At 44.8% G+C, this 72,089-nt stretch overlaps 1 protein-coding gene across 1 annotated transcript; it reads left to right on the top strand.

The window, feature by feature from the left end:
* Window positions 1–14,221: 14,221 nt before the first annotated feature.
* LOC147092613 (NACHT, LRR and PYD domains-containing protein 3-like) lies at window positions 14,222–48,869 on the top strand. The gene is given in 13 exon segments (XM_085975745.1): window positions 14,222–14,285; window positions 17,478–17,644; window positions 30,571–30,610; window positions 35,384–35,530; window positions 35,637–35,702; window positions 38,395–40,132; window positions 41,295–41,381; window positions 44,924–45,066; window positions 45,069–45,093; window positions 45,672–45,842; window positions 46,801–46,971; window positions 48,417–48,584; window positions 48,729–48,869. Coding segments are annotated over 13 exon segments (3,075 nt in total). The 3' UTR covers window positions 48,817–48,869.
* The last annotated feature ends 23,220 nt before the right edge of the window (window positions 48,870–72,089 follow it).

The raw sequence follows: 72,089 nt of genomic DNA, 5'->3' as shown, positions 1-72,089 counted from the left end.
AGTAAAAATGTGAGAGTCTCAGGCAGCCGGAATTTACTGTAAGGAAAATCTCCAAACTAAACAACCAGCTCCGGAACTGAGGAATGGGACAAAATCAAACATAAATACTCGGCCTTGAAATTTAATTTTTCGTAAGCAGAAGAAAAGTCTACATTACATTACTTCACGCTTTCTATAAATATTGTTCTCATTTTCTGCTCTGCCATAATTAGATCTCCCAGTGAATGATGGAGTGATTGAGGAAGGTCCACAGCTGGAAGTAAACAGGGATTGTAGACTGAGGAACAACAGCAGGTGAACCAGCACAGGATTGTGAGAGCACCAACCAGAGAGAACCCTTCCGATTCAAAGAGCTTCCAGAGATCGACTGGGGAGAAAGGTAAGAGAGAGTCCCACTGACTCAGATACACTCTGGTCCTGGAGATGGACTGGGGAGAAAGGTCAGAGAGAGTCCCATTGACTCAGATACACACTCGTCCTGGAGATTGTCTGGGGAGAAAGGTCAGAGAGAGTCCCATTGACTCAGATACACACTGGTCCTGGAAATGGACTGGGGAGAAAGGTCAGAGAGAGTCCCATTGACTCAGATACACACTGGTCCTGGAGATTGTCTGTGGAGAAAGGTCAGAGAGAGTCCCATTGACTCAGATACACACTGGTCCAAGAGATGGACTGGGGAGAAAGGTCAGAGAGAGTCCCATTCACTCAGATACACACTGGTCCTGGAGATGGACTGGGGAGAAAGGTCAGAGAGAGTCCCATTGATTCAGATACACACTGGTCCTGGAGATGGACTGGGGAGAAAGGTCAGAGAGAGTCCCTTTGACTCAGATACACATTGGTCCTGGGGATGGACTGGGGAGAATAGTCAGTGAGAGACCCATTGACTCAGATACACACTGGTCCTAGAGATGGACTGGTGAGAATAGTCAGTGAGAGACCCATTGACTCAGATACACACTGGTCCTGTAGACCGTACACAATGGTTACAAGGTAAGGCAGGAAATGGTGAGAATGAGACTGGGAGAGTCTGACCACTGAGCACAATTATCCAGCATGAGGCCGTGCAATGGAATGTTTAGTGAGCTCAGTTTCTGTCTCTAAACGCACAGTCACAGCGAATCTTGTATGTATTTTAGAGTAAAGGAATTTGATCTGAGGTGACACCAGCCTGGGGCAGAGCCCAGCAGATGGACATGTGTCTGTTTATTAGGCGGGGCTGAACTGACACAGACACCATCAGATCTCAGTGCTAAAGTAGCTCAGATCTGGTGACTAATCAAGGGGAAAGGTTGAACAGACAAACTAATTATACTCAATTCAGAGACTAACCTCAAAGATCAGCGCGGCCCACAGGTATGGAGTATTGTCAGATCGTGAATGCTGAGCACAGCTTCATTAACTTTGGACAGCTCCAGTGTTCAGTACTGGGGACGGTGAAAGACATTAAACGCCGGGTGAGTGCTTGCCTCCTGTTTCATTGGTCACAGACACACACAATACAGAAGTAGAGCAACACCGATCAAAGCAAGCAGGGAATATGCTTCCAAAATCAACGTCAGATACACAGCTAGCCTCAGATTCCCAGTGTATTCTCAAATGGTAAGAACCCAAACCAAGTAAAGCACAGTATATAGTCTGAAATGGGGATGAGTAATAATATTAGAAATAAAAGCAGAAAATGCTGGAAACACTCAGCGGGTCAGGCAGCGTTTGTGGGGAGAGGAAGGTGGGGTTAATGTTTCAGATCCTGAAACTTTTCTCAGGAAAGGGCATTGACCTGAACCGTTAACCCCACCATCCCTTCCCCACAGACACTGCCTGACCCGCTGAGTGTTTCCAGCATTTTTAGCTTTTATGTTTTATTTCCAGCATCTCCAGTATTTTGCTGTTAGTAATATTAGAAGTTGGTTTTGACATTAGAAGAGATGTAAGTTTCCTCCTTTGTACAATGTCCGTTATATTCAGGGTAAGACTGTCCAGAGTGCAATAAATTCCTGTCCCCACTCTGCCCCCTGCCTCCCCCTCTCTTTCCTCTACCGCTGCCTACGCCACACTGACCCAACCCCTGTGCCCACTGGACGCCCAACCAATCGGCCTGTGAGAGTGACCCGTCTTTCCATTGTAAGTGTTTCGCAGACCGTGCACCCTGTTGATGTGTGGAGATGCTTGAAAAGTTGTGTCAGCGGGAGGGATTCTCAGGGGTGAGCAGCACCTGTGGGACAGGTAGAACGGTAACATTAGACATTGCCTTCGGTCCTCGCCACGAGCTGTGTTCCCGAGGCATCGACTCCATCTCTCTCCCTGCCCACTGTCTGAGGCTGAGTCAGAGCATTCGCCACCTTGCTGTCGTATTTGACCATAGGATGAGCGTCTGACCACATATCCACTCCAGAGCCAACACCGTCCAATTCCAACTCCATAACAGCGCCAGTCTCTGACCCTGCCTCTGCTCATCTGTTGCTGATACCCTCATTCATTCCTTTGTTACCTCTAGACTGGACTGTTCCAAGGCTCTCCTAACCGGCCTCCTCCTTCCACTCTCCATAAACTTGAACTCCTCCAAGAATCTGCTCCGTGTTCTAACTCTCAACAAGCCCCGTTCACCCATCATCCCTGTGCTCGCTGACCTGTATTGGCTCCGGGTTTGACGTTAGACTTATTTTATAATTGTCATCCTTGTTTTAAAACCCCTCCATGGCCTTGCCCCTTCCCATGTTCGTAATCTCTTCCAGCTCTACATCCCTCTGAAATCCCTGCTCTCCTCCAATTCTGACCTGTGGCACATCTCCGATTTCCTTCTTTCCACCATTGGCGGCCGTGCCATTAGCTGCAGAGGCCCTAAGCTCTGGAATTCCCTCTTTAAACGTCTCTACCTCTCTCTGCTCCTTATAACCTACTTTTTTGTCCAAATGTAGAATAAGAGCGGTGGCAGCAGGCTCGTGTGGACCATAAACACCGGCACAGATCACTTGGGCTGAATAGCCTGTTTCTCTGCTGTTAATTCTATGTAAAACAGGAAGTGACGATACCACATTTTCTGAGACAGTTTGGTACAAAGCGAGCTTTGGTCTTAATCTGTAGCCTGCAACAAGCAAGCCCCTGCAGTGGAACTGGGAGATTCCAGTCGCTCAGCCAGATCGCGTGGAATATTCTGTAAAAGTGAAATGAATTTAACTGTTCCTGTAACATTCAATGAGACTTGCGTATTTCAGAGGAGAGGGTTTGATCAGAGACTCGCCCAGTTTGACATGTGGGTGAAGAGTTCGACATGTGTATCTCCATCTCCAGCCTGCCTTTCCTCAATGTTTTGTCACCTCCCGAATCTCTGCCCATCTTTTTCACAGCTTCATGTCTGAATCTCTCCAATTGTGTTTCCGCTCCTGCCACAGCCCTGAAATGGCAATAACCAAAGTCCCAATCGACACATTCTAAGACTGTGACCATAGTAAACTATCACTCCTCATTCTTCTCGATCTCTGCAGTCTTTGACACGGTCGAGTACAACATCCTCCAACGCCTCTCGTCCGTTGTCCAGCTCAGTGGGACTGTCCTCGCTTGTTTCCACTTTTACCCATCCAGTCGTACCCAGAGAAACTCCATCAACAGCTTCTCTTCCCTCTCCTGCTCTGTTAGTTCTGGAGTCCCCCGTGGATCTCCCCTCACCCCCTCCTATTTCTCATCTACATGCTGCCCTTTGGAGACATTATCCGAAGACAAGTGTTCAGCTTTCACATGTACCCTGACAACACTCTGCTCGACCTCTCCACGACCTCTCTCGAACCCTCCACTGCCTCTGCTTTCTCATGCTGCTTGAACGACACCCATCTGAGATGAGCTACACATTCCTCCAATTAAACATTGGGAAGACCAAAGACATGGTCTTCGGCAGCTGTCAGGAATTCTGTTCCCTCTCCAGTGATTCCCTCCCCGTCCCAATCAGTGTCTCAGATGTAAGCATACTGTTCGCAACTGCAGCGTTCTATCTGACGCCGAGCTGAGCTTCTGACCCGATATTCTCTCCAGCTCAAAGACCGCCAACTTCCACCTCCGTAACATCAGCCATTTTCGTCCCTGCTTCAACCAATCTGCTGCTGAAACCCTCATCCATACTTTTATCACCTGGAGAATCGAATTTCCCAGTGCTCTCCGGATCGGCGTTGATCCTTTCACCCTCCGTAAATTTAAATGCATCAGAAACCCTGCTCAGCAATCACCCCTGTCCTTGTGAACCTACATTGGCTCCCGGTCCCCCAGCACCTCCAAATTAAAACTCTCCTCCTTGATTAAACCCCTTCATGGTCTTGTCCCTTCCAGTCTCTGTAACATCCTCCAGTCCTACACTCCCCCACCTCCTGGATCTCTCTGTTCCTCCGACTCTGGTCTCTTGTGCATTTCACCCATTTCCAGTCCCAACGGTGGCGGCCGTGCCATCAGCTGTATCAGCTCTGAAATTCTGCACCTAAACCTCTCTGCCTCCCTCTCCTCCTGTAAGAGCAGCCTAAAACTCACTTCTTTAAGAACATAAGAAATAAGAGCAGGAGGAGGCCATTTGAACCTTGGAGCCTGCTCTGCCATTCAATAAGATCACGGCTGATCTATTACCTCATCTCCACTTTCCTACACTATCCCCATATCCCTTGATTCCCTTAATCTTCAAAAATCTATCGATCTCTGCCTTGAATATACTCAACGACTGAGCCTCCTCCACCCTCTGTGAAGAAATTTCTCCTCATCTCAGTCCTAAATGGCTGACCCCTTATTCTGAGACTGTGACCCCTGGTTCTATTCTCCCCAGCCAGGGGTAACATTCTCCCTGCATCTACCCAGTCAAGCCTTGTAAGAATTGTGTATCTTTCAGTGAGATCACCTCTCATTCTTCTAAACTCTAGAGAATATAGGCCTAGTCTACTCAATCTCTCCTCATTCGACAATTTCCCCCACCCATGAACCAGTCTGGTGAACCTTCGTTGTACTCCCTTTAAGGGAGGAAGAAGCAGAGGCTCTGACAATCATTTTCTAAATCTCTGTGGCCACAGGTATGGTGCCAGAGGAGTGGAGAACCACTAACGTGGAACCATTTTTTAAAACGGGATAGACCGTGTAATTACAGGCCAGTCAGCCTAACCTTGGTAGTGGGAAAATGATTGGAAAATGTTCTGAGGAACAGGATAAATCTTCATTTAGAAAGACACGGATTAATCAAGGGCTGTCAGCATGGATTTGTTAAGGGGAAGTCATGTCTGACTAACTTGATTGAATTGTTTGAGGAGGTAACAAGGAGGGTCGATGAGGGTAGTGCATTTCATGTAATGTATATGGATTTTAGCAAGGCTTTTGATAAGGTCCCACATGGCAGATTGGTCACGAAAGTAAAAGCTCAGAAGTATGAAGCAAAAATGTTATGGCCAATGGTGCTTTTGTGACTGGAAGGCTGCTTCCAGTGGGGTTCTGCAGGGCTCAGTACTAGGTCCCTTGCTTTTTGTGATATATATCAATGATTTGGACTTTAATATAGAGGGTATGATTAAGAAGTTTGCAGATGATACAAAAATTGGCAGTGCGGTGGATAATGAAGAAGAAAGCTTTAGACTGCAGGAAGATATCAATGGACTGGTCAGGTGGGCAGAACAAGGGCAAATGGAATTCTGGAGAAGTGTGAGGTAATACATTTGGGGAGGGCTAACAAGGCAAGAGAATGCACAATAAATGGTGGGACACATAAGTGCAGGGGAACAGAGGGACCTTGGAGTGCATGTCCACAGATCCCTAAACGTAGCAGGACAGGTAGATAAGGTGGTGAAGAAAGCATATGCCTTTATTAGCCAAGGCATAGAATATAAGAGCAGGGAGGTGATGCTTGATCTGTATAAAACGCTAGTTAGGCCTCAGCTAGAGTACTGCGTGCAGTTCTGGTCACCACATTACAGGAAAGATGTGATTGTGCTAGCGAGGGTACAGAGGAGATTTACGAGGATATTTCCTGGACTGGAGAATTTTAGCTATGTGGAAAGATTGGCGAGGTATGGGTTGTTTTCTTTGAGGGGCCTAGATAGAGTGGATAGAAAGGAACGATTTCCCTTAGCAGAAGGGTCATTAACCAGGAGGCATAGATTTAAAGTAATTGGTTGGAAGTTTAGAGGGGATTTGAGGAGAATTCTTTTCACGCAGAGGGCGGTGGGGGTCTGGAACTCACTGCCTGAAATGGTGGTAGAGGCAGAGACCCTCAGCACATTTTTAAAAGTACTTGGATTATGCACTTGAAGTGCAGTAACCTACAAGACTACGGACCAAGTGCGGGAAAGTGGGATTAGGGAGGATAGCTCTTTGTCGGCCAACACGGACAAGATGGGCCGAATGGCCTACTTCTGTGCTCTAAATTTCTATGATTCTATGGCAAGTATATCCTTCCTTGGGTAAGGAGACCCAAACGGTACACAATACTCCCGGTGTAGTCCCACCAGGGCCGTATATAATTGCAGTAAGACGTCTTTACTCTTATAATCAAATCCTCTTGTGATAAAGGCCAACATACTAATTGCTTGCTGTACCTGCATGTTAAATTTCAGCGATTTGTGTACAAGAACACCCAGGTCCCTCTGAACACCAACATTTCCTAATCTCTCAACATTTAAAAATAAATTGCCTTTCTATTTTTCCTACCAAAGCGGATAACGTTTCATTTCTCCACGTTATATTCCATTTGCCATGTTCTTGCCCACTCACTTAGTCTGTCTATATCACCTTCAAGCCTCCTTGCATCCTCCTCACAACTTACATTCCCACCCAGCTTTGTATCATCAACAAACTTGGATATATTACTTTTGGTCGACTCATCCAAATCATTGATGTAGATTGTGAATAGCTGAGGCCTAAGCACTGATCCTTGTGGTACCCCACTAGTTACAGCCTGCCAATCAGAAAATGACCCGTTTATTCCTACTCTCTGTTTTCTGTCAGTTAACCAATCGTCAATCCATGCTAGTATATAACACCCAATCCCAAGAGCCCTAATTTTGTTCAATAACCTCTTGTGTGGCACCTTATTGAATGCCTTCTGAAAATCCAAATACCCCACATCCACTGGTTCCCCCTTATCTATTGTTAGTTACAACCTCAAAGCACGCTAAGATTTGTAAAACACAAATTCCGTTTCATAAATCCGTGTTGATTCTACCCAATCCTATTATTATTTTCTAAGTGCTCTGTTGCCACGTCCTTAATAATAAATTCTAGCATTTTCCCTGCTACTGATGTCAGGTTAACTGGTCTGTAATTCCCCGTTTTCTCTCTCCCTCCTTAAATTACGGGGTTACATTGGCTACCTTCCAATCCGCAGGAACCGTTCTAGAATCTGGAATTTTGGAAAATGACAACCAATGCACCTACTATCTCTATAGACACCTCTTTCAAAACCCTAGGATGTAGACCAACAGGTCCAGGGGATTTATCGGCTTTCAGTCCCATTAATTTCTCCAGTACTATTTTTTTACTATTACTAACTTTTTTCAGTTCCTCATTCTCGCTAGACCCTTGGTTCTCCACTATTTCCGGGAATTTTTGTATCTCTTGCCTCAAACCTTAAATCTGTGTCCCCTTGTCCTTGTACCATCCATTAGTGGGAGCAGCCTTGCCCCGCCTAGCCTATCCAAACCCATCATAATCTTGTACACCTCTATCACATCACCCCTCAACCTCCTTTGCTCTAATGAAAACAAATCCAGCTTCTCCAACCTGTCCTTGTAGCTAATATATTACCCTCAACCCCATGAGCCCTTATCTTACGAAGCAAACTTATATGTGGCACCTTATCAAATGCCTTTTGCAATCCAAATATATTACACCCATTGGTTCCCCTTTATCTACCCAGCTAGTTGCATTCTCAAAAAACACTAAAGTTGTTTAAGCATGATTTCCCCTTCATAAAACCATGTTGACTCTGCCTGACCATATTATGATTTTCTAAGTGCCCTCTTGCCCCTCCCTTAATAATGGATTCCAGCATTCTCCTGACGTCAGGCTCACTGGCCTGTAGTTCCCTGCTTTCTCTCTTCCCCCTTTCTTGAATAGCGAGGTTACATTTTTTACCTTCCAATCTGCTGGGACTGTTCCAGAATCTAGGGAATTTTGGAAGATCGCAACCAATGCATCCACTATCTCTGCAGCCACCTCTTTTAGAACCCTAGGATGCAGGCCATCAGGCCCAGGGGGTTTGTCGGCTTTTAGTCCCATTAGTTACTCAAGTACTTTTTTTCTCGACTGTTATTAATAACTTAATTACTCTCATCAGCCCCTTCGTTCCCTGCTATTTTTGGTATGCTATTTGTGTCCTCTACTGTGAAGACAGATACAAAATATTTGTTTGAAGTCTCTGCCATTTCCTTATTTCCCATTATAATTTCTCCTGTCTCAACCTGTAAGCGACCAATGCTTACTTTTGCTACTCTCTTCATGTTTACATACTTTTAGAAGCTCCTGCAATTTTTTTAATGTTTCTTGCTGGTTTACTCTCATTCTATTTTCACCCTTTTTAACAATTTTTGGCCATCCTTTGCTGGTTAACAGAATTAAACTTCCAAATGCATTCTCACACTCTAAAGGTCTGCTTCTGTAAATAGCATTCAAGTACATTTATCGTTTATTACATGCTTAGGAACTATGGGGGAGAAATTCGGTTGGTTGCGCAACCGATTAACGCCTAAAGAGGCTGAGAAGTGGGGCGTTAGCCAACTTCCGGGCGGACGCAAGGCGCCTGGTGCCTCGCCCCATATTGAGCATGCATTTACCGCCGGCGCTAAATCTTAGTGCCCACTCATGGGCGCAGGCTGATTATGATGTCATTTGAGTGTGCAACGCCTTATGGGCGCCCCGGACTGGAAATTCAGTGGCGCTAATAGTGACAGCTTACCTGGGCCTTACCAAGTCACTCTCGGGCTGGAGGAGCGTTATTTAAAAGGGACTGGTGTGGTTTAAAAGCAGCAGGCCTTTTTGGATCACAACTTCGTCGAGAGCTACAAAGAGTTGCTGACCTGCACACTGAGAGCCATTTCACCACTGAGCCAGTGCAGGCAGACGATCTTCAGCCTTCTGACCATCACCTTGCTGTTGGTGAGCCTTGACAACGGGGAACCTTCCTGTGGGCACTTATTATGGGGGCTGCATTGGAGGGGAACATCCTGCTGCTGAATCATCTGGAAAGGGAACTGAGATGCTGGGAGAGGGGGGTGGGCATGGCCAGACGGAGGAGGGCCAACAGACGTCGCCACAGCAGACCTTACGCTGGCAGGCTTATCCGACAGCAGTTTTCCTACATGAACATGCCGGAGGAGCAGTGTGTCAGAAGGCTGCGATTTAGAAAGGAGGTGGTGACTGAGCTGTGCCAGCTGCTTCAGCCAGATCTGCAGCCTCAGATAAGGTGCAGGACATCTCTGTCGGTGGCTGAGAAGATGGCTGCTGACCTGAACTTCTACGCGAGCGGCTCTTCTCAGGCTGCGTGTCAGAGGCTGATCAGAAGTAGCTTCTAGGCCCCTCTCACGGAATGCTTGCTGCCATTCCAAGAACAGGAATGGAACCGGTCTGATACCCCCAAGCTTGTGAAGGGCAAGATGCATGTAAATAGCAGGCATGGCCATTGTAAATGAAGAAAGTGTTTTATTACACAAAATGTGGTTCCTTTAAACATGAGAAAGCTATGGCAAAAGAAAGCAAAACTAATACACTGACACATAACTGCTTCTCACACCCGGGAGACTGTCCAAAACATAAATCACATTCCGAACATCTTCCCTGGCCTTGATTCCACTGCGCCAACCAAAGCATCCAATGCCCCATCAGTGAGGCATTCCACCCTCTGCCTCACCCTTTCCATGTCTTGCTAGGCTGGTGCGCCACAGGTAGGCTCCCACCACTTTGAAGGCCTACAAGGCAGTGAGTGTGTCTGGTGTTGCCAATTGACCTGCCCCTTTAAGAGCTGGACGGCGCCAGTGTGTCTCAGGGAAAGTGATTATTGACAGCACCCTCGCTGCGCCCCGCTGCCGCGAAATTGGGTTGCGCAGCCGGGTTAGTGCTTTAAGAGTAGCGTGCAGTGCCTGATTTAGCGCTGCAATCACCTTTAGGGGCGCTGCAACCCAATATCGCGCTAGGTGGCGCTAAATTGCGCCTGGCGCTAAACTTTGCGCATCGCCAGGACTAGCGTCCCAAACGCGGCTATACCAAATTTCTAGGCCAAAGTGTCAGAGGTCGATACCATCAGAAACTTGGAATGATACAGAACAGAATGAGGCCATTCGACACAACGTGCCTGTACCCACTCTCTGAAAGAGCAATCCAATGTGTCCCACTCCCCTGTTCTCTCCCCAGAGCACTGCTAATGTTCTCCCCTTCGTGTATTTAACTAATTCAGTTTTAAAAGTTACTATTGGCTCTGCTCCCACCACTCTTTCAGACAGTGCATTCCAGATTATAATAACTCGATGCCTAAAAACAATCTCCTCATCTCACCTCTGGCTCTTTTATCAATTACATTAAGTCTGTGTCCTCTGTTTACCGACCCTTCTGTCAGTTGCTCCTTATTTACTCTATGGAAACACCTTCATGATTTTTGACACCTCTATTAAATCTCCCATTAACTTTTTCTGCTCTAAACAGAACAATTCCAGCTCTAGTATCTCCATTTAGCTGAATTCCTTCATATGTTACCATTCTATTAAATTTCCTCTCCACCTTCTCCAAGGCCTTGAAAGATTTCCTAAAGTGCGGTGCCCAGAATTGGACACAATGCTCTAGCTGAGGCCTAACCAATGGTTGAGTTCAATTTTGTTGCATTTGTACTCTTATGGGTAAAACTATGGCAGCTGGAGTTCGATGTGGGAAAGTGTGAGGTGATTCACTTTGGACCTAAAAAGAGATCAGAGTATTTTCTAAATAGTGAGCAGCTAGGAGCCGTGGATGAGCAGAGAGAATTAGGGCTCCAAGTATAGAAATTACTAGAAGCTAGTGGATAGATTAAAGGCTAATGAAATGTTAGGCTTCATCTTAGGAGGGCTGGAATGCAAAAGTAATGCCACAGCTGTACAGAGCTCTGGTCTGAACGGATTCCAAGTATTGTGCTAAGTTCTGGACACTGCACCTCAGGAAGGATATCTTGGCTTTGCAGCTCAGAGTTAAAAGAGTTAAATTATGAGGACTGATTACATAGACGAAGCTTGTATTCCCTTGAATATAAAGTGTTAAGTGGTGATCCAATTGAGGTATTGAAGATGATCAAAGGAATTGCTGGGATAGAGTTAAACTATTTCCCTTGGTGGAGTAATCCAGAAAAAGGGGGCATAACCTTAGCCACAGAGCTCGGCCATTCAGGGGTGATGTTGGAAAGCACTTCTTCAGACACAGTGTAGTGGAAATCTGGAACACTCGCCCTCAAAAAGCTGTTGAGGCTCGGACAATTGAAAATGACAAAACTGTTATTGATAGATTTTTGTTAGGCAATGGTATTTAGGGTTACGAAACCAAGGCGGGTAGATGGAGTTACGATACAGCTCAGCCATGATCGAATTGAATGGAGGAAAAAGCTTGAGCAAATGAGTGGCCTACTCCTGTTCGTATATTCCTATGCCCCTATAAAACCAATGCTCCCATATACCTTTCTAAAAGCCTTATCGTCCTGTCCTGGCACCGTCAAATATTTCTGAATGTATACCACAAGTTTTTCTGTTCCTGCAACACCTTTAAATTGTACCAGTTGGCTTAAATTACATCGCCTCATTCTTCCATCCAAAATGCAGCACTTCACACTTCTCTGCATTAAATTTCACCTGCCATGTGTCTGCCCATTTCACCAGACTGTCTATTTCCTCCTGAAGTCTTCTGTTATCCTCATCACAGTTTATGACTTTTCGGTCTCATCTCATCTACAAACCTTTAAATTATGCCCTGTATACCCAGGTCCAGGTCACTAATATATATCAGAAAGAGCAGTGCTCCTAATACCGACCCCTGGGGAAACCATTGTTATCTTCCCTCCAGTGTGAAATATATCGGTTCACAACTACTGTCTGTTTTCTGTCCTGTCGCCAATCTAGCATCCATGCTGCCAGTACTCCTTTAATATAATTGGCTTCAATTTTGTTAACCAGACTATTATGAGGTACTTTATCAAATGCCTTCAGAAAGTCCATATACAGAAAATCAATTGTACCACCTCCATCAACCCTTTCCTATTTCATCGTTTAACTCATTCAAGTCAGCCAGATTTAATTTGCCTTCTAAAAAAAGTCAATTTTAGCTGTCGCGAATTAACCCATGTTCTTCCAAGTGACAATGAATTTTGATTCGGATATTTGTCCCTAGAAGCTTCCGCAACACCGATGTTAAGCTGAGTCGTAGTTATTTGGTTTATCACTCTCTCCTTTGAACAGTGAAGTAGCGTTTGCAACCCTCCAATCCTCTGGCACCTTTCTCATATCCAAGGATTGGAAGATTGTGGCAGAGTGGGTGACATTTCTACTTTAAGCCCTGCCAACCGATTTAGTAGGTTTTCCTAATCTATTTATATCCTCTCCCATTTCTCAACCACCTCCTCATTTACTGTACGATTGGCAGCATCCACTTCTTTAGTGAATACGGAGGCAAAGTATTAATTTAGTACCTCAGCCATGTCCTCTGCTTCCACAGGATGATTGCCTTTTTGGTCCCAAATCGGCCCCACATTTCCTTGGACTGTTCTTTCTCGCTTTATATGTTTATAAAAGGCGTTAGTGTTCCCTATTATGTTACCAATAATCATTTCTCATACAATCTCCTTGCCCCTCTGTTGTTGCTGTTGTGTGTTTATTTCCTTGTTGCAGCGTTAGTGAAACAGCAAAGTACTGAATTTTACAAAGTCTCAAACGGGTTATAAATTAACTGAATCACTTTTACATTTCCACAGTGGGGAAAGGAAAGGACGTTGATTGATAGTTTCAATGGATGCACGTGTGCGGGCACACGCACAAATGGAGAATTTTGATTGTAAAACAGCAATCAAATCTACCACTTGTATATTCATGGTGTTTACTGAGATCCCAGAGCTAACAGCTGTTGCACTGATTGGGGAGGAGGGAGTTGATATTGGCCCATAAATTCCGTTCCCTACGGGTGTGTATGCGCTGTGCACTCACCTGTAGGGCCAACAGAAGTGCCAGTTTTACACATGCGCTGGAAACCGGAACTTCCGTTTTTTAATGAAAGTGTTTCACAGGTCAAACGCCTGCGCTGATAGGCAGCGCATACGGCCGCAACTTCCGTTTTTTTCAGCAGTTGCTTCAGTCCAGCTAAGTCTGAAACAGCTGCGCCTGGAAAAGCAGGAGCAAGGCAGCCTGCTTTTAACAAGGTAAGAGGTGAAGAAAGTAAAATAATTTTTTTCCCCACTGATTTATCATTTTAAAATACTTTAACGAAAGGTAAGTTTATTTTTAGCCCCGCTAAAAACTTTAATTATTTTTTTCAAAAATTTAAATTTTTGTTTAAAATAGTTATTTTGTGTAATTTATAGTTATTTTAAAAATGTGATTTAAAAAAAAAAAATTATTTGCCGTTTTAGTTAGGTTTTGGGGCCGATCTCTATTCATAGATTTGACAGGTCTTCCTGTCAAATCTATGAATAGAGATTCCCTGCTCCGATTGGCTCTCCATGGCCCACATGAACCCAGGGGACACTTTGAACTAACTGCGCCCCTGGGATACGCGAGCACTGCACGCCGGCAGCTGGAGGAGGCCCAGGATTGGAATCCCACACGGGCCCACAGCACAACGGCAGGCGCGCTAGGTAAGGGCAGGTCGGGGGCTTGAAGTTTTACTTATGTTTTGGGGCTGATCTCTATTCATAGATTTGACAGGTCTTCCTGTCAAATCTATGAATGGAGATTCCCTGCTCTGATTGGCTCCCCATGGCCCACGTGATCCCAGGGATGCTGCGAACTAGCTCCGCCCCTGGGATACGTGGGCCCTGCACACCGGCAGTTTGAGGAGGCACATTAACGGAATTCTGCACCTCCCAGGAGCCCTCTGGTCCAGGCGCAGATTTTTCAGGATCGCAGCCCTCCGCCCACTGCGAACGGAATTTATGGACCATCATGTTTAACAAGGCAATGTTCTCCTTCTCATTTCAATTTTTCTGTCTAACCCTCCTATTAATATTATATTTGTTACAGAGCATCAGAGCCTGGAAGCGCCTGTCACCACCATGGCTGAAGGCCCAAACAGGGGAGACGATCCAACATCTTCAAAAAGAATGAGAATGGACACAGGTAGGTTCACAAAATACTTTAAAATACAATTTCTGTCCGAACAAAAGGTCCGGATCTTGTGCATGAATCTGCAGCTCACACAGGAAGAGGGAACAGGGCAGGGACTGAGCACAAAGAGGGAAGTGAGTCACCATCGAGAGGGACGCCGCAGTCACAGGTGGAGGGATGCCCTGAGCACTGGAAATGTCCAATAGATACATGGTATTGGGGACTGTAAGGTGGATAGAGACATTGACTCAGAGGAGGGTCTTCCTGAGCAACAGTGTGGTACCAGGGAGCAGGAGGCCACCCCGAGTGGGGTGGAGCTGAGGCAGGTGGGGCACAGGAATAGGAGAGCGATACTGGTGGGAGATTCTACCGTCAGGGGAATAAACAAGCGCTTCTTCAGCCCTGAGCAGGTGCCGAATGGCTAGATGCATCCCTGGTAGCAGAGGGAATAACATCCTGGAACAGGTGGGACCAACTCTGGGAAGGAAAGGAGAGCAGAGAATAGCCATGGTCGGAACCAGTAACACGGTTATAAATACGTTTATAGAGGGATTATTAATACTTAGGCACTAAACTAAGGAACCAGGCCTCAAGCTGTTGAGCTCCAGATTGTTTTGCACTAGGCTGCTTCAGGAGGGAAATATGAGGCAGGTCAATGTGCGGCTACAGGGCTGGGGCAGGAGGGAAGGGTTCACTTTCTTGGGGCACGAGGGTGAGTTCAGGGAGAAGGGAAGGGACAGCCGCCATCTGTACTGACAAGCAATAATGGTTTTACTGATAAGGTGAATGGAGCAGTGGGAGGGGATCAGGCGATGTGACTGGAGAGTGGGAAATATCCGGTTCTGAGACTAGAGAGTGGAATTAATAAAAACGTTGCAGCTGAAACAGAAGATTTAAGAAACAGTGAAAAGTTATTGGCAAGGAAAAGGAAGGAGGATTTGAAATAGTGAGAGATAAAGTCACTTGATTTAACAAAATATAATAAACTGGGACTAGTCAACATTCCAAACGTTGGAGCTAATATTCAGTGTTGTGTATGTGAGTGTACAGATCATTCCAAACATTCAGAAGCATGAGAGATGTGATCTAGTATTTAAAAGACAGGGCCTGGGTTTTCACAGGATTCAGAGGGAAATGTTCTTGGTGATAACATATTGAGGGAAGTGCAAACAATTTGTGGACGCCAGTATTAATAAAGCGTTCTATGACAGCGCAAGAACAACAACAAGAACAAACTTGCGTTTGTACAGCACCTTTAATGTTGTAAAAGGTAAAACGTCTCGATGTGCTTCATAGGAGTGCTATCAGTCAAAATTTGACACCGAGTCACAAGGAGATATTAGGACAGGTGAGCAAAAGCTTGCTCAAAGAGTTAAGGTTTAAGGAACGTCTGAAAGGAGGAGAGCAAGGCGGAGAGGTTTAGAACATAAGGGTGTTCCAGGGAGCAATGCTAAGATGGAATCCATATGTACGCAGTTCAGCAATAGGAAGGGAGACAGTACAATTCTCAGTGGGTTTTGCAGGCCAGCAAGCAGTGGAGGGCAGATACAGGGGGGACTGGGGAAACTAGTTGTGGAGGATGCAATTTTGGGGATATACAAAATATTTCCTTTACTTTCTAAAATGATGGTTGAAGTGAAAATGTTGATGTACTAGAGGAGGATGCGGGTCCACAGGTAGAGATCACTGTAGAGAAGGATTTGTATCTGAGAAAAATAGCTGAGGTGGAGAAGTCACTGGGCTCAGAAATAATGCACCCCAGGCTGTTAAAGGAAGTCAGAGAGGAGATAGGAGGGACTGATCACAGCATTTCAACCCACGTTTAATATCAAAGATATACAGGTGGACTGAAGGAGCCGAAGTGATGATTCTGTTATAATGTGGAGAGAGGATCAATCTGGTAACCAGAGACTATTGTGTCAAACTCCTCAAATCCGTTAATCCAGTTCGAATTCGTGAGCAGTTAGTGATAAAGAGGATGATGAGGGGAGGCTGGAACGAATTAGCTGTATAAAAGTCGTATATGACAATTTTACGAACAATGACAGACAGGTGAAGACCCTTTGGACCAGCCAGCCTTTCCCAGGCAATTGCAAAACTTTGTCGATACTTTGTCGCCCTATTCCAAACAAAACCATGTGATGATCTGGTGGAAAAAAACACAGGTAAAAACACAGGCCAATTTGGGGGATTAAAATATGGGAAATTCCTCTCCGACCCATCTAGGCGATTGAAACTAGTCCAGCGGATCAATCTTACACTGTATTCCCGGAAGTTCCTTCCTGTTGTAAGAGGTGATGTCTGCACCAAACAGGAACAGGTCCAGCTCTCGCCTGAAGGAAATCAGCCAGTCAGCGTCCACCGCCAGAGAAGGTATCCTGTTCCAGAGGTCAACTGTTCTCTGGGAAAAGAACCTTCTCCTGACATCAAACTTAAATCTGGCCCTGCACAACTTAAAATTGTGACCCCTGGCCCTCCCTAACCTAACCCTAACAAACTGTCAACTGGAACACAATCTATTCCCTTCATCATCTTATAAATCTCAATCAGATCACCACTAAGTCTTTGCTTCTCTAAAGTGTAGAGTCCAAACTCTTTGCCTATCTTGATAACTAAGTTGCTTTATACTGGGAATTAGTCTAGTGTCCCTCCTCTGCAACAGTTTCAAAGCCTCAATATCACCCACCATGTGAGGAGACCAAAACTGGACACAATATTCCAAGTGAAGCTTTTACCAAGGTCTTGTACTAGGACAAAAGAGGTCCTCTTATACCCAATTACCCTATGAATGCACCCCAACACCCTCTTTACTCTAGCTATCACTTCACAGCATTGCTCCTGTACCTTTAGATATGTATGGACTAGAATGCCCAGATCTTCCTTTCTCCCCCTTCTTCAATGCTTCTCTATGAAGGGTGTATGAATGTTGAGCATTCGCCCTGTCCACAGGCGTAACGCTGCACTTATCCAAGATAAACATTATTTGCCAGTCATGAGGCCAATCTGCCAACACATTAAGATGCAGTTGTTTTGAGATGTGACTATACAGGGCAAAGGAATGTTGTACATGACGTGCGTATGGATTTTCAGAAGGTGTTTGATAATGTGACTCACAGGAAGCTTTAGCCGTTTGGTGTAAGATGAAATGTAGCAGCTGGGCAGAAAGTGGATAATGTGTTTAGTTTTCTTCATTTGTGTTCACAGATCCGAACTCTACAATCACTGAGTTCTTGACAAAGTGCAACGATTACCAGCTGTTCCAGTTCACAAAATTCTACCGGGACAGACTGGAACAGGCGATTGAAGGAGGGGTGGATGGAGTCAGCTCGTTGTTAACATACGAGAGGCATTTCAGTGGACAGGAACATCGGGTGAGTGGGAGGGACACAGAATGAGTTTGGATTACTTAAAAATCGGAGAACTAACAGGAAATCAGATCTTAGTATCATAGAATGTTACCAAAGAGAAACAGGTCAAATAGGAAAGAAATAGATAAAACTGAAAATATTGTGAATCTGAAACAATGATATGAAGAGGTGAAAATACCCAGCGGACCCGACAGTATCTCTACAAAGAACAGGGGAACGCTTCGGGTGCAACTCTTGTGTGGACTGAAAACAAAGGGAGACAGTTTTAGTGGAACTGGGAAAAGGAGCGACCAGAGGCAACTAACAGAGATTAAATGGAAGGTCATGAGTTTATTGACCAAGAAGCTACTTAATGGAAATTAACGAACTGAGACACGAGAAGAATCATCTGCACAGTAAATGAGAGGCATTTCAAGAGTAAAAACAAAAGGTAAAATGATTAAAATGTATGAGACCCAAAAAGGGAAACTTACTCCCAAAAAATGAGGATTGAAAACCTGATGTTGTGCAGGTTTTTCCTCCCCCTGCATCACTGGGGGTCAATTCCAACTTCAGCGGAGACGCAATGCTGGAGTTAGAACCTGTCGTGGATCGTCACTCCCTGGGAGAGCACTTCAGAAAATTACAGCAAGCAGCCTGTACTGTTCTGTCAGTTACCTTTAATGGAATAGAACTAAATGGAAATGATAATCGGGCGGGGTGAATAATGGACGGTCGACCTGCTGCCAACTTTCCAAGTTGATATCCTCGGCTGTAATGTATATACCTTTTAAGGGGGGAACTACTTTTTACAGCTCATGTATACTGTAGTACCGACAGTGACCACACCTGTATATAGCACTGAGTAGTAATCTGTACAGGCAGTTGCAGTGTGAGCCACGTTGAGTAAACACCTGTTGTACCGTTCTCCACAGTCTGTGTCTTATTATACACAGACGCAACATTGGCGACGAGGCAGGTTCGAACCTACCTGCAACTCTGCATCACCTCCCGGGGATTCGTTCCTGGAGATCAGTGGATTGGAGGTCAAGGCCAGAGACTCGGGCGTCGACCACGGGCAACCACCCAGTCATCCAGCAGAGACTCGAGAATTGCTGGGGAGGCTGTCGAGAGCCAGGCTTGGCTTTCCAGTCGAGGTGGTCCAGCGAAACGGGCTGGCAACAGGTAGTGCGCAGACCCTTCCCAGACAGCGGTGGGCTAGAGCCCGACCGAGCGGCACAGCAAAGGGCCGAGCAGTGTCGACGGGGGAGAGAAAGAGAGGGCAGAGCACACAGCGCGCAGCAGGTGTTCAGGGGCCGAGCAACATCGGAGAGAGGGAGAGAGAGACGAGCAGAAACCCGCGAGGTGCCACCATTGCCACGAGGACCGCCGAGAGCGGCGTTGGCAGCAGCGCAGGAGAAGCACGCCAAACATACAGGGCGCCGCCATTGCCACGAGAACCGCCGGGAGCGGCGTTGGCAGCAGCGGGGGAGGAAGGAAAGCGCAGGAGACGCCATTTTAAGCCATTGGGAGACGCCATTTTAAACCACACACAAAATGCCAAAGAGTGGCAGTATCACCGCATTTGACAATGCAGTCGAAGATTGAACTACATATGTCAAACGAATAGAGGTGTACTGCAAGGCAAATGAGGTGTCAGATGACAAGAAAGCGTCGGTATTGTTAAATTTAATGGGTGCAAAGACGTATGGTTTATTACGAAATCTAGTAACCCCAATGAAGCCAATGGAAGAGTTTTGAAGACATAGTAACAATACTAAAGGAACATTTAAACCCCACACCGCTGCTGATAGCAGAAAGATTCAAGTTTCACAAACGGAACCAGCATAAGGATGAAAGCAATGCTGATTATTTAACAGAACTGCGCAAACTATCGAAACACTGCCAGTTTGGAGCGCGACTGGCAGTTACCTTAAGGGACAAGTTTGTGTGTGGGCTTCAAAGTGAAGGAACCCAGAAACGGCTTTTATCTGAAAAGGACCTTATGCTGGAAAACGCTTTCAGCATTGCGGTATCATATGAAGCAGCAGCACGGGGCGCTGCAGAGATACAACAGAGACCGCAAGAATATGGCACAAACGAAATGTCATATGGAACAGAGAAGTGCTATCACTGCGGCAGAACAACACGCGACCAGAATGATTGCTGGTTCAAAGACAACGTGTGCAGACAGTGTGGAAAAGTAGGACACATAGCACGAGTCTGCAGGTCAGGAAAGAAAACCAGCAATAAGAAACCTACCAAAGGAAAGTACAAGAAGGTACATAAGATGATGGAGAATAGTTCAGACGAACAAAAGAGTGATAACAACTCCGAAAGCAGGGAACTGAGTTGTCTGAAACTACATAATGTGATCACAACGGAGGATCACCGAACTATTTGGGTCACTCTCAAGTTAGCAGGAGTCCAGGTAAAGATGGAATTGGACACAAGATCAGCCCTAACAGTCATAAACCGACGGGACTGCGAGCGCTATTCTCGCACATACCCTTGAGGCACACAAAAATTATTTTGAAGACGCACATGGGGCAAAAAGTCTACCCCAAAGGAAAAATAAGGGTGACCGTTATATATAACGGTAAGGAAACACCAAAACTAGACCTGTATGTATTGCAAGATGGAGGACCACCATTACTGGGACGTGAATGGATCCGGAAAATACAACTGGATTGGCATTCCATACAGGCACTGACTGTGGCTGACAAAAAGGATGACAACATCACACCTGGGCGACTGTCAAAGATCCTAACTGACGCGAAAGAAGTGTTCCAGCAAGGACTCGGAACACTAAAAGGCATGACAGCGACGATTAAAATTGAAGAGCTGGAGAGTCTGGAACGTCCAGGTGTACTGTCCAAGGTAGACTGGAGCGAGTGGGCTACACCCATCGTCCCTGTGATGAAAAAGTCATTGAGCAGCACGCCTGGGGAATCGAGGAAGGTTCGCATCTGTGGGGACTTTAAGGTAACTGTGACCTGGCCTTCACACCGTACAATATCCACTTCCGCGGATTGAAGATATTTTCGCCTCGCTATCTGGAGGGAAACACTTCACTAAGATTGATCTGGCACAGGCGTATCTTCAGATGGAGGTAGAAGAAGCATTAAAAAAAACCTCACAATCAACACCCATAAAGGTCTCTACCAATACAACTGGCTGGTATTCGGGGTAGCATCAGCTCCGGCTATTTGGCAGAGGGCAATGGAACAAGTCCTGCAAGGGATCCCAGGGACCCAGTGTTATTTGGACGACATCCTGGTCACGGGCGAAAATGACAGTGATCACCTTGCCAACCTGGAGCAGGAGCTCACTAGATTGCAGGAATATGGGCTCCGAGCTAACCGCCCCAAATGCGAGTTTTTTAGAAAACAGATCTCGTATTGTGGCCACGTTACTGATAAAGAGGGGTTACATAAGTCCCCAGAGAAGATTGAGGCAGTAGTCAAGGCTCCAGCACCGGAAAATGTTTCACAACTGAGGTCGTTCCTCGGGCTGGTAAACTACTACCATAAGTTCTTGCCAAATTTGTCTACAATACTACACCCACTGAACACCCTACTGCAAACTGGGGTGCCATGGAAGTGGAGTGACGAATGTAGACGAGCTTTCCAGAAGAGCAAAACACTAATCACATCGAAAGAGGTATTGGCCCATTACAACCCGGCATTACCAATTCGGTTGGCATGTGATGCGTCACCCTACGGCATTGGAGCGGTGCTGTCGCACAAATTCTCGGACGGCTCAGAGGCCAATAGCCTTTGCGTCACGATCACTAACCTCAGCTGAGCGTAACTATGCCCAGATTGACAGGGAGGCCCTCAGCCTAGTGTGGGGAGTGAAAAAGTTCAATCACTATCTGCACGGGCAGAAATTCACCTTGCTGACTGATCACCAGCCTCTTGTCTCCATTTTTAATCCGAAGAAGGGCGTTCCGGTGATGACTGTGCAACGACTACAAAGATGGTCACTTTTTCTAGGGGCGCACCACTATGAGATTGAATATAAGGGCACGAAACAGCATGGAAATGCTGATGGGCTATCACGCCTGCTACTGCCTACTGCGGAGGAAGCACCAGCAGTGGATCCTGTCGAAATATTCCATTCGACTATAGTTGAAAACCTACCGGTAACTAACGCTTGTATCGAAAAGGAAACCCGAAATGACCCGACACTGTCTCGGGTATATGATTTGACGGTGAAGGGTTGGCCAGCACATGGCGACTCACTGTTGCCAGCATTCTCGACAAGGAGAGAACAGCTGTCAGTGTGCTGGGGGACCTTGATGTGTGGATCCCGAGTGGTAATTCCACCCAAGTTAAGGGATAGACTGCCCAATGAGCTTCATGAGGGTCATCTGGGAGGGGTGAAAATGAAAAGCCTAGCCAGGGCTTATGTGTCGTGGCTGGGAATCGATAAACAAATCGAGGACCTGACCAAGAGCTGTTCAGGATGCCAGAAAGTCCAAAATACACCACCACAGGACCCTCTACACCCATGGGAGTGGCCCTCATCTCCATGGCAATGGGTGCATATTGATTTTGCTGGTCCATTCATGGACTCAATGTTTTTAATAGCCGTGGATGCACACTCGAAACGGCCTGAGGTCATCAAAATGTCCTCCACCACCACGGAGAAAACTATTGCAGTCCTACGGACCATTTTTGCCAGGACTGGCTTGCCAGAACAGATTTGCTCCGACAATGGACCACAGTTTGTGTCCGAAGAGTTACGGAGGTTATTGAAAAAGAATGGGGTAAGGCATTACACATCCGCCCCGTATCATCCAGCCACAAGTGGATTGGCTGAGAGGTTTGTACAAACCTTTAAGAAGGGAATAAAGGCTATGTACAATGAAAACATTCCGCTGCAGCACAAGGTGGACAATTTCCTGTTCGCCTACAGGAATGCGACACATGCAGTCACCAACCAAGCCCCAGCCATGATGTTCTTTAACCGAAGGTTAAGATCTCGCCTGGATTTGCTCAGACCAAACGTACGAAGAGATGTTGAGAGTAAGCAATTCCAGCACATCCATGAGAAGCCAACAAGGAGCTTCAATGTAGGGCAACCAGTCTTGGCCCACGACTACCGAACAGAAAAATGGCAGCCAGGAACGATATGCACACGGCAGGGCCCACTAATGTACACAGTGGACGTTGGGGAGAGCATCGTGAGACGCCATGCTGACCAGCTCCTAGAATCACAGGAACAAGTCAACCCCATGCCTCGCCCATACGTACCTGGTGATGAACCCAACGTACAGGTCGCATCTACCCCAGAAACGGTAGCATCAGAAGCTGATGAACCAACCGACGTCAGGGGGCCAGAATCCCCTCCACACCAAGAGCAAGACACTCGGGAAAGGCGCTAACCAGAAAGGATCAGGAAGCCTCCCCAAAGACTGAATATATAAATAGACTATTTTCAGCTAATGTTGCATGTTAAAAGTGTTAATTGTAATTAGTTTGATATTTAATTGTTAAATGAGTGTTATGGTACGGTTAATCTAAAAGGGGAGGAATTGTAATGTATATACCTTTTAAGGGGGGAACTACTTTTTACAGCTCATGTATATACTGTAGCACCGGCAGTGACCACACCTGTATATAGCACTGAGTAGTAATCTGTACAGGCAGTTGCAGTGTGAGCCACGTTGAGTAAACACCTGTTGTATCATTCTCAGCAGTCTGTGTCTTATACATGGACGCAACATCGGCAGTTTACTCTCATCCCAATCTCCTGCTCACTACCCATTCCCGTTAATATCCCACCTAGTCTAATCCCAATCACCTGCTCACTACCCATTACCGTTAATATTCCACCTAGTCTAATCCCAATCACCTGCTCACTACCCATTACCGTTAATATTCCACCTAGTCTAATCCCAACTTCCTGCTCACTACCCATTACCGTTAATATCCCACCTAGTCTAATCCCAACCTCCTGCTCACCACCCATTACAGATAATATCCCACCTAGTCTAATCACAACCTCCTCCTCACCACCCATTACAGATAACATCCCACCTAGTCTAATCCCAACTCCTGCTCACTACCCATTACAGATAATATCCCACCTAGTCAAATCCCAATCTCCTGCTTACTACCTGTTGTGTATGTACCTTTTAAGGGAAGAACTGGTTTTAGACCGCAGTACCGGCAGTGACCACCCCTGTATAAAAGGCCCTAGCAGGCTTCTGTATTTCAGTATGACGTTGCCCTCCTGTTAAGTAAAGTACCTGTTAAACTGTTCTCCCGAAGTCCGTGTATTATTGAGGTGCGGACTTTACAGTGGCGACGAGTAAGTTCGAACTCACCTGCAGTGTGGCATCATCTCACGGGGATCTCGCCCTGAGAGGAGGTTTCTTGGAGGTCGTAGTCTGAGCAACGGGCATCCACCGCGGGCAACTGCCCAAAGAATTCATCGGTGTTCGGAAGATTGCGGGAGAGACTGTGGAGAGCTGTGCTTAGCTCCCCAGTTGAAGTGTTCCAGCAAATCGTGCTGGTGGCAGGTAGTGCGCTGACCCTTCCAGACTGCGGCGGGCTCAAGCTCGATCGAGCGGCTCTACAAAACGAGCTACGGAGCATCGCCGGGAAAAGAAAACGAGAGAGAGAGAGGGTGGAGCACACAGGGCGCGGTCGGTGCTCAAGTACCGGGCAGCGGAGTGAAAATAAACGGGGGGGGGAAGGAAAGCGAGACGCACCGAAGCCGCAAGTCACCACCATTACCCCATAGAACGCTAGGAGCAGCGCGGCAGCAAGGGGAAGAAGGAAAAGCGCGGGAGGCACCATTTTATCCCGTTGGGGAAGAAGGAAAAGAGTGGGAGGCGCCATTTTAAATCACCCAAGATGCCGAAAAGTGGCAGTATCACTGCTTTCGACAACGAGGTAGAAGACTGGACCACGTATGTGGAAAGAATTGAAGTGTACTGCAAGGCAAATGAGGTGGCCGATGGGAAGAGGGCATCGGTATTATTGAATTTGATGGGCGCGAGTACATATGGCCTATTGCGAAATTTAATTACCCCAGCTAAACCAATGGAGAAAAGTTTTGAGGAAATTGTTAATATATTACAGGAACACCTAAACCCTACGCCACTGCTGATAGCAGAAAGATTCAAGTTCCATAAAAGAAACCAGCACAAAGATGAGAACAATGCTGACTACCTTACGGAACTACGCAAGTTATCGAAGCACTGCCAGTTCGGAGCAGGACTGGCAGACACCTTACGGGATAAGTTTGTCTGCGGGCTCCAGAGTGAAGGAACCCAGAAACGACTACTTTCAAAAAAGGACCTGACGCTAGAACAGTCTTTCAGCGTGGCAGTATCCTATGAAGCAGCAGCATGGGGAGCTGCGGAAATACAACAGAAACCACAAGAATACAGCGCTAACGAAATGGCGTATGGAGCAGAAAAGTGCTATCGCTGCGGCAAAACAACCCATGAGCAGAAGGACTGCTGGTTTAAGGACAAAGTATGCAGGCAATGCGGAAAAATGGGACATATAGCAAGAGTCTGCAGGTCGGGAAAGAAAACCAACACGACAAGAACTACTAAGGCACAGTTCAGGAAAGTAAAGAAAGCGACAGACAGTAGTTCGGAAGATCAGGAGAGTGATAAGGACTCCGGGAGCAGGGGACTAAGTTGTCTAAAGTTACACAATGTGATCGCAAAGGAAGATCACCGAACCATTTGGGTCACCCTCATGATAGCAGGGTCCCCAGTAAAGATGGAATTGGACACAGGATCAGCCCTAACTGTCATGAATCGATAAGACTATGAGCGGCTATTCTCTCACATACCCTTAAAGGACACGTCCATTGTATTGAAGACATACACGGGGCAAAAGGTCTACCCCAGAGGAAAAATAAGGGTGCCAGTTAAATATAACGGCAAGGAAACACAGAAACTATATATGTATATACTATGAGATGGAGGACCACCATTATTGGGACGTGAATGGATCCGAAAGATACAATTGGATTGGCATTCCATTCTGGCGCTAACCGTGACTGACAAAAAGGATGATGACGTCGCACCTGGACGTCTGCCACAAATTCTATCTGACGCAGAAGAGGTGTTCCAGCAAGGACTTGGGACTCTAAAAGTAGTAAAGGCAACCATAAAGATTGAGGATAACGTAAATCCAAAATTTTTCAAGGCCAGACCAGTGCCATACGCGATCTGCCCAGCCGTTGAAGCTGAACTGGAGAGTCTGGAGCGTTCGGGTGTGCTGTCCAAGGTGGACTGGAGCGAGTGGGCCACACCCATCGTTCCTGTAATGAAGAAAGTATTGAGCAGCACACCTGGGGAGCCAAAGAAGGTTCGCATCTGTGGGGACTTCAAGGTGACTGTGAACCCAGTCCTGCACACAGTACAGTATCCACTTCCGCGGATAGAAGATATTTTCGCCTCACTATCTGGAGGGAAACGTTTTACAAAGATTGATCTGGCCCAAGCGTATCTACAAATGGAGGTGGAAGAAGCATCTAGAAAATACCTCACAAACACTCACAAAGGCCTTTACCAGTACAATCGACTGGTATTCGGGATAGCATCGGCCCCAGCTATTTGGCAGAGGGCAATGGAACAAGTCCTGCAAGGGATCCCGGGGACCCAGTGTTATTTGGACAACATCCTGGTTACGGGCGAAAATGACAATGAACACCTTGCCAACCTGCAGCAGGTGCTCACGAGATTACAGGAATATGGGCTACGAGCCAACCGCCCCAAATGCGAGTTCTTCAGGAGACAAATCTCGTATTGTGGCCACATGATTGATGAGGAAGGGTTGCATAAGTCGCCGGACAAGATTGAGGCTGTCGTCAAGGCTCCAGCACCGGAAAATGTATCACAACTGAGGTCGTTCCTCGGGTTGATGAACTACTACCATAAGTTCTTGCCGAATTTATCAACAATTCTGCACCCACTGAACGCCCTGCTGCAAACTGGAGTGACATGGAAATGGAGTGATGAGTGTAAGCGTGCCTTTCAGGAATGTAAATGCCTAAGCACTTCAAAAGTAGTATTGGCCCACTACAACCCAACACTACCGATTCGGTTGGCGTGTGATGCGTCACCCTACGGCAGTGGAGTGGTACTGTCATACAAATTCCGTGATGGTTCAGAGAGGCCAATAGCCTTTGCGTCGCGCTCGCTAACCTCAGCCGATCGTAACTATGCCCAGATTGACAGGGAGGCCCTCAGCCTGGTGTGGGGGGTGAAGAAGTTCAATCACTATCTGCACGGGGAGAAATTCACCCTACTGACTGATCATCAGCCCCATGTCTCCATTTTTAACCCAAAGCAGGGCGTTCCGGTGATGACGGCGCAACGGCTGCAAAGATGGTCACATTTTCTAGGGGCACATCAGAACGACATTGCGTACAAGGGTACGAAACAGCATGGAAATGCTGATGGGCTGTCACGCCTACCGTTGCCTATGGTAGAAGAAACACCTGCAGTGGACCCTGTTGAGATATTCCATGTGACCATAGTCGAATGTTTGCCTGTTACAAACTCGAGTATAGAGAAGGAAACCCGAAATGACCCGACACTCTCTCGCATCTACGATCTGACGGTGAAGGGATGGCCAGCATATGGCGACTCGCTGTTGCCAGCATTCTCACCAAGGAGAGAACAGCTGTCAGTCTGCTGGGGGACCTTGATGCGTGGAACCCGAGTGGTAATTCCACCCAAGTTGAGAGATAGCGTGCTCAATGAGCTTCATGAGGGTCATCTGGGAGGGGTAAAAATGAAAAGCCTAGCCAGGGCGTTTGTGTGGTGGCCGGGAATCGATAAAGAAATCGAGGATATGACCAAGAGATGCACAGGATGCCAGAAGGTCCAAAACGCTCCACCACAGGCCCCGCTACATCCATGGGAGTGGCCCTCATCTCCATGGCAACGGGTACACATTGATTTTGCTGGTCCATTCATGGACTCAATGTTTCTAATCGCTGTGGACGCCCATTCGATATGGCCAGAGGACATTAAAATGTCCTCCACCACCACGGAGAAAACTATTGCAGTCCTAAGAACCATCTTCGCCAGGAATGGGCTGCCAGAACAGATTTGCTCCGACAATGGGCCACAGTTTGTGTTTGAGGCTTTCCGGAGGTTCATGAAGAATAATGGGGTGAAACATTACACATCTGCCCCATATCATCCAGCCACAAATGGATTGGCTGAGAGGTTTGTTCAGATCTTTAAAAAGGCCATAAATGCAATGTTTAATGACGACATACCACCACAACACAAGGTGGATAGCTTCTTGTTTGCTTACCGGAATGCAACACATGCAGTAACCAACCAAGCTCCAGCCGTACTGTTCTTCAACCGAAGGCTAAGATGTTGCCTGGATTTGCTCAAACCAAACATAAGACGAGATGTTGAGGATAAGCAATTCCAGCACATAAATGAGAAGCCAACCCGGAGCTTCAAGGTAGGGCAACCAGTCTTGGCCCGCGACTACCGAACAGAAAAATGGCAGCCAGGAACGATATGCACACAGCAGGGACCACTAATGTACACAGTGGACATTGGAGAGAGCATTGTGAGGCGCCATGCTGACCAGATTCTAGAGTCATAGGAACAAGCCAAACCCATGCCACGAGATGGTGCACCTGGTAATCAACCTGAAGTACAGGTTGCGTCTACCTCAGAAGCAGTGGTATTGGAAGCTGATGAACCAACCAGTGACCATGAACCAGAATCAGCTTTGCCGCAAGAACAGGATACCCGAGAAAGGCGCTATCCAGTCAGGATCAGAAAGCCTCCTCAAACACGGAACTTATAAATGATTATTTCAGTTGGTGTGTATAATATCCAGAAAGTTGTAATTAGTTATTATTTAGTTGTTAAATGAATGTTATGTACTGTTTATCTAAAAGGGGAGGAATTGTTGTGTATGTACCTTTAAGGGAAGTACTGGTTTTAGACTGCAGTACCGGCAGTGACCACCCCTGTATAAAAGGCCCTAGCAGGCTTCTGTATTTCAGTCTGACGTTGCCCTCCTGTTAAGTAAAGTACCTGTTAAACTGTTCTCCCGAAGTCCGTGTATTATTGAGGCGCGGACGTTACACTACCCATTACCATTAATATTCCACCCAGTCTAATCCGAACCTCCTGCTCACGACTCATTACCGTTTATATTCCACCTGGTGTTATCCCAATCTCCTGCTTACTACCATTGCTGTTAATATCCCACTAGATCTAATCACAATTTCCTGTCCATTTGGTATCCTTAAAAACCCCATCTAATCCCAACCTCCTGCTGATCGTATTATGGTTAGTATCCCAATAGTCCAGGTGTAATCTTGTGTTCACTCCCCATACTCCAACATTCCTTTCTATCCACGCAGCAATAGAAATAGATTTTTTCAAAAAATTGTCAACTTGCTTCCTCAATAGTTTGTGGGATTGAATTATGCTTTCTAACCACCTCAAGTATAAATAAATGTATCAACCTTCACCGCAAATTCTTTGGTCATAGGGCACATATTTAGGCTAATTCAATCAATGGAAACTATCTAACAATTTTTTTGATCGTAACTCTTCAGAATCTGAAGATTTGCAACACGTGCACACTTATCCTGCTCACCTCTAGTGTAATTAGTCGAACGTTCTCAAATCGGACTCTCTAACAGCAACTCCACATCTCTGCCGGTGGGACAGGAAATACCAATGATTGATGATGGAGGAGCCTGAGATGTTGGCTAATAAATATGATTTTATAAGTATCATTACGTCACACTGTTGTTTGACTAATGTGTGGTCCACTTCTCCCCGCTTTGGCACCAGTCTCCAGGTGTTAGTGAGGAGGGCTTTGCAGGGTTGGCTGGGCTGGGTGTTCTTTCATCATGTCCGAATCCAGTGCCGAGGCCGAGCAGTCCGTCCGATTTTATTCTTCTATATCTTTCTTTCTAGAGGCTTTCTCCGCCACTCCAGAGGCCACCACATTGGTGAAGGAGTGGAATCACGTATAGACAAGACATAAAGGACATTAGGTGTTACGACAATCTTTACTAATATCGGCTATTTATTTTGAAATATTTCAAATTCGAATATAAATTTAAATTCAGGAAACATGTGATTTGAACCATTGTCTCTGGATTACTCATCCAGTAATATAACCAACACGCTCTCGTTCTCCACACCTCGCCGTCTCTGTGTCCATTGTCTGATTGCACCTCTGTGAAGTGCCTTTCGGCTATTCCTTTTCTGCTTTAAAGGTGTTATATAAATGTAAGCTTTGATGATGAAAGTCCTGAATACACCGACCCCATTGCTGGATATCTGTTCCCGGTTACCGAGGTTTCATACCGGCAGCGTGTGTGTCAAATAATGGGTGCCAGACATTTCAATTACCGAGGGAACAAATGATTCTATTTTTCATCTTTATTTTAATTGGTCGATTATCCGGCCCTATACATCAACAGTGATTGCTTCAATTAGTCAGCGATAATTTCTCGGGCAGTTTTCTAGCTGCTTCCCTCACTTCAGATTTGTTCCTTCCCTGTAACTGGAGTTCAGTCTCACTGCTGCTTTATTTCTAATTAAATCACAAAGTGGGGCAGCAGGAAAACATGTGAGAAACGAATGTATCATATCATCAATCAGTAAGCTGATGTCATGTTGGACACGATGGGAGAGAGAAAACTAATCAAATTAAAACTGCTGCAGATTCTCAGTGATTCCTCAGTCTCCGAGAACTAAAATTCATCACATTTATTTCCCGTTAATGGTGGATCAAGATGTTTACAGAATATTCAGCCCATGTTCAGAATGGGGCAGTACCCGGCCCAGTGATTGCTTTCTCAGCTCAAAACAACTGGGAGATCCTATCACTGTGCAGATCATTTCCTTCTCATTCTCAGTGTTTATCTTTCACTCCGCTCCTCAATATATTCATTATTATTCTTTACAGAAAGTCACGGATCTCATGGAGAAGGGAAACCGGGCAAACAGTGTAATGATATCAGCAAATAGTGATGATATTTGTCTGTGTTTGATTACTTATGCCTTACAGCATATTTGTCTGTGTTTTTGATTACTTGTGCCTGACCAGCAGAGGTCATGTGAGAGACAAGCAGTCCAGAGGAGTTTTACTTTCAGTTTCATTCTAGATGCATCACAGCATCGTGTGTTCTGTAAAAAGCTGTAGAAAGTCTTGAACAAGACTTTAGATTAAACAACATTCTCTTTCAGAAATGAGTCTTTATTGAACCCAAAAAGAAATCAAAACATGATGTCAGAAGTGGCTGAAAGAGAAAAAATCTGAAGTTAGCAATTTGATGGGACAGTGAAAGCAGTTGTGGCAAGTAAGCGAAATCAGCTCTCCACATATTAGCAAGCCAGAAGAGAACATCGTTGCTTACCATTAGAGAATAGCTAACGAAGTGAAAAAATGGAAGGTTTACTCCCACCGGCGACGCTTCAATTGACAGGTAATGTGGCTGAAAATTGGAGAAGGTTCAAACAACGTTTAGAGTTGTATTTAGCGGCAATCGGAGCTGATGAGAAAAGTGATAAACAAAAATCGTCCGTGTTCTTACATGTCGTGGGTGATGCAGCGCTGGAGGTATATAATAATTTCATATTTGCTGTTGATGGAGACAAAATGAAGCTAGATAAAATAATGGAACAGTTTGAGGCCTACTGCATACCTAAACGCAACGTGACCTTTGAGAGGCACAAATTTTTCACGTGTACAGAAAATCGGCGAGACTGTTGATCAGTATGTGACTGAACTGAGAAACCGGAGCAAATCGTGTGAATTTGGGGGACTCACAGACTCGCTGATAAAAGACAGACTGGTGTGTGGTATTCCAGATAATGGCCTAAGGGTAAGGCTGCTAAGAGAGCAAGATCTAGACCTGGGAGAAGCCATAGCATTGTGTAGGGCTACAGAGACTGTGAAGTTGCAGGCAAAGGAGCTGTTCAGTGACAGTGGCTGCAACGTGGATGCAGTGAGAAAGAACGGATACAAACCGTTTAACAAAGAGAGCGCCAATGTGAAAAAAGAGACGTGGCCAGCAAACGAAAATGAACGAGACAATCGGACGTCATGTAGTCGATGCGGTACACAGCATCCGACAAGAAAGTGTCCAGCATATGGTAAAACATGCAATAGATGCAACAAAAACAACCATTATGCCCGTTGCTGTAAGAACCAAGCGCAACAAAGCAAGTTCCATGCAGTAGATGAAAGCAACATAGAGGAATTCTATGTAGATGTTGTGTCTGAAAACAAAAAAGAAAGAGACTGGATGTTGACACTAAAAGTGAATGACATACACATTCCATTTAAATTGGATACTGGAGCACAAGTTAATGTAATATCAGAGACCGATTTTAAGAGAATTAGACCCAGACCAAAGTTACATGGAATACAAGTGAAAGTGACCGGATACTCAGGTACTGATATACCAGTGAAAGAAAATGCATTGTCAAAGTAACACACAAGGACAGAGAGCACACGCTAGCATTAATCGTGGTGCCAAAGGATGTGCAAGCCATACTAGGGTTAAAAGCCTGTGAGAGACTGAACCTGGTAAAGAGAGTCCTCGTTGTGGAAAGCGAAGGAGAGACAGTCTATGATGAACTCATGAAAGAGTACAAAGACCTATTTAAGGGTCTAGGCTGCATTCCAGGAGAACACACGATCAGAGTAGATAAAAGTATGACACCGGTCATACATCCATGCAGGAAAGATCCGTTTGCTCTTCAAAAGCAACTGAAGGCAGAGTTGGACAGGATGGAAAGCCTGAACGTGATTCAGAAGATAGATGAGCCAACTGAGTGGGTGAGTTCCCTCGTCGTAGTGGACAAAAAGAATGGAAAGCTCAGAATTTACCTGGATCCAAGAGATCTAAACAGAGCAATAAAGAGAGAGCACTTCAAGCTTCCTACACGTGAGGAAATCATGGCACAGTTTGCAAATGCAAAATATTTCAGCAAGTTAGATGCGTCCTCAGGATTTTGGCAGATGAAGCTGGACGAAGCAAATTCAAGACTGTGCACGTTCAACACTCCATTTGGCAGATACAGATTTCTAAGGTTACCATTTGGCATTGCCTCAGCTCCTGAAGTGTATCACAAGACTATCCATATGATCTATGAGCACCTGGAGGGAGTTGATACATCAATGGATGACATCATATTATGGGGAACCACGAGAACTGAGCATGACGAGAGAGTGAAAAAAGTGCTGGAAGCAACAAGGAAAACAAACCTGAAGCTGAATAGAGAGAAATGCCAGCTCGGGGTGACAGAACTGACATTCGTGGGAGATATCCTTAGCAGTGAGGGCATCAGACCAGATCCCAGAAAGGTGTCCACCATTGAGAATATGCCAAGGCCACAATGCAAAAAGGACGTGCAGAGGTTTAATGGAATGATCAACTACATGGGTAAATTCATATCCAACCTCTCAGAAAAAATTGCGCCACTGAGAAGACTAACTGAAAAGAACATAGAATGGGAATGGAATCATGAGCATGAGAAGTCATGGAGCGATCTAAAGAAACTGCTCACAGAGGAACCAGTTCTGAGGTTTTATGACCCAACGAGACCCATCAAGATATCATCAGATGCATCACAGAGTGGGCTCGGTGCCGTTCTTCTGCAACAATATGACGACTGGCAACCTATTGCATATGCATCACGCTCAATGACAGACGCGGAGATGCGATATGCTCAAATAGAAAAGGAGCTGCTCAGCATCACATGCGCCTGTGAAAGATTTCACCAGTTTGTGGCAGGACAAGCAATCAGTGTAGAGACGGACCATAAGCCCTTGATTGCATTGTTCCAAATGCCACTGAATGGCTGTCCGCTTAGAATACAAAGAATGATGATCAGGCTGCAACGCTATACACTGAATGTTGCGTACACACCGGGTAAGCTGATGTATACAGCAGACACGTTGTCCAGAGCTGTTGACCCAAGTGAGCCCGCAAACACCACAATGGATGAAAAAGTGAACGCCTACGTGGACATGATCACAAGTGCACTGCCCATAGCAGATGCAAAAATGGAGCTCATAAAGACTGAGACAAACAAAGATGAAACCATGAGACGACTGAGAAAAAGCATCTTGGATGGATGGCCCAACATGAAGCAAGACTGCTCACCTGATATAGCAGAGTACTGGAACTGCAGGGTAGAACTATCAGTGGTCGAAGACATCATCTACAAAGGAAGTAAAATAGTTATCCCAAAGAGTCTGAGAAGAGAGATGCTAAAAAAGATCCATGGAGGACATCTGGGAATCGAAAAGTGTAAGAAAAGAGCACGAGAGGTGATGTACTGGCCACGAATCAACCAAGATGTGACAAATGAGGTGTCAAACTGCACAATATGCCTGAAATATCGAGCAAGCAATCCGGTAGAACCACTAAAGCCACACCCAGCACCAGACAGAACTTACCAGAAGGCAGGCGCTGACCTATTCGTATGTCAAGGGAAGGACTACCTTGTCGTCACAGACTATTACTCCCTGTATCCAGAGGTTTGTAGACTGTACACCACCACTGCAGAAGCTGTGATAAGAAGTATGAAAGCCATATTCTCCAGACATGGCGTGGCAAGCGAGGTCTTCACAGACAACGGACCCCAGTTTAACAATGCAAATTTCTGACACTTTGCCAAAGAGTGGGACTTTGTCCACACAACGTCAAGTCCTCACTATCCACAGTCCAATGGACCAGTGGAAAAATCGGTCCAGACAGTGAAAAGACTGATGTACAAGGCAAAAGACAGTGGAACTGACTTCTACCAAAGCATGCTTGTATACCGCACAACGCCGCTCGAGTGTGGTATGTCACCAGCCCAACTCTTGATGGGACGTCGGCTAAGGTCAAACCTACCCATCCCGGAGAACCTCCTGAAAACAAAAGAGGGGGAGAAAGTGAGGAAGTTCAAAGAGCAACAGAAAGAAAAGCAAAAGTACTACTATGACAGAGGAACACAAAACCTACCTGAACTCCACACTGGTGACCAAGTAAGGTTGAAAGACAAAACAAACACATGGACTCAGAAGGGAACTGTCCTGAGTGAATTTCAACCAAGATCATACACCATTCAGACAGATGAGGGTGCTGTTCTGAGAAGAAATCGTCGAGATCTTCTCATGGGACCAGCCACAGTAGGTCAAGAGACTGATACTGGTGAACAACCTGATCACACAGCTGAGAACCAATCATTTGAGGCAAAACTCAGATTCAAGGACAATCAATCAGAAAATCCTCAAGACACGTGAAGCCTCCTGAGAGACTCATTGAGCAAATTTAAGGACAATTGTTAAAGAAGGAAGTAATGTTATCTTATTCTTTCTTCAAGTTCTAGTGTATTGACATATTTCATGTGAACACACAAAGCAAGGGTAAAAAACCTTGATCATGATAATGATAATGTAAGTTCATTAAATGTTGTTAGTTAAAAGTAAAATACTTTTGTTTTAAGAAAGGGAGATGTAATGATATCAGCAAATAGTGATGATATTTGTCTGTGTTTGATTACTTATGCCTTACAGCATATTTGTCTGTGTTTTTGATTACTTGTGCCTGACCAGCAGAGGTCATGTGAGAGACAAGCAGTCCAGAGGAGTTTTACTTTCAGTTTCATTCTAGATGCATCACAGCATAGTGTGTTCTGTAAAAAGTTTTGAAAGTCTTGAACAAGACTTTAGATTAAACAACATTCTCTTTCAGAAATGAGTCTTTATTGAACTCAAAAAGAAATCAAAACAGACAGTTCCAAACTTCTCCTAACTCTGGTGATGGAGAAAGGCTCTGGGGCCCGAAGGGTGATGTGGGAATCCTTTGTGAAAATGCACCATGGGGTACCAAAGTTGGACAAAATACTGAAAGAAATACAGGAACTTGGCACGGTAAAATCACACACATGAATTCAAATATTAATTTAAACACTGAGGATTTTATTATAATATTACACAGATCTGATTTCATGAAAGTTCATTGATCTAAACAGGTTCTGATCCATTTGATTACATGAACATCGCACGAGGTTTATCCGAAATACCCAGGCACCTGAAAGGTAAGTGATGACATGGAGATTTAAAAACATTTATCTCCCTTCCGAGAATCAGAATGTTTGACTGTCACCCTTTCTTTAGAGGTTGTCAGAATCTGGGAATCAGAAGTTCAAAGACTGGACAAATAGGATTGGACGTCATTTAGATTTGTCATCAATCCAAAACTATTCTGTGTAGGTTCAAGATACAATTCAGAACATTTCTGACGTTTCCTGTAAATATGCGGACGTTGTTATCATTTCACAAAATCCAGCTGCTGATTTCTATCACTTGTGAAGTCTTATACACACCTGGCAGGATCCTGATAGACTGTGAAACCCCATACACACCTGACAGGATCCCGATACACTGTGAAACCCCATACACACCTGGCAGGATCCTGATACACTCTGAATCCCCATACACACCTGGCAGGATCCTGATACACTCTGAATCCCCATACACACCTGGCAGGACCCTGATACACTCTGAATCCCCATACACACCTGTACGGAACCTATCACATTGTGAATCACCGGACACAACTTGCAGGATCCTAAGACATGAACCCCTGGCAGCATCCTGATACACTGTGAAACCACATACTCACATGGCAGGATCCTGATACACTGTGAAGCCACATACTGACCTGGCAGGATCATTATACCCTGTGACACATAGGTCCTTGAGCCTGATGTGGAAGGCCCCTGGGATTCTATCCAGCACAAACTGTCGGAGTAGTGGTGGAGAAATGGGAAAGATTTAAGTATTACCATTGTGCCTCATGTCATGAACCATCCGATAGTGTTCAATCCAATCTGAGAATCTCTACAGATGTTCACTCAATCAAACATTAACCGAGGAGGTACATGAGATAAAGGCAATGTTATGTGTGATTAGAAACTGATTGGACCGATTCCCACTGGCAGTGAAACAGACAAACTAGGCACAGAGAAACTTGTTGTACTGAAGGAAGCGTCCATTCATTCAGGAGGCTTTTGATTCCCAATTTACTGATTATCAGAAACATATTTGTAATTTTCATAAACTACATTGTAGGAAACTCATATCCAAATGAAACGATGGAATGTAATAATTGTAACTGTTGAAATGAACTCTCACTCTTTTCTTCCCTGATGTAATACTGAGTGAAGTGGGCAGTACTTCTATTTTTGATTCTGATCGGTTTTCTGACCAGAGTTATATAAAAAGAATATAAGTGTAAAATTACTGCAAAACTATTCACATTTTCGGAAACACAACAGGAGGATGTTTAGGGGGAAAAAAGGCCACTTTGGTCCAAACAAATCGGTCCTATTAGAGATGAACCCACCTGCCCCTCCTCTCCGTGAATCCACAGAAACACAATTAATTGTCTCTTGTCCCCAATTACACTGCCCCTTAGTGTCCTCCCTGGTAACTGGTCTCCCGCTCTATTACCCTTTGGTGAAAAAGATTACCCTGACTTTCCATCTTACTCCTGGCGTCTTAGTGTCAGTTTTCTCTTAATTAATTGTGATCATTATTTTCCTCATTCCGGCATTAATTTTGTGAATTCTGTTAGAAATTCTGATCAATAATTCAATATCCAAAGTCTCTAATTCCAAACGAACCCAATCTAACACCGCACCCTTTCCTCTGCATTAATTGTGCCATAATCATCTTATTTCTCTTGGCACCTTCAGCATTGCAATAACATTCTTCCTCTGATTAGGTGATTAGAAGCATACACAGGACCTGCCGAGGATCTGACACACTAACAGTGGACGTTCTCTCCTTTCACAGTCTGTCCCTCTCCCAGTGCCCTCAATAACCTGTATAAAATGCCCAAGGTCTGACACACTAACAGTTGGACTTCTGTCCATTCACAGTCTGTCCCTCTCCCAGTGCGCACACTACCCCAGATAACCTGCCCAGGGCCAGACACACTAATGATGGAACTTCTGTACATTCACAGTCTGTCCTCTCCCAGTGCCTTCACTAACCCAGTTAACCTGCCCAAGACCTGAAACACTAACGGTGGAACTGCTGTCCATTCACAGTCTGTCTCTCTCCTAGTACCCACACTACACCAGATAACCTGCCCAGGACCTGACACACTAACGGTGCAAGTTCTGCACATTCACAATCTGTCCCTCTCCCAGTGCCCTCACTAACTCAGATAACCTCCCCAAGACTTGAAACACTAACGGTGGAACTTCTGTACATTCACAGTCTGTCCCTCTCCCAGTGCGCACACTACCCCAGATAACCTGCCCAGGACCTGATAGAGTAACAGTGGATCTTTTGCACATTCCCCTCTCGATGAGCAACCAATCCATTGCGGCAGAAGGGAAGCTCCACAGACCGTTTCACATATTGATCCACTAGATCCTCTGCTGTCATATAACCAGGATCATGTGTGGATGTATAATGAGATTTCTATAGCACAGGGCAGGTCGGACAGTATATACCATCAGAGGGAAAAAATCACCTTCATAGTAATCTCCATGTTCAGTGAATGTTAGAATCAAGTGAGGATTTGAAATTTTTCTCAGCCATTGCTCACTTTAAAGCGAGGTTTCCATTAACTGAGTTTAATTTCCACACACACCTCTATTAAAGCTGTAAATTCATGCTTGCAACATTTCAATGAATAATAAAGGGGTGTTGAGAAGTTGTTTTTTTGTCAATACAACTAACATTGAGACCACTTTCTGTCTGTTCTAATTGAAGACGTTCAACAGAAACACAAGGAAACACTTCGGGTACAAACTGAAACACTGAGAGTGAACACTATCCTAATAAAGGAGAAGGTTAAGATTTTTCAGCTGGTTGATCGATACGCTGAGCTAACGGTCATTTCTACTGTTCGAGATCGGACACTTGTAGAACATGAACTGCTGGCAAGAGGCCGAGACCATGAAGTGTGGAGAGAGAAACATCTCCGGAGAGAGCTGGAAAAAATCCGAACTGACCAATTGTTCCAGAGCTGTTTTTCCCAGAGAAAATCCCAATCTGGGAGTTCAGCAGCAGTGAGCGGAGTCCCGGGGATTGGAAAAACAACAATGGTACAAAAGATTGTTTATGACTGGGCCACTGGGAAAATATACCCACACTTTGAATTTGTTTTCAGCTTTAAATTCCGGGATTTGAACGCTATTAACTGTAGAATAAGCTTGAGTAATCTGATACTGGATCTGTATCCTTACTTTGGGAATATTCTGGGAGAGCTCTGGAAGAACCCAGAGGTATTGCTGTTTATATTCGATGGTTTGGATGAATTCAAGGACAGGATCGATTTTGATGACAATCGGAGAAATACAGAACCTCAGCCCATGTGCACAGATCCCGAAGACTGGTGTGAAGTGTCTGAAATTGTGTACAGTTTAATACAGCACAAGCTGCTCCCAGGATGTTCAGTGCTAGTGACCAGCTGCCCCACTGCATTACATTTACTGGAAAAGGCTGAGACCAGTGTCTGGTCTGAAATCCTGGGATTTGTTGGTGAAGAACGGAAGGAATATTTCAACAAGTTTTTTGGAGATCAGACGGTGGCAGCAGCTGTTTTCAAACACGTGGAGGAGAACGAGATCCTGTACACCATGTGCTACAACCCTTCCTACTGCAAGATCCTCGGTCTGGCACTGGGTCCCTTCTTTACACAAAGAGACAGGGAACAGCAGCGAGTTCCCAAGACCATCACCCAACTATATTCCTACTATATTTACAACATTCTGAAAAACCATGGCCGAGAGATTGAAAGCCCCCGTGATGTGTTACTGAAGCTTGGTGAGATGGCCTTCACAGGAGTCTCCGAGAAGAAGGTTGTGTTTAGAAATGGAGATTTGATCAAGTACAATCTGCAACCTTCCCAGTTCCTGTCTGGGTTCATGATGGAACTTTTGGAGAGAGATGATTCTGCCCAAAGCGTGGTGTACACATTCCCGCACCTCACCATCCAAGAGTTTGTAGCCGCACTCGCACAATTCCTGACTCCAGATCCCAGGGGCATCCGGAAAATCCTCAGTGAAGCCCACAGCAAGGTAGATGGGCGATTTGAGATATTTCTCCGTTTTGTTGCTGGTCTCTCCTCCCCACAGGCAGCTCGGCCCCTGGAGGAGTTTCTGGGTCCATTTCTTCATCAAACCACCTGCCGAGTGATTGATTGGGTGAAGGAGAAGATTGAAGGACAGATTGGAAACACAGAGAGTGAAACTGGTCAAAGGGACCTCCTGAACACACTCCACTACCTGTTTGAGTCTCAGAATAAAGCACTGGCTCGGAAAACAGTGGGATCTGTGGAAACACTTACATTTAGTGGCATGACACTGACCCCGATTGACTGTGTGGCCGTCTCGCATGTACTTGGACTCTGTGATACAATAAAACACCTTGATTTACGGGAGTGCTCCATTCAGTGTGAAGGACTCCGGCGGCTGAGACCCGTACTGCACAAATGCCGGGTGTTGAGGTAACTGTTTATTTGTTTTCTAACTGTTGGGCGAATTGTAGAACAGTCACGGATTGTGTTGTTATTCCGTAATGAAGGGCAACAAACAGCTCAGTTAAACCAGAGTGAAGCAGATTCAACACAAATATGACCAATAATAAGAGGATCGGTCAGTAATTCCCTGAGTACTGGGGAATCTAAAATTGATGCTTGTGAACAAGTACGGATGTTACACTCTTGATCGGACCAGCAAATGCTGGTCACTGAAACAGAAGAGTCTTCGCGCAGCACTTGCGTCTTTGCATCAGAAGGTCGTGGATACAGGCCCCACGGTGGTAATCCAGACCGACACTTCAATGATAAGGTTCCAATCTAACGTATTGTGGGGTATTAGCCCCGGAGTACAGACACACACCGGCCAGTGGTGGGGCCTCGCACACAGCGGGCGGCTCCTGAGTAAACCGGTGGCAGTGAATCCGGGAATTACCCATAATCCGCCCCCTGTGTGTGAGGCCCCGCTCCGGGAGGGAACTTCTGAAAATTCCCCAAAACTGTTGGGCCAGTTACACCTGGAATAAATGCAGAGCCAGTTTAATGGAGAATAAACTGCGACTCCCCTCCCCTATATACTGGGAGTACAGCGACATTTAAAACTTGTAACGGGACAGAACAAACTCTGCTTGTTATATAAAATCCTGGGGGGCGGATTTTACAGCAGCAGTTAGCGCCGTTTCACGATATAACTCACCCCGAGATACTATATAGATTAATATAATGTACAAAGTACAGGGAATCACAGCTTTATCTTTTCATTCCGGGAAAATCGCCCTTTTTCCGTAAAATCCGGGATTTAAGGAGCAGCAGAAAGGAAACAAGTTTCCCCGAACATGGGGGGGCCACTGAGCTCCCGGAGGGTAATTCTGATCATCAGGGAAGGAGACCGGACTGAGGGACATTTAAAGGCTTCACACAGACAGCGCTTTCCTTAATAAGTACAGTTTCTGACAGTCTGTGAATATATGGGGAGTTGGACAGATTGGGATTCATTCGCAGTGACAGGAAAATCTGCACATTAATTTCTTGAAGTTGCTTCAATTTGTTCGGTAATATCCGAGAGGGAGAGTTTTTATCTAGGATTTGAGTCAGTTTGTATCTCGCACTCTCTCTCTTTCTTTGTGTTTAGACTGGGGAGCAATAAACTAGGAGATTCAGGAGTGAAACTACTGTCTGTGGCTCTGAGGAACCCGGACTGTAAAATACAGGAACTGGGGTAAGTACCGGACTGTGTGAGATTGTGTTCATAATAACCGGATGTCTAACACTGAACATTATCATTAGCGTCAGTGATAGATTTATTAATAAACATTGCTCATTATTAGTAGTATCAGTAACAGTGTTATTAATAAACACTACAGTATCAGTAGTATAAGCAATAGTCTTAATAATTATTGGGTGTTTACCTTGTTTGATGTTGTTATTTCTTCTGTCCCATGCACCCACCCTCTCCCTCTCTCTCTCTCTCTCTCTCTCTCTCTCTCGGAACATTGGAACAGGAGGAGCCCATTTAGCCCCTCGAGCCTGTTCAATGACATCATGGCTGAGCTGCGATTTAACTCCATATACCCGCCTTTCGCCCATATCCCTTAATATCTTTGGTTAACAAAGATCTATCAATCTCAGATTTAAAATTAACAATTGATCCAGCATTAATTGCCGTTTGCAGAAGAGAGTTCCAAACTTCTACCACCCTTTGTTTGTAGAAGTGTTTCCTAATTTCACCCTGAAAGGCCTGATTCCATTTTTTATATTTTGCCCCCGAATCCTCCATTCCCGACCTAACGGACATAATTTCTCTCTATCTAACCTGCCTGTTCCCTTTAATATCTTGAAGTCTCTATCAAATCACCCATTAACCTTCTAAATTATAGGGAATACAACCCTATTTTGTGTAATCTCTCCTCGTTATTTGACCCTTGGATTCCGGGTATTAATCTCATAACTCTACGCTGCACTCCCTCCAAGGCCAACATATCCATCGCAAGATAAAAACAGAAAATGCTGGCGATACTCAGCCGGTCAGGCAGCATCTGTAGACAGAGTAACAGAGTTAACGCTTCAGGTCGATGATACTTCTGTTTCTCTCTCCACAGATCCTGCCTGACCTGCTGAGTATTTCCAGCATTTTCTGTTTTTATTTCAGATTTCCAGCATCTGCAGTATTTTGCTTTTGTATATCCTTCCTAAGGTGTGGTGCCCAGAACTACTCAAAGTACTCCAGGTGTGGTCTAACCAGGGTTTTATATAGCTGCAGCGTGACGTCTACCCCCTTGTACTCTAGTCCTCTAGATATAAAGGCCAGCATTCCATTAGTCTTTTTGATTATTTTTTGCATGTGTTCATGACATTTCTTGATCTATGTACATGTACCTCAAGTCTCTTTGGACTGGCACTGTTTTTAGTTTTTCACTGTTTAGAAAGTAACCCACTCTATCCTTTTTAGGTCAAACGTGGATGAACTCACACTTGCCTACATTGAAATCCATTTACCACAGTTTTGCCCATTTACTTATTCTATCAATATTGCTTTTTAATTATATGCTTTCATCTACACTGCCACAATGCCGCCTATCTTTGTGTCATCGGCAAATTTGGATATATGGCTTTCTATGCCATCATCTAAGTCGTTAATAAATACTGTGAATAGTTGAGGCCCTAATGCAGATCCCTGTAGGACACCACTAATCACATCCTGCCAAGTAGAGCACCTGCCCATTATCCCTTCCCTCTGTTTACTGTGGTTCAGGAAATTTCCTAACAAAGTCAGTAATCGGCCTCCAATTCCATGGGCTTCAACATTCGCTAACAGTCTCTTATTAAATGCCTCATGGAAGTCCATATAAATAACAGCCATTGACATTCCCCTGTCCACTACTTTAGTCACCTCTTCAAAAAATTCAGTCAGGCTTGTCAGACATGACCTACCGTTCACAAATCCATGCTGGCTTTGTCTGATCAGCTGATAATTTAAGGTGTTCAGTCACCCTGTCTTTAATTATAGTCTCCACTAACTTCCTGACAACAGAGGTTAGATTAACTGGTCTATAATTCCCTGCTCATTCTTAAGTAGCGGAGTGACATGCTCAATTTTCCAAACTAAAGGGACAGATTCTGAATCGAGAGAACTTTGGAAGATTATATTTAAGGCATCTGCAATGTGCTCATGTGTTTTTTTAAATCCCTGCTGTGGAAAGCATCTGGTCCTGGGGATTTGTCACTCTTTATTGCCATTATTTCCTTCATTACTGCTACTTTGCTTTTGTTAATGTTATTGAGTCCCTGTCCCTGATTCAATATTAGTTTCCTTGTGATTTCCGACATGCTATCCTCTTCCTCTGTTGTAAATACTGACGCAAAGTAATTATTCAACATGCCCGTCATTTCCTTATTGTCATTGACAAGATCACATATATCAGTTTTCAAGGGGTCAACATTGCGCCTGACTACCCTATTTTTCTTAATTTAACTGTAAAAAATGTTCGTATTGATTTTGACAACCCTTGCAAGTTTATTTCCATACTTCCTTTTTGTAGCTCTTATTATCTGTCTTGTCACCCTTTGCTGTTCTTTGTATCAGGATCTGTGGACCTTTCACCAGGATCTGTGCTATTTTTTCAATTTTTGTATTTTTTTTTAGTGTTTTGCTGTCTGTTCCCTCTTTAGTCATCCATGGTTGTTTCCTTTGGGCAAATAGTGCTCTTGCCCCTCGGGTATAATCTGGTTCTGTATCACCTTAAATTATTTTTTAACATCTCCACTGATCTTCTGGCGTTTTACCCATTAACACATTGGCCCAGTTTACTTGGACAATCTCTGTCTCATCCCGCTGACGTCGACCGTACCAAAACCTAGAATTTTAGTAGCTATTTCGCGTTTCCCCCTTCAAACACTACGTTGAACTCGATCATGTGATGCTCGCAATTGGATAAATGATCACACACCATTAGGCTGTTAACTAATCTAGCTCATTAATCATTAGTAAATCTAATATGGCCTGTCCCCTTGTTGGTTCTAGAACATATTGTTGGAGAAAACTATCCCAGACACACTCAAGAAAGTCACTACCTTTCTGAAAGATATGCATCTGTCATCACTAACTATATGGAAGTTAAAATCCCCCATTAAAACCACACTGCCTTTGCTACACGCATGTCTTATCTCTGCATGTATACAATGTAGCACTTCACAGCTACCAGGGGGCACATACACAACTCCCATTACAGTTTAAATTCTTTCCTGTTTCTTAATTCTTCCCATAAAGTCTCCATTGCCTGCTGACCTCTCTTATCATTAATGTATTTTCAGCCTTAATCCCTAAGGCTACTTCTCCCCCTCTGCCATTTTCCCTGTCTTTCCTGCAGACCTTATAACCTGGTATATTTAGTTTTCAGTCCGGACCATCTTGCAGCCATGTCATACACTCCAAGTTGAATTTGCGCCTGCAGTTCATTGAATTATTGCATATTCTCCGTGCATTTGTATAATGAACACTTATTGCGCCAGATTCCCTAACCTGCCCTTCACCTCGAATGTTTTACTCGCATGTTTCTTATTTCTGTCTCCTGGTTTAATCATTTTATATATTTAAGTTTTCTCTTTGCCTAAAGCACAATTTATGACTTTTGTCTACTCTCCTCCCTTTCGTTTGCTTTTGACCTATTATTTGTACTACAATTTCCACTTGAGCCCTCCCCCATTTACTAGTTAAAATCCTTGTGACGGGCCGATTTATCCTTCTACCGTTATCATCTTTAGACTGGATGAAAATGATCTCACCACTTCTTGTATCGAGCATTTGGTCTCTGATCTCAGTACAAACCGATCACTGACGATCCTGAACCTGAGTAGTAATAAATTGGGAGATTCAGGAGTGAAACTACTGTCTGCGGCTCTGAGGAACTGGACTGTAAAATGCAGAAACTGTGGTAAGTACCCGACTCTGAGATTGTGTTTATAATAACTGGATGTCTGACACTGTACATTATTATTAGTATCAGTAATAGTATAATTAATAAACACTGGGATTTATCCTAAATCATATTGTCTCTCTGTCTCTGAACTCCAGGCTGCGTGATGTCTGTCTCACAGATTCATGTGCTGAGGACCTCGTCTCCACTCTTAGTATAACATGTTCACTGAGAGAGCTGAACCTGTGTAATAATAAACTGGGAGATTCAGGAGTGAAATAACTGAATTAGTATCAATAATACTGTTAATAATAAACACTGCAAATTATTATTAGTATAGGTGATAATGTTATTAATAAACACTGTACATTATCATTAGTATCAGTAACAGTGTTATTAATAAACACTGAACATTATTATTATCAATAATACTGTTACTAATAATGTGTTTATTAATATCAGTAATCTTGCCATCAATAAACATTGTACATTATTATTGGTACCAGCAACAGTGTTATTAATAAAACACAGCCGATTAACCCTGGTTCCTCTCTCCTTCCTCTTTTTTTCTCTCGTTCTCATTCTCTGATCCCTAGGCTGACTGGTGTCTGTCTCACTGATTCTTGTGCCGGGGATCTCATCTCGACTCTCAGTACAAACCGGTCACTGACCGATCTGGACCTGGGTAATAATAACCTGCGAGATTCAGGAATGAAACTGCTGTCTGCGATTCTGAGGAACCAGGACTGTAAAATACAGAAACTGCGGTGAGTACCAGACTGTGTGAGATTGTGCTTATAATAACTGGATATCTGACACTGAACATTATTATTAGTATCAGTAATAGTGTTATTAATAAATACTGCACATTATTCCTTTCATATATAGTGTTCATTTATAAGAATATTACCGATACTAGTAATAATGTAGAGTGTTAATTAACATCATGGCCTGTATTTTCCGAGGCCTACGGGTGTGTACGAGCCGTGTACACACCTGTAGGGGCCTCACAAGTGCCGGTTTCGGGCATACGAAGTGCTTGTGCTGAAAACCGACATTTCCGATCTGCCAAGAATGCTCTTCGCAGATCGCACACCTGCCCTGGAGAAGGGCCTCTGCGGGTGGTGAGTTCCACTTTCTGGAGACCCTCCACCCGCTGAAAACCTTTAAGAATCTGACGCCTGGTAAAAGTAAGGCATAAGGCCTGCTTTTACCAGCATAAGAGTTTAAAGAAGTAAAAAAGAATGTTTTCACTCATTTTTAATTTAAAAATACTTTTAAAAAAGTTAAGTTTATTTTTAGCCGTGTTTAAAAAAAAATTTCCCCAATTTTTTTTTAATGTTTAATTTAATGTAATTTTAAAAACATGATGTTTTTAAAATTTATTTAATATTTTATTGTGTTTTTTGAGTGATCTCCATTCATACTTTTGAAAGATGAACTGCCTGCGCCCCTGGGATACCTGGCCCTCTGCGTGCGCTCCAGGAGAGGCCCAGGAGCGGAAGAGTCCAGACCTCCAGAGCTCTCAGATATGGGCGTAGATTTTTTCCAGGTCGGAGGCATCCGCACGTAGGAAGCATCCGATCGGAAAATACGGGCCATTACGCTTATTAATAAAGACTTAAATGTACACTGTATAACAGTAATAGTTGTTAATAAACACTGTATATAATTTGTATTATCTCTCGGTATCTATCTCTCTCTTTATTTCTCTCTGATCCCCAGGCTGTATGAAAACGGTCTCACAGCTTCTTGTGCCGAGGATCTCGCCTCCGCTCTCAGTACAAATCAGTCACTGATGGAGCTGGACCTGGGCACTAATAAACTGCGAGATTCAGGAGCGAAACTACTGTCTGCGGCTCTGAAGAACCAGGGCTGTAAAATACAGAGACTGCGGTAAGTACCAGACTGTGTGAGATTGTGGTTATAATGACTGGATTTCTAACACTGTATATAACTAATACTATCAGTAATAGTGTGATAAGAACTAATTGTCAGCTGTGGCTCAGTGGCAGCATTCTCGCTTCTGAGACAGATGGTTCTGGGTTCAAGTCCTTCCGCAAAGACTAGCACAAAAATCTCGGCTGACACTCCAGTGCAGCCTTTGGGGTGAGACATTAAAATGAGTCTCAGTCTGCTCTAGAATGACCCGATTATGGTGAAATGTTTAAGGGCTCCAATAAATTACAAGGGGTTTGTTTTATAAGAACATAAGGAGTGGGCCGTACAGCCCCTCGAGCCTGCTCCGCCATTCAATAAGATCATGGCTAATCATCGACCTCAACTCCACTTTCCTGTCCAATGTCCATATCCCTTGATTCCCCATGAGTCCAAAACTCTATCTATCTCAGCCTTGAATATACTCAAATTCTCAGCATTCACAGCCCTCTGGAGCAGAGAATTCCAAAGATTCACAACCCTCTGAGTGAAGAAATCCCTCCTCATCTCAGTCTTAAATGGCCGACCCCTTATCCTGAGACTCTGCCCCCCAGTTCTAGACACTCCAGCCAGGGAAACAATATCTCAGCATCTACCCTGTCAATCCCCTTCAGAATCTTGTATGTTTCAATGAGATCAGCTCTCATTCTTCTAAACTCCAGAGAGTATAGGCCCATTCTACACACTCTCTCATCATAGGACAGCCCTCTCATCCCAGGAATCAATCCAGTTGCACCGCCTCCAAGGATACCAAAACTGTGCACAATACTCCAGGTATGGTCTTACCAAGGCCCTGTACATTAGTCTCCTTATAAGATGCATTAGCCTCCACACCAATATCCAGAAGGGGAATCAAGAGAAGATCAAGTTAAAATAGTGGACAAAGTCATTTCACCTCCGCTGAAATAAAAGGGGTTTAATAATATTAAAGGGTTTGCAGGGGCAGAGAGACATGGGGGTGTACGTGCTTTGAAATTGGCAGGACAAGCCGATAAAGCTGGAACCAACATCACTAAAAACAGGTAATCTGGTCATTATTAGATTGCTCTTTGTGGGAGTTTGCTGTTCACAATTTGTCTGCCGTTTTTCCTATATTACAACATGAATGCAGCTCAGAAGTACTTCATTAGCTGACAAGCACTTCGGGATATCCTGAGGTCAAAAATATGTTACATGAATGCAAGTCAGTCTGTCTGTTCCTCCTTCTTTCCTTCCTTCCTTTCTTTTCCTTTTCTTTCCTTTCCTACCTTCCTTCCTTTCTTTCCTTCCCTTTTTTTCTTCCTTCTGTTTTTGGTAATAGTGTTATTTATAAACACTGCACATTGACATTAATCAACAGTACTGTTACGAATAAACACTGGGGGTTTACTCTGATTCCTGTTATTTCTCTCTCTGATCCCCAGGCTGGATGATACCCGTCTCACAGATTCTTGTATCGAGGATCTCGCCTCCGCTCTCAGTAGAAACCAGTCACTGACGGTTCTGAACCTGGAGTTGAACTCCTTCACAGACCAAGCTGTCCCCGCTCTCCGCCGCCTCATACTGACCTGCGGGAGTCTGGAGCGGATCATGTGAGTGTTTCTGTTAATGTTTAATGTCACAAATAAAATATAAATGTGATCCAGTCACTTTCATGGGTAATATTGGTCTGTAATTATTACAGAAATATTAACCGCAATCTCCCTGTTTATTTCCACTTTAATTTTTAATTTCAGGCTGTGGAAGAATCGGTTCAGTTCAAATGGGGAGAATCAGCTAAAGTTGTTGCAGGGAACAAGACACGGACTGAGAGTGGAAGTGTGAACATTTCAATTGATGACCATCACTGGTCTCATTATATGACCATTTTTGGCCGATTTTCTGCCCCTCCCGCTTAACAGGCTGCACTCTGGGTGTAAATCCTATCGGCCCCTTTAAGGGTTTCCAGCTCAAGCTGAGCTCACGTCATCTCCCATTGTGAGGTCAGAGGCCCAGCCACAGGGTCACGAGACTCAGCCACCCGGCCCCACAGCGCTGCTTCTGCAGGATATCCGAGGCTGAATGTTCCCCAATGGGACACTGGGGAAATGCACAGACAGGAAGGGCCAAGGGTGCGGCTCAGTCTGGGCTGCAGTGGGACACTGACAATTGCACTCAGTGTTACTGGGTTTGGGGGTAACATTACCCAGGCTTCGTTCTCAGTATCAGTGCCCAGTGACCCTGCTGGGAAGTGAACCTGTGTGGGTTCCGGATGGGGACAAGGTCTGTTCAGCGGGGCTGGATCCCATTATCCAATAGGGATCAACACCCAGTGCCTGTGGTGAGCCAGGGAGAGTTTCCTGTTGGGGAAGTTCCTGACGTTGCTTCACACATGGACTCGGACTGAAATTATAAATCATCTTCTGCCTTTCCAAAATAAGGAAATAACAGTTGCTGAATGAATGTATCTAGTGCAGGATCTGTTCCATTGCTATTCCTGGTATTTGCACACTGGAGGGTGAATTTCTAAACAGCTGGAATTACACATAGGTACCGGAGAGTGTCAAATAAAGAAGTTGAAGTGGCAAATTCACTCGCCCGTAAAAAGAGTAACAAGGTGTGAAAGTTCAGTGAGCCAGTGGAAACTACACTGCAGTAAATGGACAGGGCCCACGTAGGGCCCCACAATCAGAACCACTGTGGGCCTAAAAACACAGACAGTGGTCTTAATACAGAGCAGGATCGTCAGAATTTATCGGCGAGAAGACAGGTTGATGTTTCGGCTCATGTTGCTGGTGATGTAACTCCTTTGAAGTGAAACAATTTTGCAGATACTGATGGACCTGCTGTACATTATTCTCTTATTTAATTTACATTCCCACCAGATACAGTTTTACTTCTCACTCTGGTATAATAAATTGTGAAGTATCACTGTATTCATCAGATGTCAAAAATCAAGGGATGGGAACCACTAATTCATTGTAAGCGGTAATGATTAGATTAGAAGAACAAGCACACACAAGATTAATGAGCCGGTGTTAGATATTACATGGGGCACAGACTGACAAATCAAGGGGTGCGACTGTATCATTTAATGTAAATATCACTAGTCAGAAATGTCAAATAAATCACCATACAGTAATTAGTGGATAGTGGAAGGAACAGGTAATCGGAGGAGGAAAAAACTTGCATGTTATAATTCACGTACTTCTGAGGTACAGTAACTTTTATAATGTATGCAAATCCAGCAACAATTAGGAGAGAGCTCTAGATTTCCAATAGCCTTTGCCACAAGCAGCAATGAGATAAATGGCCAAATACTGAGTGCAGGAGCGAGTTTTTGTTTTAGGGGTAGTAATACCATCTCTGAGTCAGAAGGCGAGGTGTTCGACTCAAGCTCTACACAGATCCCAACGAGTGGAGTCTGTAATATAGTCTGCACATTAGAGCTTTGGAGAAAGTCCTCAAATTGAGATACACAGGTTACAATAAGATCAGGTATCTCCGTGTTGTTTTCTGACATCACTCCTGAACTGCCTTGCTCTAATTTTATGGTCATGTCCCCTTGTTCTGGATTCTCCTAACAGAGGAAAGATCGTCAAAAGTTGCCTTAACAAAGTCACAGCGCCTCCAAAAGGCAAGGTTGTGGTGTTGAGAGAATGTTGCTGAATAGGCCCAAAACAAATCTTCTCTCCATGTCTGGCTCTCGCTATTCATCTGGCTGTCATTCGCCCTTAGGGATTAGCAACCTAAACATTTATGCTTCCCTTTACAACACGGATATACCTTATCTCATGGTAAACTGGATATCTCAATTTGAGGACTTTCTGGAAAGCTTTAATGTACAGACTATATTTCAGTCACTACTGATCAGAAGCTGTTTGGGAGCCGTGCTCGAACCCTTCACCTTCTGACTCAGAGATGGTATTACTACCTCTGAAACAAAAACTCGCTCCTGCACTCAGTATTCGGCCATTGATCTCATTGCTGCTTGTGGGATCTTTCTCTTTACCAATTAGCTGCCACATTCCCTGCATTTCAGCAGTGACTACAGTTCACGTTAACTCATTGTCCACTAAGCACTTTGCGACTCCCTGCCAGGTGCTATATAATGGCAAGATTGTATCTTATCTCTGCCCCTGTATCATGATGTTACAGGTTCTTCTTCCACCCATGTTACCCTTCAAGTATTCCTTACAAAACTTTGTACAAAAATAATCCCGAACATTTTCTTGCCATCTTTTGCTGATGATTTTACATTTCTGCTGTGCAAGTCATTTAGTTTGATCGCGTCCCTGTGAACCACCTTGTGACGTTTTACTACGTTAAAATCACTATGTCATTATATCGCCCTCTGCTGGTGACACTCTGTATCACTCATTGTACTCAGTCACACCTTTATCTATATCCCTCTGTTTGTATCTTTCTGATTCACTCATTGAACTCAGTTACACCTTAATCATGGAATCAGAGAATGGTACAGCACAGAAAGATGCCATACGGCCCATCGTGTCTTTGTCCATTCACCTGCCCTTTGGCCTTGCAAGCTTTTCCACTTTAGTTATATATCAAATTCAGTTTTAAAAGTTACTATTGAATTTGCTTCCAAACTTTGTCAAGATGCCCCTAATAAAGTGGCTCATTAAGCGTGTTAGTTGTGCCTCAGTTGGTAACAATCTCGACTCAGAACCTCGCGTTAAAGTCCTGCTCCAGAGACTTGAGCACATAATTCTAGGCTGACACTTCAGTGCAGTGCTGAGGGAGCGGCGCACTGTCTGAGGTGCCGACATTTAGAGGGAACTTAGAATTAAATACTAAAGCGAGGCCCCATCTGCTCGCTCAGGTGGAAGTAAATATGCCACTATTTCAAGGAATATTAGGGGCATTCTCACGGTGACTTTGCCAATATTTGTCCCTTGACATCCTAAAAACGGATGATCTGGTTATTCATCTCATTGCTGTTTGTAGGACCTCACTGTACAGAAAGTGGCTGTAACGTTTCCTACATTGCAACATTGAATACACTTCAAAAAGTAATTAATTGGCTGTAAATCACTGAGGTTGTGAAATGCGCTGTATGTAGGAAATATCTCTGTCTGATTTTCTTTCATTCTTCCTTCTTCTTTCATCAGTGCCGTTCCTGAGTGGGACGTTCTCTGCTTCCATTGTTGGTGATTTTTAAATTATATTCTGTTGACAGGTTCCTATTAATTGCTGGAGATGAATTGGCTCCACTTGACAGGAAGTACTCAGCCGTGGATTATTTTTACTGCAGATTGACGCCGAGCCATTGTTGAGGCGCCTCTCCCCTGCATTGGGTAAGTAGGTTGCCGTGTCCCTTTGGCAACTGTCAGGCAAGATCCGTGTCTGGTTACTTCAGAAGCAAGTGGCCGGGATAAGGTTGCCAATTATAGGGAATCTACTGCGAAGGGGAATCAATGGGTAACTTTTAACATCTCATTATTCCACCATTATCACTGAAAACTGAGAATTTCTATTGAAGGCAGAGTTTAGGAAACAGAGCAGCAGTATGTCTCTTTACACAGAGGGGAGATTGACAGCTTGACAGTAACTTATCAAAGTCAAAAGGTAAAATATGATTTAACCACTGCAACTGTGAGGTAGAGGTCCAGAGTGAAACTGTACCATGTTCTGCTCATCCCACACACTGAGGCTAAGATTATCCTTCGAGAGCAAAACGGGTGGAATCGCATCGACCGCCCCAACACCCCGCCTGATATTCAGTCCCATTATCACCCCTACACTCCCCGCCTGATATTCAGTCCCATTATCACCCCTACATCCGCGCCTGATATTCTGTCCCACTATAGGCCGCCCTACACTTCCCAGCTGATATTCAGTCCCATATCACCCCTACACTCCCCGCCTGATATTCAGTACCATTATCACCCCTACACACCCCGCCTGATATTCAGTCCCATTATCACCCCTACATCCGCGCCTGATATTCTGTCCCACTGTAGGCCGCCCTACACTCCCCGCCTGATATTCAGTCCCATTATCACCCCTACACTTCCCCCCTGATATTCAGTCCCATTATCACCACTACACACCCCGCCTGATATTCAGTCCCATTATTACCCCTACATCCGCGCTTGATATTCTGTCCCACTATAGGCCGCCCATACACTCACCGCCTGATATTCAGTCCCATTATCACCCCTACACTCCCCCCCTGATATTCAGTCACATTATCACCCCTACACACCACGCCTGATATTCAGTCCCATTATCAGCCCCTACACTCCCCGCCTGATATTCAGTCCCATTATCACCCGTACACACCCCGCCTGATATTCTGTCCCATTATCACCCCTACACACCCCGCCTGATATTCTGTCCCAGTATTGGCCCCTACACTCCTCGCCTGATAGTCCATCCCATTATTGGCTGCCATACACTCCCTGCATGATATTCAGTCCCATTATCGGCCCCTGCACTCCCCGCCTGATATTCAGTCGCATTATCGACCCCTACATTCCCCACCTGATATCCTGTCCCATTATTGGCCCCTACATCCCCGCCTGATATTCAGTCCCATTATCAGCCCCTACATCCCCGCCTGATATTCAGTCCCATTATCGGCCCCTACATTTAGGAAGGACAGACAGGAAGGAAAGGGAGGTGGGGTTGCTATGTTAATCGAGGATGGAATCACTGCAATAGTCAGAAATGATATTGGGTCAAAGGATCAGGATAGTGAAACAGTTTGGGTGGAGATAAGGAATAATAAAGGGAAAAAGTCACTAGTGGGCGTAGTCTATAGGCCTCCTAACAGTTGCAACTCTGTTGGCCGGTGTATAAATCAGGAAATAGTTGGGGCTTGTAATAAGGGAACAGCTATAATCATGGGGGATTTTAACTTTCATATTGACTGGACTAATCAAATTGGGCATGGCAGCCTTGAGGAAGAGTTCATAGAGTGTATTAGGGATGGATTCCTTGAGCAGTATGTAACTGAACCAACCAGGGAGCAGGCAATCTTAGATCTGGCCCTGTATAATGAGGCAGGATTAATAAAAAATGTCCTAGTAAAGGATCCCCTTGGAATGAGTGACCATAATATGGTTGAATTGCAAATTCAGTTTGAGGGTGAGAGAGTTGGATCTCAAACCAGCGTACTGACCTTAAATAAAGGAGACTATGAAGGTATGAGAGTAGAATTGACTAAAGTGGACTGGGAAAACAGATTAAAGTGTAAGACGGTACAAGAGCAGTGGTCTACATTCAAGGAGATATTTCACATCTTTCAAGATAAATATATTCCACTGAGGTAAAAGGGGAGTAAAAGAAAAGACAGCCATCCGTGGCTTAGTAAAGTAGTAAAGGATAGTGTCCGACTGAAAACAAGGGCATATAAATTAGCCAAATCTAATGGGAGGATAGAAGATTGGGAAGCATTTAAAAGCCAGCAATCAATAACTAAAATATTAATTAAGAAAGGGAAGATAGATTATGAAAGTAAACTAGCAAAAAATATAAAAACAGATAGCAAGAGCTTCTACAGCTATATAAAAGGAAAAAGAGTGGCTAAAGTGAACATTGGTCCCTTAGAGGATGGGACCGGGAAACTAGTGGTGGGGAACATGGAGTTGGCAAAGACGCTGAACAAATATTTTGTATCAGTCTTTACAGTAGAGGACACTAAAAAAATCCCAACACTGGACAAACAGGGGGCAAAGGGAGGGGGAGGAGCTAAACACGATGAAAATCACTAAGGAGATGGTACTCGGTAAAATAATGGGACTGAAGGCGGATAAATCCCCCAGACCTGATGGCCTACATCCTAGGGTCTTGAGAGATGTGGTGGCAGGGATTGTGGATGCATTGGAGATTATTTTCCAAAACTCCCTGGACTCAGGAAAGGTCCCGGCAGATTGGAAAACTGCTAATATAACACCCTTATTTAAGAAGGGAAGTAGACAAAAAGCCAGATACTATAGACCAGTTAGACTAACATCTGTGGTGGGCAAAATGTTGGAGTCCATTATTAAGGAGACAGTAACAGAGCATTTGGAAAAACATAATTTAATAGGACAGAGTCGGCATGGTTTTATGAAGGGGAAGTCATGTTTGACAAATTTGCTCGAATTCTTTGAGGACGTAACATACAGGGTGGATAAAGGGGAACCAGTGGATGTAGTGTATTTGGACTTCCAAAAGGCATTTGACAAGGTTCCACACAAAAGATTACTGATCAAGATAAAAAATCACGGGATTGGGGGTAATATACTGGCATGGGTGGCAGATTGTCTATCTAAAAGAAAACAAAGAGTTGGGATAAATGGTTCGTTCTCGGGCTGGCAAACAGTAACCAGTGGTGTTCCGCAGGGGTCAGTGCTGGGATCCCAACTCTTTACAATCTATATTAACGATTTGGAGGAAGGGCCCCAGTGCAACATATCCAAGTTTGCCGACGATACAAAGATGGGAGGGAAAGCAGTGAGTGAGGAGGACATAAAAAACGTGCAAAAGGACATAGACAGGCTAAGTGGGTGGGCAGAGATTTGGCATATGTAATATTATGTTGGAAAGTGTGAGGTTATGCACTTTGGCAGAAGTAATCAAAGAGCAAGTTATTATCTAAATGGAGTGAAACTGCAAAATGCTACAGTACAAAGGGATCTGGGGGTACCTGGTGCATGAAACACAAAAAGTTAGTATGCAGGTGTAGCAGGTGATCAGGAAGGCCAATGGAATCTTGGCTTTTATTGCAAGGGGGTGGTGTATCAAAACTGGGAAGTCTTGCTGCAATTAGACAGGGTATTGGTGAGGCCACACCTGGAATACTGCGTGCAGTTTTGGGTTCCATATTTAAGAAAAGATATACTTGCTCTCGAGGCAGTTCAGAGAAGGTTCACTCGGTTGATTCCGGAGATGAGGGGGTTGACATAAGAGGAAAGGTTGAGTAAGTTGGGACTCTACTCATTGGAGTTCAGAAGATTGAGAGGTGATCTTATCAAAACATATATGATTGTGAGGGGGCTTGATCGGGTGGATGCGGTGAGGATGTTTCCACTGATGGGTGGGACTAGAACTAGGGGGCATAATCTTAGAATAAGGGGCTGCCCTCTCAAAACTGAGATGAGGAGAAACTTCTTCACTCAGAGGGTAGTAAATCTATGGAATTTGCTACCCTAGAGAGCTGTGGAAGCTGCAACATTAAATACATTTTAAATGGAGATAGACAGTTTCCTAGCAGATAAGGGAATTAGGGGTTACGGGGAGAGGGCAGGGAAGTGGATGTGAGTCGAGATTCGGATCAGCCATGATCCTATTGAATGGCGGAGCAGGCCCGAGGGGCCGTATGGCCTACTCCTGCTCCTACTTCTTATGTTCTTATGCACATTCCCCACCTGATATTAAGTCCCATTATCGGTCCCTACACTCCTTGCCTGATATTCTATCCCAATTTCGGCCGCTATACTCCCTGCTTGATATAGGGGGGGAAATTCCATTGGTAGCGCCACCTGTTTGCACCTTAAGAGGGTGCTACGTGGGGCGCAAACCAACTAGCGCCCGGGCGCGGCGATATCTTTGCCTCTCGTGAAATTGAGCAGACATTTTGCGGCGGCACTAATCAATACCGCCCGATCTCCTGCGCACACAGATCCTGACGTCATTCGAGAGTGCAACGGCCTTGGGGCACTCCAGACCAGAAATTCAGTGGCGCCCCCTCCTTCCCGACTGGCGCTACTAATGACAGGTTGACTGGAACGCATCCCAGTTGCTGTGGGGCCGGGGGGGGCGCTATTTAAAGAGGGCCTCTTCCTGGCTTTGTGTGGTAGCCATTTTTGCACCACTCGTTCTGAGAGAGAGAGAGAGATTTGAAGAGAGGCAAAGAGAGAAAGAGAGACTTCTGCATTGAGTCAACGCTCTCCGAGGTAGTTTTGGCTTCAGACCATAACTTTGAAGGTACTTTGCTTTTTGACCTTCATAACTTTGATTGCCCAGATACTATGGGGCCTGCAATGGATGTTAACGCCGTCCTTCTCCATCACATTAGAAGGGCACAGAGATGCAGAGAGGGAGCGGCAATCATAGCCAGACAGAGGAGGGCCAACAGACCTCGGTACAGGAGACCTTACACTCCCAGGGTTTTTCGCCAACAGTTCTCCTACATTAATATGTCTGAGGAGCACTGGTTGCAAAGGCTGTTATTCAGCAAGGAGGTGGTCACTGAGCTCTGCCACCTGCTTCAGCCAGATCTGCAGCCTCAACTGAGGAGCAGGACGTCTCAGTCAGTGGCAGTGAAGATAACAGTGGCTCCCAACTTTTATGCCACCGGCTCATTTCAATCAGCTACTGGGGACATTGCCAATATCTCCCAGTTCACGCTGCATTGCTGCATCCGTCAGGTAACAAATGCCCTCTTTAAAAGGAGACGAGAGCACATCTCTTTCCCCATGACCCTGGACAAGCAGCAAGAATGCGCAACAGGCTTTGCAATGATAGCGGGCTTCCCCATGGTCGAGGGCACCATTGACTGCATGCATGTGGCTTTGCAGGTGCTGCAAGAGAATGACGAGGATTTCTGCAACCGAAAGGGCTTCCATTCCTTAAATGTCCAGTTGGTCTGTGACCACAGACAGCCGATACTCGCTGTCAATGCCGACTTTCCAGGCAGCAGCCACGATGCCTTCATCCTGCGCCAGACTTCTGTGGCAGACCTTTTCCAGGCACCGCATCGCCCAGGAGGTTGGCTTCTCGGGGACAAGGAATATCCTCTGTGCACCTGGCTGATGACAGCGCTCCATTCGCCCAACACCCCTGCAGAGCTACGATACAACGAGAGCCATCAAGCTACGAGGAACATCGTTGAGCACACACTCAGCATGCTGAAGCAATGGTTCCGCTGTCTGGACCATTCTGGAGGAGCCCTGCAGTACTCGACTGAGCGAGTCTCCCACTTCCTTGTCGTGTGCTGCATGCAGCATAACCTTGCAATCCTCAGGACCCAGCCAATGCCACCATACATTGGAGCACGAGCAGAGGAGGAGGAGGAGGAGGAAAATGAGCAGGATGATCATCAGCAGCACCAAGGCGGGAGGGAGGCACAACGTGGAAGGGCTGCCCGTCAAAGGCTCATAGCAAGTTGCTTCTAGGCCCCCTCTGAGGGAATGGCTTCTGCCATTCAAACAACCTGAATGAAACCATCCCGCAACACCTAAGCCGGATAAGGCAACAATGAGTGCAAAGACCAAGCATGTACATTTTGAATACAGACACATTCACAAACTCTGTGTGTCTCATTTCCACTTGACAAAACCATAGAAAGGAACACAAAAAGCAGTCATTCACATAACTGGCTCTCACAACCTGGAGACAATGTCCAAAACAGTAACAAAAATTTGACCAGGAAACTCTGCCTTCAATAAAACAATGAAAAACATTTTGCCACACCTCCTACTTTTTGCCCTTCGAGGGTGATCTGCTTCCCTTGCGAAATTGCCCCATTCCCACCCTGCAGCTCCTCCGTAACGGGACCCCAGTGGCTGGAGCAAGGCTGGGGGAAGGCTGCTGAGTGTCAGAAACTGAGACTGCAGATGCCCTTGAGGGACGGCCTGGACAAGCTCTGGGCCTGGAGGGCCCGGCTGCTGACTGCACCAACTCTGCATGGGTGGCAGCAGTCTGACCTACAGGTAGTGGCAACTGCAGTGGAGAACTGCCAGTGGTGGCAGCAGGAATGCTTTCATCTTGAGAGAGGACAGCAACTCCCTGCTCGACCGACACACTGGCACTCCCACGGGGCAGCACTTCAGCATCCAGAGCAATCTGATGGAGCACAGATTGCTGGCCTTCTGTGGCATGGTGCGAGCCCCGGGGAAATCTGCCTGATTCAGCGAGGGTGGCAGCAGTCAGTGCACGTGTGCCTGCCTGATATTCAGTCCCATTATCGGCCACCCTATACCCCCACCTGATATTCAGTCACATTATTGGCCGCCCCACACTCCCCACCTGATATTCAGTCCCATTATCGACCCCTACACTCCCCGCCTGATATTCAGTCCCAGTATTGGCCGCCCTACACTCCCTCCCTGATATTCAGTCACATTCTCGGCCACCCTACACTCCCTGCCTGATATTCAGCCCCATTATCGGCTGCCCTACACTCCCTGCCTGATATTCAGTCCCATTAGCGGCCGCCCTACACTCCCCGCCTGATATTCAGTCTCATTATCGGCCGCCCTACACTCCCCGCCCTATATTCAGTTTGATTATTGACCGCCCTACACGCCCCCCCCCGGTATTCAGTCCCACTTTCGGCCGCCCTACAGTCCCCGCTTGATATTCAGTCTGATTATCGGCCGCCCTACACTCCCCCACTGATATTCAGTCCCACTTTCGGCCGCCCTATAGTCCCCGCTTGATATTCAGTCCCATTATCAACCGCCCTACACTCCCCGCCTGATATTCATCCGCATTATCACCTGCCGTACACTCCCCGCCTGATATTCAGTCTGATTATCGGCCGCCCTACACTCCCCCCCTGATATTCAGTCCCACTTTCGGCCGCCCTACAGTCCCTGCTTGATATTCAGTATGATTATCGGCCGCCCTACACTACCCCCTGATATTCAGTCCCACTTTCGGCCGCCCTACAGTCCCCGCTTGATATTCAGTCCCATTATCGACCGCCCCTGCACTCCCCGCCTGATATTCAGTCCCATTGGCTTCACTAGAATTGAATATGGAGCGGCGAGTACAACAGACAGCCGATGCGATAGTGTCCCTGTAGAGCTGACCTCCAAGAGGAATTTGTAAACATGAATTTGAATTTCGGGAGATGGTCTAAACGAGTGATATGGAATTAGCTGTCTGATTTTCGTTAAGATTGAATGGAATGGGATGGAAAATCGGGTGCAGAATTTAACAGGCGGCTGATTCGATTGAGCTGCTGCTCCTCTTCCAATATTGCGGTGGGATCTTTAGTGTCCACCGGGGAGGGCAGACGAGACAAAGATTTAACGTCTCATCAGACTTTTAATCTGAGGGTCAGTGTTCAAGTCTCTGTTCGGGCGCTGTTTTTAAATCAAGATTCTCAATCCCCACTTTCTTGCAGCTCCAAGAAACGGAACAATTCACCCTGATATTGCTGCAGTTTTGTTTTAACTCAGAACTACAATGGGTTAAATTAATTGGATATGTCGCATCAACTTCCATGCATTCGCATGTATATAGATGATTGAGGGTGACCTCGTCGAGAGGTTTAAAATTATAAAATGTTTCGATGAGGCAGATAAAGAGAAACAAGTTCCTTTACTGGGGGGATCTAGAACAAGGGAACACAAACTTAAAATTACAGCCAGGCTGTTCAGGAGTGAAATCAGGAAGTGTTTTTTCACAGACTGGGTGGTGGAAATCTGTAACTCGCTCCCCCAAAAGGCTGTGGATGCTGGGGGTCAATGGTAGATTTCAGGGCTGAGACCAACATGTTTCTGCTGGGTCAGGACATCGACCGAAATGGAGCAAAGGCGGGTGAATGAAGTTGAGGTGCAGATCAGCCATGATCTGACTGGAGAGCGGATCAGGTTCAATGGCTGAATAACCTGCTCCTGTTTTTAATGTTCCTAAACACATTTCCTACACCGCTGCTCCTCAAAGTCTGCGCAAAAAGAACAAGTTAAACACTCGGTGGCATTGAGTGAGAGCCCGTGAGGCTGCCTCAGTTTACAGGTTGTGTTTCTTTTGCCTGGCAGTGAGCGCGGAGTGGGTGTAACCTGCTGTTTAGATGAAATAAATTGAATTCCAGTGACGGAACCCTCCCGAAATGACCCGATTTTTGGTATCACCACAGGCTGCTTCACTCCATCACACTTAAAGCCCGCCTCCGACCGTCGCGTTAAAAGGTGAACCAGCCCACTGAGCCGAACCGTCCAGTTCCCAGGTTACAGTCCAAGTCACACTGCCCTGTCTACCTCCCTACTGCACTCAGGAGGGTCTAACACAGGTCCCGCGGCTCACGATCAACAATGTCCCCGGTGATGACCCTCACACTCCTGCTCTACAGTGCCTCGTACCCGGCAACATCCCAACAATGCAGTAAGTGTGATTTGTTGTTTCGTTCTCAGTGTTTAACCTAAACCTGGTGTTTATACTTTAGCTGAATTCTTGCATAATTTAGAATCAAACAATTATAGAATCATGGTACCTTCAGTACAGAAGGAGCCTATTCGGCCCATCGTACCTCTGCTCTCTGAAAGTGCAATTACTCCCACCCACCCACCCTGCTCTTCCCCCAAATCCCTGCCCCTTTTCCTCTTCATGCACTCATCCAATTCCGCTTTTGAAAGTTAGTATTGAATATGCTTCAGTCACCATTTCAGGCAGTGCATTTCAGATCGTAGCAACATTGCTGATTTTTTTGTAAAAATCTCCTAATTCCAACCTCCCTCCCCGTTGGTTCTTTTGCCAGTTACTTTAAATCTGTGTCCTCTGATTACTGAATCTCCTGCCAGTGGAAGTAGTTTCTTCTTATTTACTCTATCAAAACTCTTCATGATTATGATCACCTCTATTAAATCTCCCTTTAACCTTTTCTACACGAAGGAGAACAATCCCAGCTTCATCAGTCTCTCCACATAACTGAAGTCCCTCATCTCTGCTACCATTCCAATAAATCTCCTCTGCCCCCTTTCCAAGGCCTTGACTAAAGCGTGTTGCTCAGAATTGGACACAATGCACTAACTGAAACATAAATAATGATTTATAAACCTGTGCGACAAATTCTTTGCTTTTCTACTCTGTGCCTCTATTTAGAAAGCCAAGGATCCAGTCATTTTTTTAAAGATTTGTCAATACGTCCTGCCACCGTCAAAGATGTGTGTACGTGAACCCGAGGTCTCTCTCTTCCTGCACCCCTAATAAAATTGTACTATTTAGTTTATATTTCCTCTCCTCATTCTTCACTCAAAATGCACCATATCAGATTTCTCTGCATTGAATGTCATCTACAATGTGACTGCCCATTGCACTAGTCTGTCTGTGTCCTCCTGAAGTCTGCTACTATTCTTCTCTCTGTTTACTACAATGCATGTTCTTACTGTATGTTCATATGTTGTGTTCACCGGCCACGTGCACCTTCTGATTATCCTCAAGCTCTTTAAGTGTTATTGTTACCTTAATGTTCATTGCACACGAGTGGATTAATAATTGGGTTGTGGATTCCAGCGGCTCCAGATAATCAGCAGAAATCACTTCTCCGGAGTATAGAGAGGAAACTGAGTGATCTGTCCGTGGAGCCAGACCCCGGGGCTTTCATTGCCCTGCGCCTGGGGAGTGAGCATGACCTGCAGAGTGAACAAGCCATTCTCCGGAGGCTGAGTGAGGCGGTTGTTAGAAAGGTGGGGGCAGGTAAGCTTTAATCTATTAGTTAATGTGGACGTATCGGGATTAAATCTTCATTACTGTTGACAGGATGAGTGGTTGGCAAACTATTGTTAATTAAGGCAATTAGAATCTAAGATTAGCCCCATGACACTAATGAAGCAACTTGCAGCCCATTCATGTCGCATTGCTCTGTTTGATATCAGAACATAACATTTGGGATAGAATATATATATAATTTGAGAAGTTACTCATGGACAGTGTAGCGTGTTTGGGAGGATCAGGTGATTTTGGTTCACTAAACTCTCCAGCACCGGGTATTCCTCGCCTCATGTCTGGTACTGTTGCAGACTAACTTAAAGAGACTGATTAATATGATTAGACAACAATCCCATTGTCATTGTATCATGCGACTACAAGGAAGGTAGAAGAAGAACTAGATGCATGTTGTTCTTTAGTCGCCCCAGCAATTACAATGTTCCGAATAGAGGCCTTTGTCCATTTAAAATAAACAGGTTAATTTAAAAATAGCAGCTAATATGATTGTCGGTGGCGCCTATTTTGTGAGATAGCCAATGTTGAAAGTTAACACACGTCATGCGATTCTCCTTTTTCCCAGTGCAGTTCACTTTATTATAGTTTACAGTCTTTCAACCATTTGAATCAAGATCCCAGGTATTAACTTGCAGCAATGTGCCATTGAAGTTTTTGTATATGTCTCTGTGTGTTTGTGTGTATATGTATATGTGTGTGTGTGTGTTTCCACGTTACTTTGTGTATATCTTTCTGTGGGTTTCTTTGCGAGTGTGTGTGTGCATGTCTAAATTTAAAATTATCCCCTGAATCATTTCATATGGAATTTGAAGATGACACGGCTTTATTGGAACAAGAAGGGAGAGTGCTGCTGGGGTCTCGGCCAACATTTATTCCCCAGCTAACACCCAAAATAGTTTAAAGAGAGAGGAGAGTGAAGGGGGAGAAACTTACATTTCGATCGTGCCTTTGCTTCACAGCCAATGAAATGCAGCCACTATTCTTTTATAGACAACCTCGACAAACAATTGGACACAAGATGCCACAAGTAGCAATGATGTAAATTACCAGTTAACCATGTCCTTGGTTAAGAATTTAGAACTGGTTATCTGGCTATTCACTTCACTGCTGTTTGTGGGATATTGCTGTCCACAAAATAGCTCCGAATTGATCGTTATAACAAGGGTAATTGCACTTCAAATCATTTATTACACGTGAAGCTCTTTGAGTCGTTTTTGAGAGTGAGAATAAGGTGGAATATTAATACAAGTCTTCAGATTGTAGAAGAGGGATTTAGAAACACTAACCAGTTTGCTATTGATGGACCCAGTCAGAACAACTGAATCTATTCTGTTCCTCTGCCGCCAGGTGAAAACTTCCCCATAGACCAGTTGGTTTTCTACATCTTAGCCTTCAGATCCTCTTGTCGGAACTCAGCCAAGATATCGGCAGGGAACAAAGAGGTGAATTTGGTGGAGGTGCTACGTGAGAGGCTGTACAGTGAACTGCATCAAGTACCTAGAATAACAGCTTCTAAAGGTAACGTTGTGCACTCATGCTTTAGGCATGTTATTTGCATAGAGATTGAGATGCAATTTTCAGCAAACACAAGCTGAAAACCTCCAATCACAGTCACATCTCAGTCTGTACCTCTCTCCATAACCAGGAATTACACTCCCATCTCGGTCTGTACCTCTCTCAATAACCAGCAATCACACACTAAAATCTCAGTCTGTCGCTCTCTACATAACCAGGAAACACACTATCATCTCAGACTGTACCTTTCTCCATAACCAGGAAACACACTCATACCTCAGTCTGTACCTCTCTCCATAACAAGGAAACACACTCATATCTCAGTCTGTACCTCTCTCCATTACTAGAAATTACACTCATATCTCAGTCTGTACCTGTCCCGATAACCTCCAATCACACTCCTATCTCAGTCAGTATTCTCTCCATAACCTCCAATCACACTCATATCTCAGTCTATACCTCTCCCCATAACCTCCAATCACACTCATATCTCAGTCTGTACCTGTCCCCATAACCTCCAACCACACTCACATCTCAGTCTATACCTCTCTCCATAACCTCCAATCACACTCATATCTCAGTCTGTATCTGTCCCCATAACCTCCAACAAGAGTCACATCTCAGTCTGTACTTGTCCCCGGGGAAATACAATCAAACTCACATCTCAGGCTGTACCGGTCTCTGAAACCTGCAATCAAACTCACATCTCACTGTACTGGTCCCTACAACCTGCAATCACTCTCACATCTCAGGCTGTACCGGTCCCTATAACCTGCAATGAAACTCACATCTCAGGCTGTACCAGTCCCTGTAATCTGCAATCAAACTCACATCTCAGGCTGTATCCTATAACGTGCAATCAAACTCATATCTCAGGCTTTACCGGTGCCTATAACCTGCAATCAAACTCACATCTCAGACTGTACTGGTCCCTATAACCTGCAATCAAACTCACATCTCAGACTGTACCGGTCCCTATAACCTGCAATCAAACTCACATCTCACTCGTTACGTGTCCCTATAACCTAAATCACATTCACTTCTCACTCCTTAACGGTCCCTATAACCTCCAGACTCATTCTCACCTCAGTCTGCTTTAATCGCAACAATTTCCAGTTCTATTCCCATAACAGTCCACGGCTATCCCCATAACCTACAATCCCACTGCATTCTCAGCTGATACCTGTCCGTGTAAACACCAATTGAATTACATTCACAGTTTTTACCTCTTCCTGTTACCTCCAAACCCATTAAAGGGCAAATATTTATCCAGCACTTTTTTAAAAGAACCAATTGACTTCAGGCCTAAAGGGAATTGGAACCCTGACTCCTGGTTTACAAAAGCAATGATTTATGATTATATTCACGAATAAAACCCTTGTGGTTTTTATTTATTTATCTATATATTATTATATGTGTTATTTATCAAGAAAGTCTGAAGCGGCTGGGGCTCCTTCATCTGGGAAAGAGATGATTGAGTGGTGAGCTAATAGAGTTCTTTAAAATTATGAAGTGGTTCTACAGGGTAGAAGTAGAGCAGATGTTCCCACTTGTAGAGGAGATTATAATTAGGGACCATAAATATAAGATAGTCCGTACTTCTTCTGTCGTCTGGTAGTAGCAAAGCAAATCAAATGCCAATATCTAAATCAGATACAAATGCCAAAGATTCCAGTATAACAGCGTGAATTTCTTGCAACGAAGGTTCACCAGACTGGTTCCTGGGTTAGGGGGTTTGTCCTATGAGTTCAGATTGACTAGACTCGGCCTATATTCTCTAGAGTATGGAAGAATCAGAGATGATCTTGTTGAAACATACAACGTTTTTACAGGGCTTGACTGGGTAGATGTAGGGAGAATGTTTCCCCTGGCTGGGGAGTCTAGAACCAGGGGTCACATTCTCAAAATAAGTGGTACTGAGATGACTCAGATGGTGACGACCTTTTGGAATTCTCTACCCCAGAGGGCTGTGGATGCTGAGTCGTTGAGTACATTCAAGACAGAGATCGATATGTTTTTGAATGTTAAGGGAACCAAGGGATTTGGGGAATGTGCATGAAAGTTGAGATGAGGTAGAAGATGAGCAATAATCTTATGGAATTGTGGAGCAGGCTCGATGGGCCAAATGGTCTAATTCTGCTCCTATTTCTTATGTTCTTATGTATGCTGCCTACGAATTTCTTCTGAGGGCTGTTCTCAATGCTGTGCTCTAGGGTCTGATTTAGGAGCTCCACAGTCGCATGACAGGGATGCTTTAATCTTACATCTATGGAGAAGATGGCAGCATTTACTTGACCGGTTCTGAAGCGGTTTATGGTTGTCCACTGTTTGCGAGGAAGGCTTGACCCTTCAGGTTGTACTGTGGGATCCTCTATAAGTAATGCATTCTGTACGTCACAGTGCTTCCAAGCATTTCGCCATCGGTCATCAAGACCGAGGGGAGATCGCTGAAGGGCTTTGTCGACGGTCCAAGATGGCCTTCTGGATTAGAGATGGGTTGGTAGTAGGTTGTTGATGTCGACCTGGATCGGCATGTCTTTACTGGTGTAGCGGTTGTATTCTATGGAGACTGCGTATTTGCAGCCTAGGTGTGGAAGTGTGATGTTTGCAAGCACGAGCAGCCAAGGTGTTGATGTCGATAAATGCATACCGGTGATAATTCTCATAGTAGAATTCAGCTGGACATCATCAGATTTGTCATGTGTACTTGATAGCCATGCCGGAGAGCAGTAGTCCGCTGTAGAGTCACTACTGAAAACAATGGGGGATTCAGGAGAAACTTATTTTCCCGAAGAGTGGCGAGAATGTGGAATCTGCTACCACAGGAGAAGTTGAGGCGATATTGTATAGATGTATTTAAGGCGAAGGTCGACACGTTCATGAGGGAGAAAGGAATAGCTCCCGTGGGTAAGCTGCTCGGGTGTGATGAAGTAAGGTAGGAGGAGGCTCATGTGGAGCATAATTAGACCTGTTGTAACGAATAGCCTTCTTCTGTGCTGTAAATTCTGCACCAGTTCTATTTAATTCATTTAAATCCTTGGCCTGATTTCTGGCTCACAGAGAGGATCGCAAAATAACTGGGGAGGAATTCTCACGTCTGTAGTTCCCGTTATTCAGATGTGGAGCAGATTATTAACAATGGAGTCTGTTTCTGTATTTTCAGAAAAGGCTGGATATTCTCTAAAGGCTTTTACTGAAGCCAGCCTGGTAATCCTGGTGCTGTGTCAGGAGGAGGAACCTATCCCGGGCTTTATCATTCATAATTTCGCCTGGGCTCATCTCAGGATGATCGCTCAACACGGGAAAGAATTAGCTGTAGGTATGTATGAGCATACAAGACGTTTCATTTTATAGTTTCATAAATATCCATTTGATGGAGTTTTGAAAGAGGTTACCTGGGTTCACAGGTTACGGTGGGTGAAGATATCCATTTGATTGTGTTTCCAAAGAGGTTTCCTGGGTTCACAGGTTACGGTCAGTGAATATATCCATTTGATGGAGTGTGGAAAGCAGTTACCGGGGTTCACAGGTTACGGTGGGTGACGATATCCATTTGATGGAGTGGTAGTAAGAGCTTTACAGGGGTTCACAGGTTACGGTCGGTAAAGATATCCAGTTGATGGAGTTGTAGAATAAGTTTACCTGGTTTCACTTCTTCTGGTCAGTGAAGATATCCATCTGATGTATTTTTGAAAGAGGTTACCGGGATTCACGGGTTATGGTCGGTGACGATATCCATTTGATGGAGTTTCGAACGAGGTTACCAGGGGTCACAGGTTATGTTCGGTGAAGATATCCATTTGATGGAGTTCTGAAAGAGGTTACCGGGGTTCACAGGTTATGGTTGGTGAAGATAGCCATTTGATGGAGATTTCAACGATGTTACCGGGGTTCACAGGTTACGGTGGGTGAAGATATCCATTTGATGGAGTTGTGAAATAGGTTACCGGGGTTCACAGGTTATGGTCGGTGAAGATATCCATTTGATGGAGATTTGAAAGAGTTTACCGGGGTTCACAGGTTATGGTCGGTGAAGATATCCATTTGTTGGAGTTTTGAAAGAGGTTACCTGGGTTCACTGGTTACGGTGGGTGAAGATATCCAGTTGATGGAGTTTTGAACGAGGTTACTGGGGTACACAGGTTACGGCGGGTGACGATATCCATTTGATGGAGTTGTAGAATAAGTTTACCTGGGCTCACAGCTTACGGCCGGTGAAGGTATCCAATTGATGGAGTCTTGAAAGAGGTTTCCGGAGATCACACGTTAAGATTGGTGAAAAGTGGGTGCTGAAATTGGACCTGGGTGGGTGTGCAAAACGGCCAATACAACTAAAGATTGGGCCTGGTCACATAGCGATCACAAAATGTGTTTTTGCCTGAATTGATTTCCCACCCAAGTGCAATTTCACCCCTTGCATATTTTATTACAAGTAGCATTTCATAATCTCAGTCTTGTTTCCATTACCCCAATTCAATTTCTAGCTAAGACCCGTAGAGTTCTGTTGTCGGGTCAAGGCCGTGTCACTGCAATCAGTGATTGGTAAACTTGTGCTGGGATGGAGTCCATCGGACACCGGCTGTGAGTAAAATGATTGGAAATTTGTGAAGCTTCTCTTCATCAATGGGTTCTCGGGTCACTCATGCCTTGGCAGCTTTGGATATCATAGCACCATCCAAACTTACAGAAGGAGGCCTGTCGGCCCATCGTACCTCTGCTGGCTATATGAAATAGCTCCCCAATTAATCCCACTCTCCCTTCTCATTCCACATAGGCCATAGCCCTGTATGTGTATCCTTGTCAAGTATATATCAAATTTCCTTTAAAAAGTCACCATGGAATCTGCTTCCACCAGCCGTTCAGGCAGTGCATTCCAGATAATACTCGCTGCATAAAAAACAAAAATGACTCCCCATCTCCCCTCAGGTTCCTTAGTCAATATCTTACATCTGTGTCCTCTCGTTACCGAAACTCCTGTCAAATTTACTCCATGAACCGATGGTAATTGTTTCCTGTGTTGTAGATACAATGGCCACCGCGGCACTTAGTCTGAGGTGTTTGATACACTCGCAACAACCAAGAGGCAGATCTCGGCTTAACATCGCGAAGGCTTTAAGGTGGATAATGAGGCGGATTCTGAGTGAAGTGAGAGAGGACGGGACCATTGGGAGCTTGAGCAGTACAGGGCTGGCCATGCAGGTATGGTGATGTGAAATTATAAAATAGGATTCTGATTTAATTAGAGCTAAGGGCAATTAGTATATAACAGCTTCTTCACAACATATTATGTGATAGATTGTAAACAATTAGAGCTTAGAAACGGTATTACAATATTGGTGTATCGGTGCTTAATGTGTTCAGATGACGTTCAGTGTGAAGCAACGCAAAATACAGCCTGTTGGAAGATTCGCAGACACCTCGATATCATTCATGGGATAGAACTCGCCAGGAGCGGAGGGCATTGGTTGAAAGAGATTTAAGGGGTGATTTTATCTTTTGGTGAAGGTGTAAAATGGGTAATATCCAATTGCTCTCCAATTTAGAGGCGCCAGATTTTAGCTTCCATTCATTCAATCCAAAGGAAAATCGGGCGTGTTATACAATGGCCCGTTAATACAAAAACGGCCATTGAACATCTTCATTCAAAGTTAAAGTTATCACAAAAGAAAGCGAATGACTCAATGCTCATCAAATCAAAACACTGTGAAGTGGCGATAAACAATATAAACAGGATGGCGGGTTATATTGAGAAACTGGTTGACTTCCCATTCCAAGAGGACAATCTTTACATGGAACTTTCAGTACAGAAACAGGCCATTCGTATTTTTGTGGGCCACACGAGGCTCCTCCCATCCTACCAACCCTATCACCATATCCTTCTATTCATTCTCCTTCATGTAGGTTCCCATTAATTCAATCTTTGCTAATCGCCTCCTATGCTACTCCTTGTGATAACGAGTTACAACTTCTATCCACTCTCTAGTTAAGAGGTTTCTTCTAAATCCCTTGCTGAATTTATGAGCGGCTATCATATATTCATGGCCCCAAGTTTTGGACTCACCCTGCAAGTGGAGACATCTTCTCTATGTCTATCTTATCAAGTCCCTTCATAATTTTTAAGCCACTTTTAGTTCACCTTTCAGTAATACAATCATAGAGTAATAGAGTCATAACGGCACAGAACGAAGCCATTCGGCCCATCGAGTCCATGCCGGCTCTCTGTAGAGCAATCCAATCACTCCCATTCCCCCACTCTATCCCCGTAGCCCTGCAAGTTTACTTCCATCAAGTGCCTACCCAGTCTCCCCGTGAAAGCATTGAGTGTCTCCGCTTCCACCACTTTCGTCGGCAGCAAATTCCAGGTTTTCGCCACTCGCTGCGAAAAAAAATTTGCCCCTCACATCCCCCTTGTACTGCTTGCCCAAAACCTTAGACGTTTTGTCCCCTAGTCCTTGTACCATCAACTAGTGGGATAAAACTTTCCCTGTCTAGCCTATCCAAACCCGTCATAATCTTGTAAACATCCATCAAATCATTACTCAACCTCCTTTGCTCTAATGAAAACAAATCCAGCTTCTCCAACCTGTCCTTGTAGATAAGATCCCCCATCCCGGAACCATTCTGGTAAATCTCCTCTGCACTCTCTAAAGGTCCTTCACACCCTTCCTAAACTGTGGTGAGCAGAACTGGATGCAATACGTCAGTTGTGACCTAACCAGCGCTTTAAAGAGGCTGAGCATAACCTCTGTACTTGTTTACTCAATACCTTAATTTTTGAAGCCCAAGATCACATATGCATTGCTAACTACCCCCTTAATATGTCCTGCCACCTTCTGGGAACTATGACATTAACTCTCGCGTCCCTCTGTCACTGCACACTCTAAGATTGTGCTATTAAGTGTTTATTGCCTTTCCCTGTTCCTTCTGCCAAAATGCATCACCTCACACTTCTCTGTATTAAATTACATCTGTCACTTCTCTGTCCATTCTGCTAGCCTTTCTATGTCCTGTTGAAGTCGATTGGTATCATCCTCACTGTTTGCCACGTCACTTCCCCCTCCCCCGCCAAGTTTAGTGTCACCAGCAAATTTAGAAATTCTACTTTGTATTCCAATATCTAGGTCATTTATATATATCAAGAAAAGCAGTGGCCCCAGCACTGACCCTTGGGGAACACCACTGTCTACCATCCTGCAGTCTAAAAAACAGCCATTTATCACAACTCGCTGTTTTCTGTACTTAAGCCAATTCCTTATCCAAGCTGCTACTGACCCAACTATTCCATGTACCACAATTTTTTAACCACACAACATCCATTGCATTCCCTTTATCAATCCTCCCTATTACTTCATCAAACAATTCAATTCGATTAGTCAAACATGATCTGCCTTTTACAAATCCGTGTTGGCTCTCCTTAATTAGATTAAACCGCTCAGTGGGTTGATTATTGTTTCTAAATCTTAACCCAGCACTGATGTTGAACTGACCGACCTATAGTTACTACGATTGTCCTTACACACTTTCTTGAACAATATTGTCACATTTGCCACTTTCCAAATCTCAGGCAACTCCCCCGCATCTAGCAAAGATTGGAAAATTAAGGCAACTCCTTCCGCTATCTCCTCCCCCAATGCCCTTCGCACCCTGGGATGCAAGCCATCTGCAATAGACGACTTATCCACTAGAAGCATACCATGTCTTTATAGTGCATCAGGTCTATCAATTTACAGCCCTTCCATTCCTTCTACCGTTTCCACTTCTACTGATATTTGTCAGCATCCACCTCCTTAGTAAACACCGATACAAAATAATTAAGTATTCTAGACTTGGCTACGCCTCTAAGCATATATCACCTTCTTTGTCCCTAATAGGCCCCACCCTGCCACTTACTACCCGCTATGCGTTTACATGCTGGCACGAGATTTTTGGGTTCCCCTCTATTTTCTAGAGAAAAAACCCAACCTGATCTAACTTTCCTAACAGTTATAACGACTGAATGCTGATATCATTCTTACCAATGTTTTATAGCACCTTCGAGAAGATGTGCCTTTCCATTCTTTTAGTAATATGGAGAACAGAGCAGTGCGTGATAATCGAAGTGTGGTCTAACCAGACCAGAACTATTCACAATACACTAAGTGATGGGTTAACCAGGCCAGAAATTTTCAGAGTACTCTAAGTGTGGTCTCACCACACTCTGA

This window comes from Somniosus microcephalus, unplaced genomic scaffold, assembly GCF_052327205.1.
Source record: "Somniosus microcephalus isolate GS21.2 unplaced genomic scaffold, FLI_Smic_1.0 unresolved_chr2, whole genome shotgun sequence".
Classification (NCBI taxonomy): domain Eukaryota; kingdom Metazoa; phylum Chordata; class Chondrichthyes; order Squaliformes; family Somniosidae; genus Somniosus; species Somniosus microcephalus.
Note: the sequence above shows the minus strand (reverse complement) of the source record. Positions and strands in the feature narration are given on the sequence as shown.